A 72,089-nucleotide genomic window follows, 5' to 3' on the forward strand; every position below is an offset into this window, starting at 1 on the left:
ACCATCGTGATGAGGAGCCTGGATATCAACACGATCATCCTCATCAAAGGTTATGACTTTTCCTTCGGAGACACTTGATGTTCGAATGGGTCTTTCTCCACTATCCATTTTGGTTTCCTTTGCATGCCTTTTAGCTGCTGAGAAGGATGTGCCACAAATGTCTGATCCTCCAGAAATAAAGTTTATTACTTGTGCATCTGCTGGAGGGACCGGAGCTTTCTCAGGGATCCTTTCAGGATCCTGAGTCCTTAACTTTTTTCTACCCAACAATTCTTTTAGATGCCCCTTGCTCAACAAGTATCCAATTTCCTTTCTTAGTGCAATGCATTCTTCTGTGAGATGCCCAAAATCTTCATGGTATGCACACCACTTTGATTTATCTTTGGTTGCAGCTGGTTTGTCATTTTTCCTGGGCCATCTAGCTTTGTCACTGTTTTGGTCAAAAATCACACAAGGATAATGCAACCAAACTCCTAGTTACGGGGAATGATGCTTGAAATGAAGAACAATAATAAGGATCACTTCAATGTAAATTGCACAAATGACACAAGGATTTGTACGAGGAAAAAGCCCTTGATCAATGAATGATCTCCGGCATAAAAAACCTCGGGTGATGGAAACTACCGATCACCAAGCTCAAATAAATCAATAAAAGTTTACAACTTCGGATAGTGACGAGCTAAGTACAAGGATCACTATGGTTAATCGTGTAAAAGTGTGAGAATTGTTAAGTGTTTGTTGAGAGCTTTGAGACTGCAATTGCACGAGAGTGTGTGTGTAACCGAAAATGGCTAAGTGTCCGACTTTTGTGCCATGCTCCCACGTTCTCCACAACGTCCATTTCTATTCAAATGTGTGCGAAATACCCGTGGAATATTCCATAGTAACGTTGCCAAGACCAAGTCAAGCTCAATACTCATGCAAAACAATACGAAACACAAACAGCCAATCGTTAGTATGAGGATCCTTAGGGTGATCCATGATCCTGATCCTGAAGCTCTTCTGAGGATCACTATCTGTCACAGAAGTAAGGATCACTTATTAGGATAGCAAATAAGGATCACTAATTGTTAGAAAATCCTCCCCTAACAATTGCCCCCAAAATATAAGGAGTAAAATGTAAAATTAACGAGTTATGTTTTCTTGATCTTATCTGCAACAAACTCAACGGATATATAGCCGTTGATATCGAACTATCCGTTGCATTATGACGTCACAGAAGTGACACCCCTGCAGAATCATCATTATAAATAGGAGATATGGATATGATCATATGCATTTAAATTCCAGAGTTACTCCCTTTATAACTGCATTCCGAAGATAAACAGGTATTCATCTTCTTCCTTTCTTTGCTCTGTTTTCCTCCCCTTTCAATTATTCTACCAAAATGTTGCTCTGAAACTCCCCTTCCAAGGATCACACGAAGAACAGCCCGCTAAAAAGCCAAGGAATCATTGAAGATTCCATAAAAGAACGATCTTGCTTCTCCGATCCACAAATCGATAGGATCCGCTACTGCTTCCCGGCGAACACGGTGTTCAAATCCTTTGATCCCAACGCCCTCAGCGATCACATTTCTGATAACTGGGTTGCATTTCCTGTTACCCCGTTCACCATAGGTTACACATATCCCTTTCCAGCTTTCACCCAATCCTTCTTTTCCCTGACCGGCATATCTTACATCCAAGCCATGCCGATGATCTGGAGGGTCTTATATACCCTTGAAAGGATCATCGAGCAGGAGGGGATAGATTTAGGCATGGCTGAGTTGGGAGAACTGTATGATCTTACCACCTTTGGTTCCCATCGTTATATGTTCAAACGAAAACCTGGGGAGGAGCATCCAATCTTCAAGGCTACCAAAAACGATACCAACTGGAAGCGGCGCTTCTTTTTTGTCAGGAGAGATTCTATCCTCGATGGGAAGGATCTACCCAAGAAGTGGGCTACCCATGGTAGGATGGAGGATCCTGAGAAGGATCACCAGAGAACTTTTCTATAATATGAGGATCACTGATATTGTTTTGTTTTCTTGTTGTGCAGCTATCTCCGTTTCACATCTCAGATTGACTCCTGCTGCTAAAGAGAGACTCTCTGCCTTCAAGAGACTTGACCTTGAAACAAGAACTTTCAAGACTACCACCCAAGATTCTCAGGAAGTATCCTCTGGTTCTGTCACGATGTCAAGTAAGTATCCTTGCTGAATAATTCAAATAAATAATGAAATACAAGTGAAATTAAGATACTTATCTTGTTTTGGTTGTGTAGGTGCTGGAAAATCCACCAAGTCTGCTTCAAAGTTCAGCGTCACCGATCTCACCACCGTTAGATCCTCCAAGAGAAAAGCTCCTACCAGCCCGTCAACTTCGATCCCCAAGGCACCCTCAAAGGAAAGGGAGGCAAGAAGAGAAAGGCCTCCGAAGCTGAGGATCTGCAAGGTCTCCCCTTGATCCGCCAACAATTCCTCGATTACTTCAATGAGGTAAGGATCACCATCCCTATTCCTATATCCTGCTGATATGAGGATCATTTGGTTCTAACCCTATCCTTCGTCCTCTTTGCAGAAATTTGCTGAAATTGAGACCTATGTTGACCATGTTGAGGATCAGGATAGCAAGATTGCTGATCTTCAACAGGTTGCAGTGCTGAAGGACCTCAAGATAGCTGATCTTCAGAAGGATCTCTAGAACGCCAGAAACGAAACGGCCAAGGTGTTGATCAACTTTGACTATGAGAGGCACGAGATCACCGAAGATGCCAAGGTCTCCGCGCGCCAAAGCGATGTACAAGACCAAGCTGCAAATGGCCCTGGAAGCTCAGGATCCTGCTTTTGACAAGAGCACCTGGGATGTGGAGGGCTGGAAGGCAAGGGTGAAGGTGGTGAAGCAAGTGGAGCCGGAGGTGGTGATGCAGCAAAGGTCTAGGCTGCAGGATTGGGCGATGAAGGAAACTTCTAGACATAGCCGGAGCCCAATTTTTTTTGTTTGATGGTGGTTTGTTTTGTTGAACAATTTGATGGTTTGTATTTCGAACAATAGTTTTAGGTTTAAGGATCTAGGATCCTTCAGACAATAGGCAGGATTGCAAATGGTGGAGGGATCCTCTGTTTGGGGGATGAAACCATTGTGATCCTGCCGCCTTTATGTTCCTGCACAACTTCAAACCTATTATCATGGACGCCCTTTACCTACCCCAGCGGACGGGCCACGTATTGCTGGTAGATGCTTGGGGTAGGTAATTTTGACAACCTTTAAGGGTTAGTCTTTTTGTTAATAAATAAAATCCTAATCTTTTGTCGCTTATCTTGTGTTGTTATCCTTTTAGTTCCTTTGATTCTCAATTGTTTTGGTATACACTTATTAAATCAGCAGTTTTAAATAAGTCAGATTGAAAACATTTAGGATATGATCCTTGATCAAATATCCTATAGTTGAAAAATCCCAAAAGGTAGTATACATTTTAAGGATTACAAGATTAGTTGTCAAATTTCAAGGGTTACTCAAAGAAAAAATGAATAGAATTAAAAACAATTAAGGATCATACCTGAGGATCCAAGTTAGGATCCTAACCCTTAGTACTATAATCAGGATAATTACGAGATAAACCTTAGAGATAAATAAGGATCAAGGATCCTTAGTTGTTTAACTTCAAGGACCTGAAATAGAGCACAACTTGGGACTAAGCCAATATAAGATAAGAGTTAGCAACTGGGGACAAGCCCAAGGATAACTAGGGACAAGCCCAAGGATAACTGGGGACAAGCCCAAGGATAACTGGGGACAAGCCCAAGGATCGTATGTAAACTGGAGTATGGCCCTAACTGGCGACTATCCAAACTTAGTGACATGATAATGCCAAAACCTTAGCTAACGTGAAAACGTTAGAAACCTTAGGAACGGATGTATGGTACGTCTACCATTATACGTAGGATCCTGGGTATAGCCAGTACAATGGAATTATCAGCCCCTAAAGCGAGTACTGGTCCCAATGCCTTGAACTATACCAGGATCATCATGCGCTACAGGCGGAACTGGGGTCAAGCCCAAATAACTGGGGTTAAACCCAAGGATCTGGATTGCTTCTGATCAACATTATGCTAAGAATACCTGAACTTTCAAAACTCAGAATCATGTGAGAGATGGATAAAGGACACATGATCCTTATCCTTATATGAGAAAATAAGGAAATGAAATAGTTCAAGATTAGGACATTACCAGAGTAAGGATCATTGATGCTTTAAGGATCCTTCAAGGATACCCCTAATGTAAGGATCATACGTGCCAGGAGGATCCTGCTCACATGAAGTATTTCTTCAAATGGACAGAATTCCAAGCTCTTGGTAACAAATCACCTTCCATGGTCAGCAATCTATATGCCCCCTTTCCTGCTTCAGCTTCAATCAAATAAGGGCCTTCCCATTTTGGTGCCAATTTTCCATCAGCAGGATTGGTGGTATTCTGAAATGCTTTCCTTAATACCATATCACCAATCTGAAATTTCCTGATCCTAACATTTTTGTTGTAAGCACCAGCCATTCTTTGTTGATAACTAGCCATCCTTATCCTAGCCAGATCCCTGATTTCCTCAATAGTATCCAGGTCTTGAGCCAGATTCTCATCATTTTCCTCAGGATCACGGGTACTTGTTCTATCAGTTGGAACTACCATTTCTGTTGGGATCACTGATTCTGCCCCAAATACCAAAGAGAATGGTGTTTGACCAGTAGCATTCTTAGGGGTTGTCCTATCAGCCCAAAGCACATAAGGTAATTCTTCTGCCCATTTCCCTTTCTTGGATCCAAGCTTTTTCTTCAAATTGTTGATGGTGATCTTGTTGGATGATTCTGCTTGACCATTAGCTTGTGGGTGGACTGGTGTTGATGTTATCATCTTAATCCCCCAGCTGTCACAAAAGTTAGTGGTTCTGCCCCCAATAAATTGGGAACCATTATCACATATAATTTCAGAAGGAATACCAAATCTAGTTATAATATTTCTTTTAATGAAGGATATAACTTCCTTTTCTCTGACTTGGGCAAAAGCTTCAGCCTCTATCCACTTGGAGAAGTAATCAGTCATAGCAAGCATGAACACTTTCCCACCAGGTGCCTTAGGGAGCTTACCAACTATATCCATCCCCCATCTCATAAATGGCCAAGAGGAGGATATAGGATGTAGAAATTCAGCCGGCTGATGAAGGATATTGCTGTGTCTCTGACAAGGATCACACTTTTTGGCATAGTCCACATCATCCCTTTTAATAGTTGGCCAGTAGTATCCTGTCCTCAGGATCCTTGAGAACAATGCCCTGCCCCCAGTGTGGTTTCCACAATCTCCTTCATGGAAGTCTTTTAAAACTTCTTGGATTTCAGGATCCTCAATGCATCTTGAATATGGTCCTGCAAGAGATCGCTTATACAACATATTATTTAAGATTGTGAATTGAGATACCTTAATTTTGAAAGCCCTAGGATTTTCTCCCATAGGAATCTCTCCGTGTTGTAAGTATCTCATGATTGGTGAGATCCATGATCCTGATCCTGGATAAGATTGAGCATCCTCACTAGGGATAATTGCAGAATCCTCCCCTATTTCCATGGCCACATGATCCTCGATGGCAGGAGCCAAGATATGGATAATGAGGATACTTATATCCTCCGGGATCTTCAAAGATGATCCTAAATTAGCCAATGCATCAGCTTCTGTATTTTCTTCCCTTGGTACCTGTGTCAAACTAAAGGAAACAAAAGAGAGTGCCAATTCTTTGACTATCTCTAAATATTTGGTTAGCTTTTCACCTATTTCACCTTTAACGGTATAGGATCCATTAAAATGATTTGTAATTAATAATGAATCTACATGTACCTCAAGGTACCTGATCCCCATATGCTTAGCAATTTGTAAACCAGCAATCAAGGCTTCATATTCAGCCTCATTGTTGGTGGTTTGGAACTAACAAGCTATGGAATGGGGTATTATGTCCCCCTGTGGCGATTTTAGTAGTATACCAAGCCCTGTGCCTTTAACGTTTGAGGATCCATCAGTATAGAGTATCCAAGGATCCTTGGTCTCTTCTAGCTGCTGGACTTCTAACTCAGCTTCTTTTTGTAAATCACTACTGAAATCAGCCACAAAGTCGGCTACTGCTTGGGATTTGATGGTTGTCCTGGGCTCATATCTTATATCATAGGCACTAAGCTTCACTGCCCACTTAGCCATCCTTCCTGACATCTCTGGTTTCCTGAGGACATTTGCAAGATATAAGGATAACACATCTCCTTTCTCTGGTTTCATCAAGGCTGGGGCTGTGGATAGGTAATCTTTGAGAGCTCATAAAGCACTCTCATGCTTCTCAGTCCACTCAAATTTCTTGTTCTTCCTTAGGATATCATAGAATTCTTTGCACTTTTCAGAGGATTTGGATATAAATCTGTTCAAAGCTGTTATCCTGCCTGTTAGTCTTTGGACATCCTTAGCATTGGCAGGAGATTTGATATTCACTAAGGCTTTGATTTGTTCCGGGCTAGCTTCAATGCCTCTCTTGGTCACCATGTATCCTAAGAACTTACCTGCTTTAACACCAAAGTGACATTTTGAAGGATTAAGTTTCATGTTATATCTGTCAAGGATATCAAATGCTTCCTCCAAGTCCCTTAGGTGATCCTCAGCTTTTATGGATTTTACCACCATATCGTCTATGTAAACCTCCATTGTTTGTCCAATCTGATCCTTGAACATCATATTCACCAGCCTTTGATATGTGGCACTTGCATTCCTTAATCCAAACGGCATAGCAATATAACAATATATACCGGTTGGAGTCATAAAAGTCGTATCCTCTTGATCAGATGGTTCCATCTGAATTTGTTGAAATCCAGATGAAGCATCCATAAAAGTCAACAGTTCATGACCCGCCGTTGCATCCACCATGGAGTCAATGTGGGGTAATGGGAAAGGATCCTTGGGACATGCCTTATTTAAGTCTGTAAAATCGACACATGCCCTCCACTTTCCATTTTTCTTTTGAACAACAACCACATTGGCCAGCCATCTTGGATACTTGAGCTCTCTAATCATACCTGCTCGGAGCAATTTCTCTACCTCTTCCTGGATAATGGCATTTCTTTCTGGTGCGAACTTCCACCTTTTTTGATGGATCGGTTTGAATGACCTGTCAATGCCAAGTTTATGAGTTATAATATCCTTAGATATACCTGTCATATCCTCATGCTTCCATGCAAAAGTAGTCTTTCTTCTTTTGAGGAAGGATACAAGATCTTCTTTCATTTTGCCAAGGATCCCTGATCCAATATAGATTTTGGATTCAGGATCATCAGGATCCATGAGGATTTCTACCACATCCTGCTCTCTTGCCTCCAAGACATCCCTTGGAGGATACTTTGATTGCTATTGCTCCCTTGATTTCGAGGCTGGTTTCATTGATGAAGTGTAGCAATCCTTAGCCTCCTGCTGATCACTATCAATCTTGACTATTCCCTAAGGACTAGGGAGCTTCACACATTGATGGTAGGTAGATGGGACTGCCTTCATATTGTGTATCCAGGGCCTGCCAAGGATAACATTACAACAAGATAAACAGTCAATAACGCAAAATTTTTGATAATTATGTAATCCTTCAACATAAATTGGGAGTTTAATGTCCCCCAGGGTGTTCTTGGTTTCGCCACTAAATCCCACGAGCACGGAGGATCTTGGTATGATATCTGATTCAGGGATACCCATTTTCTTCAGAACATCTAGCTGGATAATGTTCACCGAGCTTCCTCTGTCAATAAGGATCCTGCGGACAAAATGGTTAGAAATAAAAAGAGTAATAACTAAACCATCGTGATGAGGGTCCTGGATGTCAACACGATCATCCTCATCAAAGGTTATGACTTTTCCTTCAGAGACACTTGATGTTCGAACAGGTCTTTCTCCATTATCCATTTTAGCTTCCTTTGCATGCCTTTTAGCTGCTGAGAAGGATGTACCACAGATGTCTGATCCTCCAGAAATAAAGTTTATCACTTGTGCATCTGCTGGAGGGGCCGGAGCTTTTTCAGGGATCCTTTCAGGATCCTGAGTCCTTGACTTTTTTCTACCCAGCAATTCTTTTAAATGCCCCTTGCTCAATAAGTATCCAATTTCCTTTCTCAATGCAATGCATTCCTCTGTTAAATGCCCAAAATCTTCATGGTATGCACACCACTTTGATTTGTCTTTGGCTACAGCCGGTCTGTCATTTTTTCTAGGTCATCTGGCTTTATCTCCTAGATTCTGCATCGCAAGGATTAGTTCATTGTTATCAACAGAAAAACAATATTCAGAAATTGGAGGATAATCCTCATCATCCTCTTCTTGATCAACTGCATGCACGTTCTGGTTATCAGATCTGTTATAGGATTTGAATTTGTTGTTGTTGAACGAGGATCCTTGCTTCTCTTGTTTTGAGGATCCTGCTAATCTCTCCTGGATCCTTTTGTCATCCTCTAGCCGGATGAACCTGAGTGCCCGGGTTCTTACCTCATCTAGGTTCCTGCACGGTGTCATAACAAGATCATCATAGACAATGAATCCCTAAGCGATCCCATTTTGAAGGCCTCAACAGCCGTGGCTATATCCAAGTTGGGGATGTCTAAGGATTCTTTACTAAACTTGGTAATGTAATCCCTTAATGATTCATTATGACCCTGGGTTACCCTATATAGATCATTAGTTAATCGCTCAAATTTTCTACTACAAGAAAACTGATTATTGAATAAGTTAACTAGATTAGCAAATGAGGTAATAGAGTAAGGGGCAAGACTTAGCAGCCATTTGAGGGCTGATCCAGTAAGAGTGGATCCGAATCCTTTGCACAGGCACGCTTCCTTTAACCTTTCTGGGATTGGATTGATCTCCATCCTCTCCCTGTATTGTGCTATGTGTTCCTCAGGATCCGTCGAACCATCATACAGCTTCATAGTTGGAACATGGAACCTTTTGGGTATCTCAGCATCACAGATTGGTGGTGCAAAACGAGATATCATGTGGCTTCCATCTGCAATCTCCAGGATAGGTTTGACCACTCCTGGACACTTGATATCATATCCTTCAGTTTTTGCAACTCTCTGGCCATAGCATGGTTGATACCTGTATCCTGCATGAATCCATGGTTAGTGGTAAGAGAATTATTAAAAGTGTTACCTCCCATCGGATTCGAATTAGGAACACCGGATGTGAATCCATATTGCTGGGACTCTGGAATGATGGAGGGACCAGTGGAAGCAATGGTCTGCATCGGAATAAAATCTCCTTGATGGACATCTGAACTTCCTGTTTGCAAACTCCTCAAGGATCCTGGCATCTGGAAGGGTCCCTGAAACTGGACGATCCTGGAACGAAGGAGGATCCTTGAACCTGGGATGATCCTGGAACAGATGAGGATCCTTGAACCTAGGATGATCCTGGAACAAAGGAGGATCCTTGAACCTGGGATGATCCTGGAACAAAGGAGGATCCTTGAATCTGCTGCGCTCCTGAGTAGGCTCCTGAATTCATGAAGGATCCCATATGCTGAGGATAGGATCCTGCTGGCTGGAAATATGAACCTAATGCCTGAGTCACCATTGTTGAACCGTAGTGCACTCCTTTTGGTCCACCCACATATTGAACATCTGGAACCATTGATGGCTGAGAAGTAATCACCAGAGTGTCAAAATTCAAAGATCTGGGCACCAGTTGTAACACCTCGAAAATTCACGTCCTATAATGTGTTGACACGTGTCATAAAGTTTGAACGTGTGAAAGGATGTTATAAAAGGACTAAAGATGACAAACATGGAAAGTATGTGATTATACGGGTTCTAAATATCAACAGTGAATAAATATACTTCATAATAAACCTACATGATGTTAATAACGTCAAACGAATAAATCATTGATCATACGAAGCTAAAAGTGAGAGATTACAAACTACAGGGGATAAATGTGTCAACATGTTTAAAGTTATACCTCTGAGTGACCTTTTAACAAACCCGAAGCTTTGTAAAAGTAAATTATGCTCACTAAAATGCACGATTCAAGTTTCGTAAAGTTTCGTTATCGTATGAGTAAGTTATGATCAAATTCGTATGCGAGGGGTTAAAAGCGTCAACTTCGAAAGTTATGACTTTTCGGGCAACAATAAAGTTAACCGAGGTCTTAACAAAGTGGGTATATATCTTGAAGCCCTTATGTGTCAAATTTGAGGGTTCATATTGCAAGAAATAAGTTAGTTGACCTTTCGGAAGGACCAGGAGCCTGACGGGTGGTCCGTTGGACAACGCTTAATCATGTTAAAAGACGAAATAATCCTTCACTTAATCGTGTAATTATCTTGAATTAGATAACTACTGTTGCTTATGTTCAGGTGCGGTTCGGGAGTTAAAAGATGGATTAAATGCAGCTTTGGAGGGTTTAGAGACGAACGGGTCGAGCGTGGAACAAGAGACGAAACAAAAGAAGATATATCAGCCCACCACCGTAAATTACGGTCCTACCGTAATTTATGGTGGACCTGGATTGCATTTGGAGGCCATCGTAAATCAGTAGTGCAGCACCGTAACACTTTATTGACCACCGTAATTTACGGTGGAGCCGTAAATTACGGTGGTGTCTGACGGGAAAAGTGTAACTGCCACATTTAAGTTAGTTTTATGGTGTCTTTTCATCATTCCTCATCATTGGACGTTTGTGAAACACTTTGGGGGCGATTTTGGCTGTCGAGGCTTGGTTCTAAACATTTTCCTAACATTCGGTTTGTGTTTTCGATTTGTATGAACGTTGAATTGCTTGTTATGATGATTCACCAAGCTATGAGTGGCTAGAACTTTCGGTGATCATCTTAGGTGCAGGTTTTCTTTGAACTCTTGTGTGTTTATTTCTGAATTTCTAGAATGATAACTTGTGTTTGCTTGTTTATCATGGTGTATGCATAATTGTTTGTAGCGTGTTAATTGGTATTGCAATTTCTAGTCTTAATCGTACGTTCTTGGTGCCGTTGGCAATCGAGATATCACGGGAAGGGTTAGGGTTGGTTATTGATTAATTGGTCATCGGGAAACAACCTCGCGTTATCTAATCCGAGTACTTTGTTCCCTTTTATCACATCAATTATCTATACACGATTATGTCTATGTAACTCTTTCTAGTTGGAATTACACACAATTGTTTAAAGAAACTGAATCCTAAGATGGTCATTGTTTCCCTAATCTGTTAAACAACCAATTTCAATTTGCTTTTAGTTATTAATTTAGTTTTCCAAAACAACAATCTAAATCACTGAGTTTTAATTTCTGCATTTTAGGTAATTGTAGTTTAATTACAAAGCTATACAATCGACATACTTTCCACATACTCCCTGAGTTCGATACCCTCTTACCACTATCTATAGTTGTTTTTGGATTAAATTTGATTGTGACCGCGACATCACGTCAAATTTTGGCGCCGTTGCCGGGGAGTAGTGCGCAACGTGTGTTAGTTTAATAGTTTTGTTTTGTTATTTTCGGGTTTACGCTGGTTGTGTTTTAGTGTGCAGGTACTTCAAGTGTATGCATACTAGGGGCTCTCACAGGTCATCACCGCTATCGTTTGATCCGAAAATTGAAAGAACGCTAAGACAAAACAGAGTTTTAGTACGAGAAAACAAGATCATTGGTTCACCCACTTCACCCATCACACCGAGAAACATCATGGCTGATTCTCAAATTCCACCTACAACGGGTCAATCATCCTCATCCTTTATACCTACTTCCACCCAACCATCACCAAACACCACATTACCTAATACCACCGCCGAATTCACACCATCCAATGTCACCCAACCAATTACCACTCAAGCTGAACCCGCCATCATCTACAACCCATCTACTACAATCCCACCATTATCCCACTTCTTTCCCCCAACTATGGGTCAATCATCATCCTCTTTCACAATTGCACCAAATTCAACCATTGTGCATACTACTTCATCCTTTAGACCACAACAATCGGGTTTTTAGTATTCGACCATCCCATTTGGGCAAACTTCGGGAATTCAAGGAGATGGTTATGATGAAGGATTTGAAGATTTTGAGGGTTATGAAGAGGATGGGTATTTTTATGGAGGTTATGGTGATCAAGGGGAGTTTGGGTATGTTCAAAGTCAATCCCAAGGGATGGCAAGTGTTGGTGGAATGCCTCAACAACAACTCATACCGCAACACATTCGGCCAAGACCACAAGGGCCACCAATGCAACAACCTATCCCATTGCAACAAGTCTGGCCACAACATGTACAACCACAATTTCAAAGACCACCTCAACGCCCACCAATGCGACAACAACAGTTTCAACAACCAATCGCACCACAAGGGCAAGTACCAAGGCCAAATGGTCCTATTATTCCAAGAGGTAGGTATGGTGTACCAAGGAGACACCTTAGAGAAAATGTGAGGGGCATCGAAGCACACTTTCGGCCGGTAATCACTCAAAACCCTTCACCGGTAGTTATTCCGCATAATGATCAAGGGCGAACATTTGAAGTAAGTACCAACTCTTTGCAAAGTTTACCAAAGTACAAGGGGTTGGCAACGGAGGAGCCTTACTTTCATTTAGAGGCTTATGACTCGATTTGCAACACTCTTGGGAGTCAAGGGTTTTCGGCCGACGATATCAAATTGGTATTATTCCAATTTTCTTTGGAAGATAAGGCGAAGAAATGGTTTTACACGTTACCTTCGGCATCCATATATACATGGGGGGAGATGCAACAAACTTTCTTGGATGAGTTTTACACCGCCCAAAAGACCAACGATGCAGCATCCCCAAACACTCGTTCCACATTTGGCTTGTTATTCGGAATAAATTGAAGACGCAAGATCGGCTATCGGTGTGGGAAGCGGGAAGTGAAACAAATCTTAAACTTATGTGTTGCCCTTTATGTTGCTTTGACAGGGACTCGAGAGATCATCTGTTTTTTGAATGTTCTTTTGCGGCTCAAGTTTGGAATAATGTTAGAACGATGACCAACATGGAGCATGTGAATGGTGAGTGGTCCGATATTATGACTTGGATGGAGCAAAATGTGAGCTTAAAAAAGCCCGACAATGTCATCAGCCGTTTGGTGGTTGCGGCTGCCTCATACTTTGTGTGGCAAGAACGAAACAACAGGCTTTTTAATCGAAGGCAACGTACGGCTTTGGTGGTTGCTCAGGAAATTATCACGACTGTCCGTATGAGAATTTTGAACTTCAAGTTTAAGAGGAGATTCGAAAAAAGAAGCTTGATGGAGAAGTGGAAGATTCCTAGCAGCAATATGGAGATAGAACCGGATTAGTGTTGTAGTCTTTCTTGGTTTTGTTTGTGTTTTTTGGCCGAATTGGTTTCGTTTGTTTGTGGCTTATGTTGCCTAGTTGTGTTGGTTTGGTCGTTTGTATCTAGTTCTGGTATGCCAGGGCTAGAAATAGTGTGGTAAGTTTGCCTCACTCTTGTACTTATTGGTTTTGATTTATAAAATTCACCGGGGTAACCCTTTACCCAAAAAAAAAAAAGACCAACGATGCAAGAAAGGGGTTGAGAAGCTTCCAACAACAACATGGTGAGATGTTTCACGAGGCATTCGAGCGTTTCAATATGATGATTAAAAATTGCCCTCACCATGGAATTGAATTGTGGGAGTTGATGAATGCCTTTCACGAGGGGTTGAGTGCCGAAGATGCACGTGATTTGATGTCTATTACCGGTGGGCCTTTCGAACAAATTATGAGAATGATGATTGGGAGTTCTTGGAAAGCATGGCAACTACATCAAAGAGGAAAGCTCAAGCCTCAAGAAGAGCCCGACCGGCCATTGCCCGACCTCAAGTGCACGCCATAGATGATGGTAATATTCAAACCACTAACCAAATTTATGATGTTTGTGCTTTGTGTAATGAAATAGGTCACGCGGCTGAAAATTGCCAAGGGATGTTGGAAGGGCAATACGAAGAAGTCCATGCGGTTCAAGGTCAAGGTCAAGGAGGAGGTGGTAGGAATTACAATAACATGAACTCTAACACCTACCACCCCGGGTTGAGGAACCACCCGAATTTTCGATATGGGAACCCTTCAAATCAAGCAAACCCGAATTTTCAAGGTAGCCAAGGTAACTTTGGTTCACGCCAATCTTACAATAACCAAGGTGGATACCGAGGCGGAAATAACCAAGGCTATCAAAAACAATATCAAACGTGTCAAGAACAAAGGGGGTCTTCGGGTGGAAACGAGATGATGGAGATGCTAAAGAGTATGCAAATGGAGATGCAAAAACGGAACCAACTTGATGAAGTGCGAATGCAAAAGGATGAGGTTCGTGACAAAAGCATCCAATCACTAACAACCCAAATGGGTCAATTAGCAACCGATGTGGCGGAATTGAAGAAAGGTAAGGGTCAACTTCCAAGCGACACTAAGGTAAACCCTTCACATGGTTCGTCACGAGGTAATGTTAATATTAATCATGTTAGTGTTTTGAGAAGTGGAAAAGAGTTCAAAGCCAATTTGTCACCCGAATTGGTTGAGGGGGTAGTTGAGGATGTCACGGGTAATGAAAGTGATGATGAAGTTTCACCGGTTAAACCAAAAGAAACAATTGTTAAAAAACCGGGTTTGGGTGAAAATGAAAAGAATGAAAAAGTTGAGGGTGAACCGAGTCAAGTCCCGTTTCCATCGGCCTTACTTGACCCGGGAAAGAAAAATTTTATTGTGTCGAGAGGTCCTCAAAAAGAGGAGATGTGGGACATGTTTAAACAAGTGAAAATAAATCTCCCACTTCTCGATCAATAAAACAAGTCCCCGCTTATGCAAAATTCTTAAAAGAATTATGTACACAAAAAAGGCAAAACAAAAAGAAAGTGCCTAAGCGGGTGGATTTAACCGGGCAAGTGAGTGCGGTTTTAAATGGGGAGCTTCCTCCTAAGCTCCAAGATCCGGGCACGCCATTGATTAATATACAAGTTGGAAATTTTCAAATGGCTAAGGCGTTGCTAGATCTTGGAGCCGGAGTTAGCATTTTACCGGGGGGCTTATATGACCAATATGACTTTGGTCCGTTAGCAAGGGTGGAGACAACGGTTGTTTTAGCCGATTTGTCTCATAAGTTACCTCGGGGTATGGTTCAAAATGTAATTGTGAAAATTGATGAGTTTTATTACCCGGTTGACTTTTTAGTCTTGGATTACTCATCGGCGGACCCTAAGCAACAACAAAATATAATTTTGGGTCGGCCGTTTTTAAGCACCGCACATGCTATTATTGATTGTAGATTTGGTACAGTTGATATGGCTTTTGGAAATAGAAAAATGCATTTGAATGTTTTTACTAACAATTCTAATGCTAACGGTGTTGATGAGTGTTTCATGGCAGATATAGTTGATGGATGCAACCCGCATGAGTATGAGGAGGATGGTTTGGATATTTGCCTGTGTGATTTTTCTGAACAGGTACATGCTTATGCACTCCGGGTTGAAGAGGAAAAGCAAGATGCGATTGTGTTGAAAGAAGGTAGACCGCCATGGACTCATCAATTTGAAGGTCTACCGGCGGAGATCGATTCGGGTACGAAACCATCATTGGAGGAACCGCCAAAGTTGGAGCTCAAAGACTTGCCTAGCCACTTGAAGTATGTGTTTTTAGGGGATAATGACACTTTACCGGTCATTATTGCCTCTAATTTGGAGTTGGCACAAGAGCAAGCGTTGATGGAGGTTTTAAAAGAGAACAAGGGAGCTATTGGATGGACGATTGCCGACCTCAAAGGAATTAGTCCATCCATTGTCATGCATAAAATCATTACCACTGAAGATGCAAAGCCGACACGAGAGGCTCAAAGGCGATTGAATCCGAACCTACGGAAGGTAGTTAAAAAAGAGGTAATTAAATGGTTGGATGCGGGAATTATTTATCCGATTTCGGATAGTGCTTGGGTGAGTCCCACCCAAGTTGTGCCTAAGAAGGTCAGCATTCAAGTAGTCAAGGATGAAAGTGGTGAACAAATTGCCACACGACCGGTTACTGGGTGGCGTGTATGTATTGACTACCGAAAATTGAATGCCGCCACTTCTAAGGATCATTTCCCGCTACCATTCATTGATCAAATCATTGAGAAACTATCGGGTCAAAAATACTATTGTTTTTTAGATGGGTATTCGGGTTACAACCAAATCGCCATACACCCGGATGACCAACACAAGACCACCTTCACTTGTCCATATGGCACCTTTGCCTTTAGGCGAATGCCATTTAGCTTGTGCAATGCTCCGGCAACCTTCCAACGATGTATGATGAGTATTTTCTCGGACATGGTTGGAGAGTCACTCGAAGTATTTATGGATGACTTCTCCATTTTTGGCACTAGTTTTGATGCTTGTCTCAATGAATTACAAAAAGTGTTAAAAAGATGTGTTGAGAAAAATTTAGTGCTAAGTTGGGAGAAAAGTCATTTCATGGTGCAAGAGGGCATTGTGTTGGGTCATGTGATTTCTGAAAGGGGGATGGAGGTGGATAAGGAAAAAATACGGGTAATATCATCTTTGCCACCTCCGAAAAATGTTAAGGGGGTAAGGTCATTCTTGGGACACGCGGGTTTTTATAGACGTTTCATTAAGGGTTTTAGTGTTATCACCAAACCCTTATGCAACTTGTTATTAAAAGATGTCCCATTTGATTTTACTAACGAGTGTATGCAAGCTTTCACTGTTTTGAAGGAACACTTGGTCAAAGCTCCTATTTTGCAACCACCGGATTGGTCAAAGCCGTTCGAGATAATGTGTGATGCAAGCGACACCACTATTGGTGCAGTTTTGGGTCAACGGGTTGATAGAAAGCCGGTGGTGATTTACTATGCGAGTAAAACTTTATCCGAAGCGCAACTTAACTACACCACTGATGCGTGGTTGAAAACCGGTGTTCGTTGATGCTTAAGTTGTTGATTTTATTCGACTTTTAATCTTGAATAGCCTACTTTTAATTAGATTTGTGTTTTGCAGGTTTAATGAAGTTTAAGGAGCTTTTCGGGAGCTTTACGGATCACCGGATCGAAAACCGGAGCACCGGGATGCAATACGGATCACACGGGAGCGTTGGAAGCGAAAAACAAAAGATCGCTAACGAGAACCCGTCGCCGACGGCCTGGGCCCCGTCGGCGACGCCCTCCAGATTAGCCCGTCAGCAGCATGTTCGCGTAACCAGTCAATTAGGCCGTCGGCCAAAGAATGTTTTTTGGGGACCCGTCGGCGACGGGGTCAGGCCCGTCGGCGACGGGTAGTGGTTTTTCAAAACGTGAATTTTGAGGATTTGGGGGTCAAGCTCGAATATGATTGGCTCTCTTGCATTGAATACGGGGGTTACACAGGGAATTGAGTTTGAAACATCATCTTGGAGCCTAAACTCACAATCAATCATCTCCAATTCCATCTTTCATCACTACATCCTACCCGAATCAAGAATCATCATCATCAATTCAACACAATCTTGATTCCTAACCCTAGTTCATCTAATCATTCACCATTCCACCATCACCATCCATCACCAACCTTCATCATTCACCAATCATCCAATCAAGCTTCAAGATGACTTCATCCGCATTCCAACCATCCAGTGATCAAGTTGCATCAACCATGAGCGGCTAATCATCTCGGTTTCACCCCGGTGTAGGTAGTTGTTACTTTTAGGGTTTCGAATTGTTCTTGTTTTAACTTAGTGACAATTTGTATTTGGTTTTTGAAACTCTTGATAATAGTGTTACATTTGTTGCGAATTTGTGAATTGTCGAGCGATGTTAAAAGTTATGACTTCACGAAACGGTGATATGTAATTGTGCATTATCATTGTTAGGATTTACTTGTGTTGATTACAAAGTGTCTTTTTGTCCGTTCTTCGGGGCGTTGATAGTTAGTAGCACCTAAGTCACGGTACACTAAATCCGTTAATCAAATGCATTTGAGTTGGAATTAAAACTTGTAGAAATCCTAGGTTAGCAATTACCGAAACCGGGTGTGATTCCATTTTATTATTATTGTTCTAGTATCCAAAATTCTTGCAATCATTAAGTAGTAGTTGTTAATCAAATAATTCAATTTCAGTAATCCAAATTCACATCTTTCTATTAAACAAAAATACAAAAAAATACCTGGCAAGCTTCATAATTGTGACAAGTCTTTATAATTCAGTCAAATCCATACACAAACCACATACTCTTCGTGGAGCGACCCCTTACTACCACTAACACATTGAAAAGGGTAATTTGGGCTTATAAATATTATCTTTGACCGGAGCGCGACACTCCGATCAAATTTTGGCGCCGTTGCCGGGGAGTGCGTGCGCTTTGTGTTTGGATATTGTTTGAATTTTTGTGATTAACTGTTTAATTTGTTTAGCTTTCTTTTTGTACTTGTCTTTTTCCTTGTTACGCGGGGTGTGTTACTTGTGCAGGTTACAGGTAGTGCATGCGTACACGAAATTCCGGGAGGATTTCACCTTTAGTCTACGAACCGGAAATTGAAAGACTTGCAAGAAGGAACCTAGCAAGCCGGTTAGAAGCAACTCTTGCTTCTAATCAAACCAACCAAACACCACCACTCACACCGACCCTTGAAACCGATTCAATGGCAAACCACAACTCCAACCAAGACTTTAATCCTAACCAAAATCTCCATCCAAATCAATTCCAATCCCGAGGAACCTTTTATCCCGCCCAAAACACCCAACCTATACCTCAAGAACAACCGGGTGGTAACACCAACGCAAGACCACCCACTCCACCTTTCCGAAACCAAAACACCAACAATACCCAACGAACACCTCAACAACAACCCCTGCACCGACAAGCTTCGTTACCTATCAACCTTGATGATCGGAATGTCAACTCCGATCATAGAGGTAACAGTGATCGCGGCAATCCCGCGAATGAAGACCCATTTTTCAACATTGACGATTTAAGGAATGCAATCCCCGATGATGAACCGTATAGTGTTCCCGGTTATCAATCGCCGGAACACGTAAGCATTCATACGGAAAATTCGGATGGGGGGTATTAAGATGATCGGGCTAATGATGATGAAGATTGGGGTTACGTGAATAGGGGAAATGTCTACAACGCTAGAAGGTATGACGATGAGGAATTTGGTTATCAAAACGCCAATTATGTTGGGGACGACGAATACGGTTACGGAGGTGGAAGAAACGATGGTTATGGGAACAACCGTCAACCACGAAACAATAACCAACGGAACCGAAATGATGGGTTTTACAACAACAACAACAACAATGCAAACCCTAACCGGATTCCTCGTTTCGTGGGAGGTGGTAACCCAAGGGATAATCGAAGGGGGGATCAAAGAGGTGAAAGAAGGGATAATCGAAGACCGGTCGATCAAGAAGTTAATGGTCCACAACGCCGTCAACAACCTCCACGGGGAGTAAATGACCGTTTCCGCCCGATAGTGACCGAGAATAATTCTCCGATAGTATGCGAAAGGAGGATGTTTGATTGTAAACCGCATTACATCAACATACTTCCTCACTTCAATGGGAGGTCCAATGATGAGCCGTACACACATTTAACGGAGTTCTCTTCCATTTGTGATACTATTGGGGGGCACAATTTCGCACTAGAGGAAGTTAAGCTTCGGTTATTTCAATTTTCGTTGAAAGACAAGGCAAAACAGTGGTTCCTTACACTTCCGGCCAACAGTATTCGAACTTGGGAACAAATGCAACAAGCATTTTTGGACGAATACTATTCTATGGCAAAGACCGACGATGCTAGGGATGAAATTCAGTCATTTCGTCAACTTTCGAGTGAGCCGTTACATGAAGCATTTACCCGATTCAAAGAGCTAATGAGGAGATGCCCACATCACCAAATAGAAAAATGGGAGTTGGTGAAATGCTTTGTACGGGGTTTGGATGATGCAACTTGGAATCGGCTTGAGACAACAAGTAACGGTACACTCCTGAGCAATCATGAGGATGATGATTGGGAATTTTTGGAAAGGATGAGCAAACGATCCAAGGAAAAAGAATCGGCCGATAGAGCGAAAAGACATCCAGTTTCCCGGTCACTTCCTGATCTCGATTCCAAAGACCAGATTTCCACTTTAGAACGGGAAATGGCCCAACTGAAAAAGAAGAAAGAGGTAAATGCGGTTCAGTTTGCGGTTTGTGAAGAATGTGGAGATATTGGACATGCGACCGAGCAATGTTCAATGGGGTCGAGTGGTTACACCGAAGAAGTCAATCAAGTGTATGGAGATAGAAAGCAGTATGACATGAACTCCAACACTTACCATCCGGGTTTGAGAAATCACCCCAACTTTCGGTATGGCAACGCTTCAAATCAAATGAACCCGAATTTCCAATCGGGTAATCAAGGAGGAAGTGGGTCATCATACCAAAACCGTCAAGGTGGTAACCAAGGAGGTTACCAACGAAATTACAACCAAGGGTACCAAGGTGGGTACCAAAAGAATTACAATAATCAAGGCGGTAATGGAAGTGGGTCAAACAACCAAACCGGTAATGATGACTTGAGTGCCAAGATGGATGCTTTGCTATACATGCAAAAGGAGACTCACAGTGATGTTAAAGAGATAAAGAAGGCAAACGAGATTCGAGACAAAGCACACGAGGCATTGGCGAAACAAGTGGGTCAACTAGCGGAAGAAGTGGCCCAAATAAAGGGAGGCATGGGGAAGCTTCCAAGTGACACCACCATGAACCCTAAGCATCAAGGGTCGAGCTCAAGGAACACACGTGAGGTACCAATTAATAAAATTACTTTACGTAGTGGTCGTGTTGTTGATAGTGGTGTCGAAACACCACCACCCCAATTTGTTGAAGGGGTGGTGGAAGATGCGAGTGAAGATGAGCGTGAGGATGGTCAAACGGGTCAAAATAAAAATGACTTGAAAAAGAAAAACAACCCACCCGTTGGGACCATCCCCGTCCCCAAGGCTAAGGAAAAGGGTGTGGAGGCTAATACCGCCCCTTATCCCGAAGCATTGAAGGGACCCACGAAAAAAGTTGTAAACAAAAGAGGTCCACAACAAGAAGAGTTGTTGGAAATTTTTAAACAAGTCAAAATCAATTTACCTCTTTTGGATGCAATTAAACAAGTACCGTCGTATGCTAAGTACTTGAAAGATTTGTGTACCCAAAAACGCACTCATAAATTTCCAAAGAAATTAGATTTAACCGAAAATGTGAGTTCGATTCTCTCGGGTGCACTTCCACCTAAGCTCCAAGATCCGGGTGCGCCTATCATTTCAATTCAAGTAGGCGATTTTAAAATCAACCGGGCACTTCTCGATCTTGGTGCTAGCGTAAGCATTCTACCGGGTAGCTTGTATGACCAATATGAATTTGGTCCACTTCAATCGTCGAACACCACCGTGGTGTTAGCCGATTTGACACCCAAGTTACCCCGTGGAGTTGTTTCGGATGTGATAGTGAAAATCAAGGATTTTTATTATCCGGTGGACTTTCTAGTACTTGATTATGTGGCCAAGGACCCAACCAAACAACCTACGGTGATTTTGGGTCGACCGTTCTTAGCAACTGCAAATGCTCAAATCGACTGCAGAACAGGAACGGTTGACATGACATTTGGAAACCGAAGGTTGAGGTTGCATGTTTTTTCCGGACTTATGAGCCCTCCAGTTGATGATGAATGCTATATGGCAGACATTGTTGACACGTGTATACCTCTTTGCGACACAGTCGTTTATGGGGAAAACACAATGGAGGATTGTTATATGTTTGACAGGTCACAGGTGGAGGTGGAACAAAGCATGGACGAGGAAGTGAGGAGTTTGGAGGTGCTTGCGGTTAGAGAAGGAAAACCGACATGGACGCACCAAGTTGAAAGCTTACCGGAGAGCATTGATACTAAATTGAAGCCGTCTTTAGTGGAGCCTCCGGAAGTGGAGTTGAAAGCATTGCCAAAGCATCTCAAGTATGCTTATGTTGGAGAAGGCAATACTCTCCCGGTTATCATTGCATCGAATTTAACCGGGGAGCAAGAGAAAAAGTTGATGGAAGTGTTGGTCACCAATCGGGCGGCGATTGGATGGACCATTGCGGATTTGAATGGTATTAGTCCCTTGGTGGTGATGCACAAAATCATCACGGAAGAGAATGTGACTCCCGTTCGAGATGCACAAAGGCGGTTAAATCCAAACATGCGGGAGGTCGTGAAGAAAGAGGTGTTGAAGTGGCTTGATGCGGGTATCATTTACCCGATCTCGGATAGCCAATGGGTGAGCCCAACACAGACGGTTCCCAAGAAAGCCGGTATACAAGTCGTAAAAAATGACGCAGGTGAAGAGGTAGCTACCCGGCCGGTAACCGGGTGGCGAATTTGTATTGATTATAGGAAGTTGAATACCGCAACTTCCAAAGATCATTTTCCTTTACCTTTCATTGATCAAATAGTTGAGAAATTATCGGGGCAAAAATTTTATTGCTTCCTAGATGGTTATTCCGGTTATAACCAAATTGCCATCCATCCGGAAGATCAATCAAAGACTACATTTACATGTCCTTACGGTACTTTCGCATTTAGGCGGATGCCGTTTGGATTATGTAATGCTCCCGCCACCTTCCAAAGGTGCATGATGAGTATCTTCTCCGATATGGTGGGAAAGTCTTTGGAAATCTTCATGGATGATTTCTCAATTTTTGGATCATCTTTTGAGACTTGTTTGGACCAACTAGATAAAGTATTAAAAAGATGTGTTGAAACTAGTTTGGTCCTAAGTTGGGAAAAGAGCCATTTTATGGTTCAAGAGGGAATTGTGTTGGGGCACGTGGTGTCAAGTCGTGGGATAGAGGTTGATCGTGCTAAAGTACAAGTCATATCTACTTTACCATATCCTACGACTGTTAAAGGTGTTAGGTCATTTTTAGGTCATGCGGGGTTTTATCGGTGATTTATTAAGGGTTTTAGTGATATAACGAAGCCTTTATGTAATTTGTGGTTAAAAGACCAACCGTTTGATTTCAATGAAAATTGCCAAAATAATTTTAACAATTTAAAAGAGAAGTTAGTGGAGGCCCCAATCTTGCAATCGCCAAATTGGTCTTTACCTTTTGAGATTATGTGCGATGCAAGTGATTATGCGGTGGGGGCCGTGTTGGGACAACGGGTTGACAAGAAACCCGTTGCCATATACTACGCAAGTAAGACTCTTTCGGATGCACAATTGAACTACACAACTACCGAAAAAGAGCTACTTGCGGTGGTATATGCATTGGATAAATTTCGGTCTTATATATGGGGTAGTAAAGTGATTATTTACTCGGATCACACTGCAGTTAGGTACCTCATGGAGAAGAAAGATGCGAAGCCGAGGTTAATCCGATGGGTGTTGTTGCTCGAAGAATTTGATTTGGAGATACGGGACAAGAAAGGCATTGAGAATGTGGTAGCGGACCACTTGTCCCGGTTGATGCTGGAAGATGATCCGAAAGCCTTAGAGATTAATGAGTCTTTCCCAGATGAGCATATAATGAAATTAGATAAATTGCCATGGTATGCTAACATTGTCAATTATCTTGTTACAGGTGACATGCCGTCACATTGGGATAGACGGAAAAGGCAACCCTTCATGTCCCAAATCAAATACTATTGGTTGGAAGAACCGCATTTGTGGAAGGAGTGTGCGGATCAAGTTATAAGGAGATGCATTGATGACGAAGAGATTCCGAGCGTGCTGCAACATCTACACTCGTTTGCATGTGGTGGTCACTTTAGTGGTCACAAAACGGGTCACAAAGTGTTGAATAGTGGCCTTTATTGGCCTACTATTTTCAAAGATGCAAACGAGTTTGCCAAAAATTGCATAGAGTGTCAAAAATTAGGGGGTATTTCAAAAAGGGATGAAATGCCCATGCAACCAATCCTTGTAGTCGATGTTTTCGATGTATGGGGTATTGATTTCATGGGCCCATTCCCCAATTCCTATGGCAATTTGTACATCTTGGTGGTCGTTGACTATGTGTCAAAATGGGTCGAAGCAATAGCCACCAAGACAAACGACCACTCCGTAGTATGCAACTTTGTCCAAACCAATATTTTCTCAAGGTTTGGGATTCCTCGTGTCATCATAAGTGATGGAGGATCTCATTTTAAAAATTTTCGGTTTGGCAAAATCTTAAAACGGTTTGGTGTTGACCATAGGATTGCTACCCCCTATCACCCGCAAACAAACGGGCAAGTTGAGGTGTCAAATAGGCAAATCAAACAGATTTTGCAAAAGACCGTGCGGGCGGACCGTAAGGATTGGTCAATTAAATTGAACGATGCTTTATGGGCCTACCGAACGGCACATAAGACACCCATAGGCACTACACCTTACCGGTTGGTCTACGGTAAAAACTGTCATTTACCGGTTGAACTTGTGCACAAATCATTATGGGCTATTAAAGAGGTTAATGTGCAATATGATGATGCAGGTAAGGAACGGAAGCTCAAGTTGTATGAATTGGAGGAGCTAAGGGAGATGGCATATGAATATGCATCTCAATACAAGGACGGAATGAAGAGAGCGCATGATGCCAAGTAGTTGATGCACGGAATGTCTGTTGACTGCGTCTACAAAAAGTCTGAAGTCAATATTGGTCAATAGGGGGTCAAAGTGTAAATATTAGGTTAGACAAGGTTAGGATCGCTTATATGGTAGTGTATTGTCTTGGACCGCTTTTATGTCATCACCCTGGATCGCTTTTAGGACAAGTGATCTGGATCGCTCATTTGGCCTGTCTTATGAGCGACCCAAGATTAGTATATATAGGGTGGAGCGGTTCATAAGTGGTAACAGTGTATGTGTGTGCTACGGTGCTGAAACTCTGCCAAAATTTCATCAGAAAGCAATAGAAAGATAAGGAATTGAAAGGATAAGCTGTTGTAACTTCATATATGTTGATTCGCCTTCATACATGAAGATGAACTACTTCGACTGACTTTTAGGGTCATAGAACGGTCCAACAAGTGGTATCAGAGCTCAGGACGAGGAGTTCATACTACGACAGCATAGATCTGCAGAAATCTCTCTTTTCTACTCACTTTCTCTCATACTTTTTCAGTTTCTAGTGGTTCCAACGGTCAAAATTGTCTGAAATTCGAGTATAACGTGTAAAACTCACTATTAACAAACCCTAGAAAGAATCAGGTGAAAATACGGACAAAAAATGGTAAAAACTGGTTAAAAATAGTCGATCGCTTTTTCGGACATTAGGATCGCTTTTTTGGACAATCGGTTTGGATCGCTCGAAATTCAGCCTTAGGATCGCTCGAAATAACAGTTTGGATCGCTTTTTCGGACAATTTTACCATTAGGATCGCTCGAACGGACGTATCTTGGACCGCTCGAACGATCACATTCTGGTCCGCTCGAACGAACATACTCGGATCGCTTATTCAAACAAATTGTAGTTCGCTCGAACTTACACTTTGTGGTCCGCTCGAAAGGACAGTGTTGTCTGGACCGCGTATTCGGACATTTATTGATCCGCTTTTCTGTCAAGCTGTACAAACAGGATCGCTTTTGTGGTTCTGTTATTTTTTAAATCAAAGCTTTTCTAAGTGTTGTCTGATTTTGCAGGTACGTTCACGATGGATGATATGTTCTTGAATCCATTTAGTGATATGTACGCATTCATGGGAAGTTCAGGAAACAACGATTCGACATCGAACAATACGAACGAGAATCAACCTAAAGAGAAAAAGAAAGAAGCTTGGGAGTCCGAAAGTGCATTTGGAACGTTTAACAAACCTCCTAAGCTGATGGCTATAGAAGATTACAGCAGGTGGGCAACAAAGTTTGAAGATTGGTTGATGGCATTCGCCTTTCCAAGCTGGAAAAGTATGAAAACTGGATATGCTAATGGAAAGAAGAATGGCGAAGCATTGAGATCAGCTGAAGAAATTGAAGGTTTTGTTGCCGAGCAAAAGTGTGTGGCATTATTGTTTCAATCGGTGCGGGAAGATATCATTTCGTTGATAGACTACTCCAATGCTAAAGACTTATGGGAAAAACTCAAGAAAAAGTGTATAGGGAGTAATGAGATTATAAAAAAATAAGACGAAATTGCTTAAAAAAGAGTTTGACATGTTTAGTTGTCTTAAGAATGAATCGGTGTGCAAAATGATTGAACGGTTCGGTCATCTAAAGCTGGAGCTTGCACGACATGACATCACTTATCCAAATGAAGAACTTGTTGACAAGTTATTTGATTCATTACCTGATGATATGGATTGGAGGTATTATGCGTTGATGTTAAAGAACACTATTGCTCCAGCAAATCTGACTCCAGATGTGGTGATTGAAAGACTTGAGAGTCATGAGCTAGAGTTGAAAAAGGCGTATAAAGTCAATCACTCATCCTATCAGCAGAATCTGGATCTGTATTATCCAAAAAGCTTGATCCCGAAAGCTACCTCTCCGAAAACTGCATTTTCTGCTGAGAATGTTTCTTCAGCAAACAAAGAAAGTCAAAGCAGTTCAAGCAGCGGAAGCCACAGTGGTTATCACAGTGGATCTACGTCTTCTGCAAATCATTCTGATGCGAAGTTTTCTTGTAACATCGCGATAGATCTAAAGAACGCACAGAATTTTGATGAAGAGTCGGCCAAGCAACAAATGGTTTTTCTGGCATCTGTGCTAGAGTCCTATGAAGGTTTGGTGGCTGGAAAGATCGGGAATACAAATCTGACAAAAGAAGACTATGATCAGATAGACCCCGAGGAAATGGAGCTTATTGACATTCGTTGGGCAATGGCAAGTGCTGTTCGATGTGCTCAACGTTTCATGGAAATTACTGGGAGAAAAACGATTGGTGGTCCGTCCACAAAGTTGGGGTTCGACAAATCAAAGGTGACATGCTTCAAGTGTAAGCAGAAGGGTCACTTCAAACGGGAATGTAGAAATGCGTATGCTGATGAGTCAGAGAATCCATTTCGAGACGACTACTACAAAAAGGCAATCTACCATCAGAATAAATCTGAGCCACCTAGATTGAAGCAGTCTGATGATAACAGAGATAAATCAAGGGCTTTGGCAGTGATATATGATGACGAGGGGTATGATTGGAGTAAAGAAGTGTTACCGGAAGAAGATGCGGTTGGTTACGCATTCATGGCAAATGATGATGAACCAATTCCATGGAAAGAAGATAGAACAGAAGAGCAAAAATATTGTTATCGAAAGATGATTGCTGAAAACAGAATTTTGAGGATCTCTCGTGTTTATCTGGAAGCAAGACGAGCAAATAGATGGGATCCAGATAGGGAATGTTATCTTGATTGTTATGGAAACATTGCGATTGATGACAGCACACTTGATATGGAAGCTATAATCAAGGAGATTAAAGAAGATGATGAGTATTGGCAGCACAAGTGGTGGGGAACACCAACGTCAAAGATGATTGAAGAAGAAAAAGAGAAAGAGAGAAAGGAGAAAGAAGAGAAAGAGAGGAAAGAAAAAGAAGAGATTGAGAAAGTAAAGAAGGTTGATACTGGTTTGATCGATACTACACAGGAATTGACAGCTGAGAACCTGGGAAATATGGCTGACAAGGTGCTAGCTGCAAAAGCACTTGAGGTAGATCCTGTTTCTGTTACTGAGTCAAAGGATCAGGTCAGTCAAAATGTGTCAATGAATGTGTCAGGTAACAAAATAGATGGAAATGTTGATTGCAAAAATTGCACTAAACAATGAAATTTTTGTAGCACTGTCACGTATCTGAACAGTGAGAAAATTAAGAATCTGACAACGAAGGTTAGAAATGTTGAGGATCAGATTCTCGGTCGTGACAGAACAGTAAAAGCTTCAACTGAACGAATCAAAGAATTAACAACTCAAATTGAAAATGATAAAACTGAACGAGAGAAAATTAAATGTGAAAATGAAAAGTTAATTCTTGAGAATCGACAAATTTCTGAAAAGTTTGAAAAATTAAAAAGCATTGTCAAAGATAGTGATGATCGAAATGGTAAAACGTATAAAGAAAATGAACATCTGAGAGCTGTTTTGAGATTAAAAGAAGAATCAATTAACAAACAACTGGATGAAATTGCTAAACTAAAACTTAAAGTCCAAGAAATTGAAATTGAAAATGAAAGAATTCAGTTAAAATTAAACAGCTATAGCTCAGCTAGCTTTGTTTTGCAGCATATCGTTCCCAAACCTATAGGGAAAAACAAAGCTGGTGAGGATGTGTTTTCTGATGGAACGGGTGTAGGGTTTCACAAAGTTGCACCGCCAATTTTAGACAACTACACGAAAAAGCAGTCTAGTTTGGTGGAAATTGAGGAAGAAAGTGATGTTACACTTCCTGAGAACATTGATGTCACGTTCACGTCTTCCAATGAAGAGGGTGTCCAAAATGATGTGGTGAAAAGTGTGATAGACAAAGTGCTTAAGCCGGATTGTGACACTTCTGAGGAGGATGGGTGTTTTCTAGATAAATACATTCCGAAGCAAAAGTCCAAAAACAACTTACATGATGAATCTGATCTTGTCATGTACAAGATGTCGGGATCGGATAAGTTGTTTTCGGATTCTGAGTTTCCATTAGAGAATGTTAATTTGAACAAATTGACAAATGTTTTCAAACTGGTCGAAGTCGAGTTGTCAGCAGTGAACGATCTGAGTCGAAAGAAAGAGAGGGTTTACAACAAGAAAACTGTTTATCCACCACGTTTTTACAATAACAACAGAAACAAATGGTCGGATGGTTATCAGGGGGGTAAACCATATCAGAAAAGAAATGTTTCAAACAAGAGGTTTGTAGAAAAGAAAGAGTTTGTGAACAGTTCAAGTTCACTTGCTGAAGAAGAAAAGGAAATTTTTACAAAATCAAACAAAGAATTTTTTGAGAAGAGAGCTTCACAGGCTCAGTCTGAAGGCACGAGTAGGGTAGCTGATACTCGTACTTGTTTTAGATGTGAACAGGTTGGTCATATTGCACGAAAGTGTACATATGTGAAGCCTTAGACTGAAGCTGTGAAGGTTCAACAAAAGAAAGTTGATGTGAAGGGTAAAACACCGATGTATGTTGAGAAGAAAGTTGTTGGGAAGAAAAATGTTCAAATTGACAACTTGACAGTAAAAACTGAACCCGTAAAGAAGTTGGTAAATCAAAATGATAAATTTTATAAGAGGGTTGCAGTAGCTCAACAGGTGCGGAAACCTAAAATTGAACCTAAAGTTGAGAAGAAAGTTTCAACTTCTGAGGTGAAAAATGCTGAAGAATCAATTACGGTTGATTATGATGCACAATTTCCACCTCTTAAGTCTAAGAATTTCAAAATTCAAATTGCCAAAGTCATGGTTACACCTAAGGCTGATGAGGCCTGGGTGGACACCATGTTTGACTAAACAGTTTGAATTGCCGGAGCTTCCTGGATCGCGAAGCATGAATCGGCATCTTTCTTGAAGTTGTTTAAATGATGATTTGTTATGTGCAGGATCTTCCAAAACTTGTATCCAGGTGGATAATGGATAGTGGAGCGTCAAGGCATATGACAGGGAAGACCGCATTGCTGTATGATGTGAATAACATTAATGGTGGTTATGTGGGTTTTGCGGGTAATCAAGGAGGAAGGATCATAGGTGAAGGAACGCTGTCAAATGGCGTTATAACGTTTGAGAGAGTTAACTACATCGCTGAGCTGGAGAACAACCTGCTGAGTATCTCCCAGATCTGTGACAGGATGTATACTACTCATTTCACCGACAATGAATGTTTGATCTTGAAAACGGGATTTGTGATACCTGAAGAGTGGATCATCATGAGGGCACCAAGAGTCAACGATCTGTACGTGTTGGACATGAGCGTTGCTACTACAACCACGGGTCAGGCTCATTGTTTTGTGTCCAGAGCAACGGAGAAAGGGTCAAGGTTATGGCACCGAAAGATGGGGCATATTCACCTAATGAAAATGAATCACTTAGTGCATAATGACTTGGTCACTGGAGTGAATATTAAAGGTTTTCATCTGGAAGGGGAGTGCATAAGCTGTGTCAAAGGCAAACAGAAGAAAAAGTCACACCCTACAAAACAAGTCAATTCAGTTTCAAGACCTTTGGAAAGACTTCATATGGATTTATTTGGTCCAGTGAACGTCAAAAGTATAACAGGAGATTCCTATTGTCTGGTCGTGACTGATGACTACTCCAGATTTTCGTGGGTCATGTTTTTGAAAACAAAAGACGAAACCTTTGATAGTTTGATGGTATTGTTTAAGAAAATTGAGAATCTGTACCAGAGACCGATTTGTAGAATTCGAAGTGACAATGGTACAGAGTTCAAAAACAGTAAGATGGAGGAATACTGTGATGAAAGAGGTATACTGCATGAGTTTAGTGCTCCGTACACTCCTCAGCAAAATGGAGTTGCAGAACACAAGAACCGGATGCTAATCGAGACAGCCAGAACGATGCTTGCAGATTCCAAGTTACCAATTAATTTCTGGGCTGAAGTTGTTTCTGCTGCATGCTATACTCTCAATAGAGTTCTTACTGTGAAGAAGTTCAACAAGACGTGTTTTGAGCTAATCAATAAACGCAAGCCGAATTTGAAGTATCTAGAACCATTTGGGTCACCCTGTACGGTAATAGAGCCGAATTGCAAGTTTGGTTCAAAGAACTTTGAAGGAATATTTGTTGGATATTCAGGTCCTACACGGCGTGTCTTTGTTCCAAGTGAAAAGCGTATTATTGAAGCAGCGAATGTTGAATGTCAGGGTTATACTCTGCCGCCTCAGAATCCTGGTGATTCATGGCGTTATCATTATGACAAACTTTGGGAATCGTTTGACATGAGAGAAGAATCAGAGGAAGAGGAAGATTTCTTTGATGAGCTGGATATTTTACGAGAGTATGAATCGTCGCTCAGGTTTCCAGCAGAGTATTCTAGAAGACCTCGGGAGACTTCAAATGATGATGAAGCAGGTCCTAGTAATGCTGGTGAACATGATGATGAAGTTGCTCATGGTAATCAGTCGGAGGTGAATGATGATCAAGAAGCTGAAAATAGGCCAGTTTTTGACCATGGTGATTCAGATCTTGAGGGGGAGCAGATCCAGTTGTCAAGTCAAACAAACCAAGTTGGTGAACAAGATGCAGAGCAGAATGTTACTAATCTGGAGGGAAATGTAGAAGTTCCAAGCGAAGTGATGCCGCGAACTCTTTCTTATCATCCAGAGGAGTTGATAATAGGAGAATTGCAATCGGGCGTTCGCACGAGACGTCAAATTGACCAGGGCTTAACATGTTTTTATTCTACAGTAGCACCTTTACAAACTGAATTTTCATTAAGTTGTTTTATCTCGCAGGTCGAACCGAGAACTTACAAAGAGGCGCTTACTGAAGACTCTTGGGTCATAGCGATGCAAGAAGAATTAAGTCAGTTTGAGAAGTTAGGTGTGTGGAAGTTGGTTGATTTACCGGATGGTCAAAGAAAAATCAATACAAAATGGGTTTTCAAATGTAAGAGGGACGATAGAGGAGTGGTTGTAAGAAACAAAGCTCGACTCGTTGTTCAGGGCTTTAGTCAACAGGAGGGGATTGATTTTACCGAAGTCTATGCTCCTGTCGCACGACTAGAGGCTATCAGAATTTTCCTAGCATTTGCGTCTTGGAAGAATTTCAAAGTATTTCAGTTAGATGTTAAATCAGCGTTTCTTTATGGGAAGGTCAAAGAGGAGGTTTATGTTGGTCAGCCGCCGGGCTTTACTGACCCAATCCACAAAAACAAAGTTTATCTGCTGGACAAAGCATTGTATGGTCTACATCAGGCGCCGAGAGCCTGGTACGAGACTTTGTCTCAACACCTACTCGCTAACCAGTTCATACGTGGAAAAGTGGATGCCACTCTCTTCACTAAAGTCGTTGATGGTCATCTTCTGATAGTACAAATTTATGTAGACGATATAATTTTTGGGTCAACAAATGAGAAATTATGCAAAGATTTCGAACAGGTGATGAAGCAGAAATTTGAAATGTCTTCAATGGGGGAGATGAAATTCTTTCTGGGATTACAAGTTGAACAACTTCCTGGGGGAATTTTCATTCATCAAACGAAGTACGTGCATGATATTCTGGAGAAATTTGGAATGTCAAGTTCTACTCCAGCTGCTACCCCACTTGCGACTAATCATGGGATTCACCCAGATCTCACCGGAGACAGGGTTGATGAGACACTTTATCGATCCATGATAGGTTCTTTGATGTACCTAACTGCTTCACGTCCTGACATCATGTACCCAACGTGCCTCGCAGCAAGATTTCAGTCTAACCCGAGAGAATCGCACATGATTATTGTGAAGAGGATATTACGTTACTTGAAAGGCACACCCACATTGGGGTTGTGGTATCCTCGTAAAGGCGATTTTACACTCGAAGGGTTTTCCGATTCGGATTTCGGATGCTGCAAAATCAACGCAAAATCAACAACTGCAGGATGCCAGTTCTTTGGTCCGAGATTGGTTACTTGGCAGTGTAAGAAACAAACATCTGTGGCGCTATCTACATGTGAAGCGGAGTATGTTTCTGCTAGCAGTTGCTGCTCTCAGATCCTGTGGATACAGCAACAGATGCGCGACTACGGTTTGCAGTTTCTTAACACACCTCTGTTTGTTGATAATGAGGCCGCAATTAATATTACTAAAAATCCAGTACATCACGCTAAAACTAAACATATTGAGATTCGTCATCACTTTATTCGCGATTGCTTCGAGAAAAAGTTGATACGAATTGAGAAAATCCACACTGACGAACAAAAAGCTGATTTGCATACCAAAGCTTTTGATAAAAATCGGTTTCACTATTTGTTAAAACTTAATGGTATGAAATTGCTTTCGGTGTCGGATGGGGTTGTGAGCGTTGATGAGAGTACTGTTGCGGATGAAGATGAGAAACAATCTGCGATGGTTTGTCGATTTTTTACGTGTTTTGGTATTTAGGGGGAGATAGATAGTTGTACATAGTTTATTTTGAGAAAAATACAAAAACAGTAAAAAATGCAAAAATCCAAAAACATGATAAAATTGAAAAAGAGCTTGTGTATATAGGGAAAATGATAGTACATCAGCTAGACAATTACAGTATGCTAAAGATTTGGAAAGACAAAATGAGTTAAACAGTCTCACTAACGATGTGTTGATAGGTTTTCGTACATTTAGTAGATTTATTCGGGATATAAACCTAAAATTTCAAACTGGTGAAATTCGTGGGGAACACCACTTGGATATATAGGTAACCCCTGAAATCTCGTTTGAAAGGTCTCGTATTCTGATATACTAGGTGGTTATACTCTATGATGTATGGGGTATTATTCCGGGACTTCTGCTGAACGGTGGTTCTGACCTAGTCCTTGGCTAATACTTTATCCAAGATGCTTGAAATATAGCATGAAGCCCTCAGCTGGTTAGACAATAAAATTGATAATCAGTTGTTGTAGCTGAAAAGATCCTCTAAAGGGGACACACTGCAAAGTCGAAACTGATATCTCTCTGCTGAACGGAAGTTCTGACCTGAGATCACTCAGTTCTCGCATTTAACCTCTAATTTATGTACAGACATCATTGTAGTATTCTTGCCTGTAAGACTGAATATTGAGATTCTGGATACGGGAGTATATTCAAGAGGTGGGACACATGAATTGATCTATGTTATTAAAACACTTAAACAATATCCTGAATAAATTGAAGTTTGTATGAGAATTTAAGATGGATCAGTATATCGACAATCGAGGTGAATTGTTTAAGTCTGAATATGTAATGTAGCTTAACGGTACTTGTAATCTGTCTGAAAAGCTGATATGATTCCCTGACACGCTCACCAAAAATAATTTTTGTAAATAGTTTATTTTCCGCAATTTAAGTTTTCTGTTATTTCATTTTTTAGTTTAGATCATCTTAAAATCCAAAAAGATTTTATTTCTGCTTTATTTTAGACAAACCAGAGTAGAAAGTTGATTGTCGGATTCTAGCAAGATGAAGCAGATGCAGGAGATTCTGAGCTGAAGAATGAGGAGAGCTTACATTGATGGAAGTTTGTTTGTTTTCAAAGTCACAAACAAGTTCATTAAGTTGATACTTGTTATTTTCAGAAAGAAAATTGGAAAATTGTTTTACTAAATCAGTTTGTTTCGTCAAAAGATCAACCAGGGTCATTAAATTGAACTTGGTAGATTAATCAAGTATTCAGGGTCATTAAATTGAACTTGAAAACTTGAGTGGAGTTCTAAAAGCTGATTGAATTAGTGTTCATTGTTTGAAAAGATAGATTGTAATGTTATTGGTTTGAGTAACAGGTTTGGACGATATTTCCCAACGGAGGCAAACTGCAAAAGCTTGAACCAGATATCTCAAGATTCCAGCAAACTGAGAGGGGGAGTCTGTGAAAGGGGGAGTCTGGATCAACTGCTATTGGGAAGCTGAAGTTAGAGCAAGGTGTTAATGCTGAAACCTGTAAAGAATGCGTGTGAAGATAGACAGAGTTGGTGAAAAGACAAAGACTAAAGACTACGGATCTGAAGATGCTAAAAGACTACGTCAACATCCAAGGGGGAGTCTGTTGATGCACGGAATGTCTGTTGACTGCGTCTACAAAAAGTCTGAAGTCAATATTGGTCAATAGGGGGTCAAAGTGTAAATATTAGGTTAGACAAGGTTAGGATCGCTTATATGGTAGTGTATTGTCTTGGACCGCTTTTATGTCATCACCCTGGATCGCTTTTAGGACAAGTGATCTGGATCGCTCATTTGGCCTGTCTTATGAGCGACCCAAGATTAGTATATATAGGGTGGAGCGGTTCATAAGTGGTAACAGTGTATGTGTGTGCTACGGTGCTGAAACTCTGCCAAAATTTCATCAGAAAGCAATAGAAAGATAAGGAATTGAAAGGATAAGCTGTTGTAACTTCATATATGTTGATTCCGCCTTCATACATGAAGATGAACTACTTCGACTGACTTTTAGGGTCATAGAACGGTCCAACACAAGTTGAGGAAGAAAGAATTTGAAGTGGGTCAAAAGGTGTGGCTCTACAATTCAAAGCTCAAATTCTTTCCCGGAAAGCTCCGAAGCAAATGGATGGGACCCTATATTGTCACCCGGGTCGGACAACTGGGTGATGTTACTATCGAGGACCCGAAGGACGGGGTACGGCAAACGGTAAATGGTCATCGGCTAAAACCGTTTCTCGAGGGTAACGAGAAAGTGGATGCAAACAAGGAATCGGTAAGCTTCGTGGTAAGTTTCCCGATTTACGAGGTCGAATGAAAAGGACCGGTAACACTTTGTGTAAAGTTATGTATATTTGTTTAATTGCTTGGGTGTTTCGAGGATTATCGTTTTCAATTCCTACTAATCCTTCTTGATTGTATGAAGTCCAGACATTACGAACGGGTCATGAAGATACAAGGTATGTTTTTAGACTTGTTTATGTGTATTGAGGACAATACACGATTTTTTTGGGGGGTGGTAGGGCTGTTAACGACGTCCATGCCATGTTTAAGTTTTGTTTGCAACTTATAAAAAATCACCAAAAGATTTTTAATAATTTTTAGGATTTTTTAGTGTATATACTCCCTTTAGAAAAAGTGCACAAATTCCCTCATTCAAAAAAAAAAATTAATTAAAGTTACAGCCTACCCGTCGGCGACGGGGTGATGACCGTCGGCGACGGGCTCTCTAAAGCCCCGTCGAGTAAAAAACCCCGTAACCAGACGCTTAGGGCGTCGGCCACAGGACAGATTTTCACTACCCGTCGGCGACGGGGTAGTGGCCGTCGGCGACGGGTCCTTGTTCAGCGAGGCAGGACTGTTTTTTTTATTGCGTGAAAACCGAATCAAAGCCCCCTTTACCGACCCGAACTTCACCCGAACTCAAAATTTGGCCACATACCTGAGCCATACTCATCTTAATATTCCTAACCCTCTGAATTCCTTACAACCACACGTTCCTTTTCCTCTCACCCACTTCATCTTCTTCATCTTTTCTCCAAGAACCCTAAAAACCTTCAAGACTCCATAACTCTCTCAATACTTCACCAAATCGACTAATTTTTGAGTCCATCTTGAGTAATTTTTCAAGAGGAACAGAACTCCCAACACGGTTTTCATCAATTCTTGCTATTGTGCGAGATTTCTGGGCGTGCTACTTAGGGTTTTTGAAAGGGTGTTCATCAAGTTGCTTATTTGCCATCTTTTCTTAGTTCTTCTTGTTTAACAACTACAAAGGTATGGATTCTTATTAAATTTATGCTTGATTATCATATGTTAGTGTTTTTCTTCCGAAATGTTAAACTTTTTGGTTTAAGAGTAGGTTGTTTAGACAATGTATGTTGTGCTAGCATGATTTTGAGTAAGATTAGTTGTTTTGAATGGAATTTGAGTATGTCGTAACCATAGTGAAGTGACTACACTGTTATGAACATGATTGAACATGAAGGTGATGTTGACTTTTGTTGAAATTATAAGAGATTGTAAGATTAACAAGAAAATTAATAAGTTTATGATAAAGTGAGCGACTTTGGAAGTTTAAAGAAGCGATTTTACATTCACTTGTTAATTTAAATGTCAACATCATACCTCATGTTCAAAGTTTGGGAGTTAATGAAGGTTGAATTTATATTGATGTTTGCTTGTTTGTGATTGTAGTTATGGCGGGAAGCAAGAGACAAAAGACTACAGGCCAAGCTTCATCATCCGGGGTTGGTTCTTCTTCCGGTTTAATACCGAAGAAATGGGAGCAACTAAGCTCCGTAGAGGAGAATGATGCAAGATTATTTAGACAAGATTGGGAATGGGCGAAGTTCAGGGATAGCCAAAGTGCTAAAATTTGGGATGACGAGAAGAACAAACCGTTGTCCCATTATCAAGACAGGAAGTTAGAGGCTAAGTTGTGGAAGTGGAAGATGGTGAACGGTGTGAATACCTCAGTGCCAACAAGGGTAATATGTGAAAGGGTGGTGAACGTGGAAGAATTTTGTAACATCGGGATTGTGCAAATGTTTGAGCGTTTAGGATGGGAAAGCGTTCTTGATTGGTGCGAAGATAATACTTCCAGGATTTACTTGTCGGAAGTATGTGAATGGTTGTCTACCTTGAAGTTGGTGAACAAGAATGAATCTCCTTCACAGTGGAAGTTGGTGGGGAAGACTACTCGAGGGAGCATGACAATGTCTTTCGAGACCATGAATCGTATTGCTCGTTTCGACTCTTTGGGAGTACAAGCGTATGATTATCCTTCCATCGAGCAGTTTTTGGATAATCATTTGAACAACAACAATTTCGAGCAATTGTTAGATATTATCTTACCATTTCACAAAGGGGGAGAGATGAAAAAAAAGCAAATGTCGCTTGAGGGAAAGATTCTTCAAGGGATTTCGGTGGAGAACATCTTGGCGAGGTTTGGTGATCGTGGAGGTATTAGAGTGAGCGATTGTAGGGTGGTGCACGCCTTGCTTTATGGAACCCCAACGTTGTCATGGCGCCATATAGTGATGATGAACACATGGGCCACCAGGGAGTCGTCCCAGAGGCGTTTTATTCCGTATGCACGCCTCATTAGCGCCATGATTGTGCAACAAAATTGTTTACCCCTGGAATCACTATGGGTGTCTAAGCCGGTGGAGGAGTTTAATTTGGGGTACATGCGGAAGAATTGGAAGATCGAAGTCAAGTTCTCGGGAAACAAGTACGTTGTGACCGATGATTTGGGGAACAAGTATGAGATCCGTACTGCTGGAGCACCACCCGTAGCGGAAGAAGATGAGGAAATGGGGGAAGAAGAAGAGGAAGTTGAACCCTCCGGTACACAAAGACCGAGGCAACGATACATGCGGCCACATAGGGAAATTAACGCAGACGTGGCGGGTTTTGTGACTATGAGACGGGTGCCTTCCTACAAGAATTTTGATCGGGGGCAGCAGGAGATATATGACAATGTCTTCGCTTGTATAGGTGAAGGAAGGGAGTACAGTCGAAGAAGGGAAACTTGGGAGGGGTCGCATGGATCCGCAATGCAAGAATATTGGGCAGCTCAAGAAGCCCAGAGAGAAAGAATGAACAAGTTTATGGAAGAACAAGAACTGTTCCAAGCAATGCAAAGATCACACATGGAACAGTTGGCAAAGATGCAGGAGGATGAGGCAGCCCGAAGACGGGCATGGGAAGAAGCAGAAGCAGCACGTCAACAAGAAGAAACAGAATTGAACCGACGCCGTTGGAGTGCTTTGTACGTCTCTCAACAAATGGCGATTAATAACACCAAAGTGCTGCATGATTAGGAGCGGCACCAAAGAGATTACCAAGCCGGCCTCCCATACGCCGAGCACTCGGGGTGGACAAATTACCCCGATCTTCCCTACCCGCAAGGCCCATCCGACCCGACTCCACATTGGCCCGAAGCGGTAGGGTCTAGCTTCATTCCGATCCCGTACCAACCGCCACCTCAAGGGGAGCAAAGTCCCCTAGATAACTATAGGGAGATGTTCGAGGCCCTCACTGGTTATCCATACCAACCCAACCCGCCAATGGATCCAAACGAGCGATATCAGCGGTAGAGGTATGGTATGTTTTATGTTGTTGTTGTTGTATATTTTGTTTCATTATTTCTTTTTGTTTTTTTTTTTTATTTAATTTATGTCTAGTTAAATGAACTTTGTGGGTGTGTTCCCTATATAACCCTCACGAGACCTCTCGTCCTCCCAAGCTATTGGGGGGTTTAAAAGGGCTTGTTGCATGAGCTAAATGCAACCGTGATTCCTACGAAAGTGAGTTAGGTTTGTTGTTGTTGTAAAATTTTTTCCACAAAAATCAAAGTAAAATAATGCATGACTTGGTAATATGTTCATAAAAAGGGTAGAACTATGTACTAACAAATTTTGATGGTTGTGAGAAGCATGCTTCTACACAAGGATTAGAATTTGTAGGTACAACATGTTTGCGGGACAACCATTTTTATGAAGAGATGAAGGATATGAGCATCAAGCGATAAAAATCAGGTGCATGTGTTTCTTTTTACTTTGATTGATAGTTTAGAATAAGTGGATTGTAAGGTGTATTTTAATTTCCGGGGTGAAAAGTTGGGAAGGTTAGTCGTGTCACATCCCTTGTGCATTGCTAAAACTCTAGTTCTTACACATTGAGGACAATATGTACTTCAAGTGTGGGGATGCTGGAGTAGTAGAAATTTTTCGATTTTGACCCGTTCATTTAAACACTACACAATGAGGACAATGTTTACCTCAAGTGTGGGGATGGGGGAAAATTTCAAAAAAAAATTTCAAAAATGTCTTGTTTTCAAAGCGATCTTAAAAGCACAAGTGACCAAGTCAACGAGGGATGTCACAACCCATTTGGTCTTTTGTCATGGTCAAGTTCAAATTATTAAGCATAGCGGGTATTTATTGGGTGGTTATTTGGGAATAATTCGCCTAAGGAACTAGCAATTTATGCATATCACATATCATACCCTTATACGTGAGGTTTGAGCCACTTATATATCATAGATTTACATTTACATGTTTCTTTGTTTGAGTGGACCATTAGTCGCGTATTGTAGAACTTGCAACTTTTGATACGTTTGAGACTATAGACCAAATACAAGCACGAGAATGATTAAGGCATTAGGTAAACTTTTTTTCTCTTAAAACCATTTTTCTATCCTTACCCGAACAAATTCCTTAGTCGCCCATTTTTGAGCCTAAACCTTTCGTTTGACCACCCTATAGCCCATAAACCTTAAACCTTTTCTTTTTAAACCCGTGTGATGAAAATTCGATTATAGGAATCGCATTTGTATAGTTATTCTTGATTGTTTGCATTGTTAAAAAAAAAAAGAGAAAAACAAAAAAATGTGTGAAAAAGAATTGAAAATTGTTGAAGAAAAACACAAAAAGAAGCGTTAGTAGTTGTCGAATAAAAGAGTGAAAGATTATTGCCCATAGTTGATGTTTATAGTTTACTTTTGTTTAGGATAGTCTTTTGTAATAAAAAGTCGAATTTTCATCACTTTAGCCACTTTAAAAACATCCTATTTCCTACCCTTCGCCTAGCCCCATTACAACCCTTCAAAGACCTTTTGACTTGTGCTTAGTATTTGTGTTCGATAGTGGAGAATGATTGAGTTGCAAGCCTATGCGGGTACGTGTTCTAATTGGTTTTGAGCGATTAATTGTTGAAGTGCTAATACATTATACACGTTAGCCAGTTTTAAGCCGAGTGGAGAGCACATTGTGAGGGATATGCATGAGTTATTAGTTTTACGGGCGAGTTAATCTTGGATAACCATTAGTATATGTGATTATTCACTTAACCGGTAAATATGTGAAATTTGTAAAGAGTTTGAACTTTTGTATGACAATAGACCTTAACCTCTGTCTCGGGAATGGGATGTGTATTCGTTGTTCGACCCACGCGAAAGTGAAAAACAGATTTGCTTGAGGGCAAGCAAAAGACAAGTGTGGGGATGTGATGCGTGGTTGAAAACCGGTGTTCGTTGATGCTTAAGTTGTTGATTTTATTCGACTTTTAATCTCGAATAGCCTACTTTTAATTAGATTTGTGTTTTGCAGGTTTAATGAAGTTTAAGGAGCTTTTCGGGAGCTTTACGGATCACCGGATCGAAAACCGGAGCACCGGGATGCAATACGGATCACACGGGAGCGTTGGAAGCGAAAAACAAAAGATCGCTAACGAGAACCCGTCGCCGACGGCCTGGGCCCCGTCGGCGACGCCCTCCAGATTAGCCCGTCAGTAGCATGTTCGCGTAACCAGTCAATTAGGCCGTCGGCCAAAGAATGTTTTTTGGGGACCCGTCGGCGACGGGGTCAGGCCCGTCGGCGACGGGTAGTGGTTTTTCAAAACGTGAATTTTGAGGATTTGGGGGTCAAGCTCGAAAATGATTGGCTCTCTTGCATTGAATACGGGGGTTACACAGGGAATTGAGTTTGAAACATCATCTTGGAGCCTAAACTCACAATCAATCATCTCCAATTCCATCTTTCATCACTACATCCTACCCGAATCAAGAATCATCATCATCAATTCAACACATTCTTGATTCCTAACCCTAGTTTATCTAATCATTCACCATTCCACCATCACCATCCATCACCAACCTTCATCATTCACCAATCATCCAATCAAGTTTCAAGATGACTTCATCCGCATTCCAACCATCCAGTGATCAAGTTGCATCAACCATGAGCGGCTAATCATCTCGGTTTCACCCCGGTGTAGGTAGTTGTTACTTTTAGGGTTTCGAATTGTTCTTGTTTTAACTTAGTGACAATTTGTATTTGGTTTTTGAAACTCTTGATAATAGTGTTACATTTGTTGCGAATTCGTGAATTGTCGAGCGATGTTAAAAGTTATGACTTCACGAAACGGTGATATGTAATTGTGCATTATCATTGTTAGGATTTACTTGTGTTGATTACAAAGTGTCTTTTTGTCCGTTCTTCGGGGCGTTGATAGTTAGTAGCACCTAAGTCACGGTACACTAAATCCGTTAATCAAATGCATTTGAGTTGGAATTAAAACTTGTAGAAATCCTAGGTTAGCAATTACCGAAACCGGGTGTGATTCCTTTTTATTATTATTGTTCTAGTATCCAAAATTCTTGCAATCATTAAGTAGTAGTTGTTAATCAAATAATTCAATTTTAGTAATCCAAATTCACATCTTTCTATTAAACAAAAATACAAAAAAATACCTGGCAAGCTTCATAATTGTGACAAGTCTTTATAATTCAGTCAAATCCATACACAAACCACATACTCTTCGTGGATCGACCCCTTACTACCACTAACACATTGTTAAGGGTAATTTGGGCTTATAGATATTATCTTTGACCGGAGCGCGACACTCCGATCAACCACAACCGAGAAGGAATTACTAGCGGTGGTGTATGCTTTGGATAAGTTTCGCTCGTATATTTGGGGGAGCAAAGTGGTGGTTTATTCGGATCATAGCGCGGTCCGGTACTTGATGGAGAAAAAGGACGCGAAGCCTCGTTTGATTCGGTGGGTATTATTGTTACAAGAATTCGATCTAGAAATCCGAGACAAAAAGGGAAGTGAGAATGTAGTAGCGGATCACTTGTCTCGGATTCCGGTGGAAGGGACCGATGATGTGAGTGAAATTAATGAAAGTTTTCCCGATGAGCAACTTTTAGCCGTTTCCACTTTCGTTGCACCGTGGTATGCTCATTATGTCAATTATTTAGCCACGGGTGCCATCCCAAGTCATTGGACCAAAAAGCGTCGACAACAGTTCATGGTCCAAGTAAGCAATACATTTGGGATGAACCGGATCTCTTCAAGATTGGACCGGATCAAGTTATACGAAGGTGCGTGCCCAAAACAGAAGTGTTGGAAATTTTGACCCATGCCCATTCGTCCGCATGTGGGGGTCATTTTAGTGGGCATAAAACAGGCTATCGGGTTCTTTCCTGTGGGTTTTATTGGCCCACCATTTTCAAGGATGCAATTAAATTCGCCAGAAATTGTATAAATTGCCAAAAAAATGGGTAGTATATCGAAGAGGGATGAGATGCCGTTACAACCGATCTTGGTTGTTGAGATATTTGATGTATGGGGTATAGATTTTATGGGTCCCTTCCCGAATTCGAATGGCTTCTTATACATTTTGGTAGCGGTGGATTATGTCTCGAAGTAGATTGAGGCTATTGCAACACGAACGAACGACCATTCGGTTGTTTGTAAATTTGTTCAATCCAACATCTTTTCTCGCTTTGGAATCCCGCGGGTTATTATAAGTGATGGTGGTTCGCATTTCAAGAACTTCAATTTCGGGAAATTATTGAAAAGGTATAGCGTGAACCACCGAGTTGCCACACCTTACCATCCGCAAACAAGTGGACAAGTCGAAGTGTCCAACCGTCAAATCAAAGAGATTCTCATGAAGACGGTAAGAACGGATAGAAAGGATTGGTTGAGCAAGTTAGACGATGCATTGTGGGCATACCGAACGGCCTACAAAACTCCTATTGGCACAACACCTTACCGGATGGTGTATGGTAAGGGTTGTCACTTGCCAATGGAGTTGGCGCATCGGGCACATTGGGCGATCAAGACGGTCAACGCGGATTATGATGAGGCGGGTAAGTTGAGAAAGTTGCAATTGAGCGAGATAGAAGAGATTCGAGATGAGGCGTACGAATGTGCATCGGCCTATAAAGATAAACTCAAGAAAGTGCATGATGCGAAATTGAGAAAGAAAACATTCGAAGTGGGGCAAAAAGTTTGGTTGTACAACTCAAGATTGAAGATGTTCGCGGGCAAGCTTAAAAGCAAATGGATGGGTCCGTATGTCATTCGGAGAGTTGGGAGATTTGGTGATGTAGACATCCAAGACGAGCAAACATTGAAACAACAAACGGTGAACGGTCACCGCTTGAAGCCATACTTGGAGGGGAATGACATCAACAACTTAGAGCTTGACAAAGCGGGCTACATCTTGCGCCTGGTCGATGAGGAACAACCATGAGAGGCCCAGGTTTGGTAGTGTACATAGTAGTATTTTATTTTGTTTGTTTTGTATAATTTGCACAATTGTCGTATTTCTTCGAAATCCGTGTTTGAAACAAGTGTGGGGACGTTCGGGTCACGAATTACTCTAACATTGTGTTGAGGACAACACGGGATTTTTGAGGGGGTAGGGTAATTTTTACAAGTTTTTGAAAAAATTAAAAAAAAAACATAAAAAAATCGAAAAAATTAAAAAATATAAAAATTTTCACTTAGAAACACAATTTTTGGAAAAAGGAGACATGCCCAGGTTGTACCGTAAATTACGGTATTACCGTAATTTACGGTGGATGTTGAAAGTTTTGGGGTTTTACGGTATTTCACTACTGATTTACGGCGGAGAAATGAAGTTCAGGTCTCACCGTAAATTACGGTGAGACCGTAATTTACGGTACGGTAAAAATTTACATCGGTCGTTTGGGTTCCGCAGTTACATAAAAATATATATATATATATATATATATATATATATATATATATATATATATATATATATATATATATATATATATATATATATATATATATATATATATATATAGATATATAATAAAACCCTACAACATCTGGTCACGTGACATTATCCACATCCACACAACTTTTCTCTATCACCATTCAACTATCACTATCATCTCTCTCAAGACCCACAAGAACTTCTTCTTCCCCAACCTTCAATCCTCCATAACTCCTTCAAATCTTGTCCAAACCAAGTGAAATCGGAGTCTATCTTGGCTAGTTTTTCACCTAGTTTCTGATTTTGACAAGAGATTTACAAGAAAACGTTGTTTTTGGGTCCGAATCCTAAACCCTAGTTCGAAATTTTTTGGGGGTTTTTGGAGTGTTTCTTTCACAAGCACTTGTGCATCTTCAAAACAAGGTATGGAAGTTTAATTTGTGTATTTTGATGGTGCATTGTGAAGATTGAGGTTATTGTGATGTTTGTTCATACCCACTTGCTTGTTCATAGTGTTACTTCCTAATTCTTCTTGAACATGAGTATGGTTGTAGATGTAGGATGTTTAGTAAAGTAGTGAACTTTTGGGGATTTCTACATTGTAGAGACACCATGCCCAAATTTTTGAAAAACTCATACATTGTAGTTCACTAGCATCTACAACCATAGTAACAAGCAAGTGTGGGGATGTTTAGGAGGAGGGAGCCTAATTGTTTGTTTGCTTTTGTTGATTGTCTAATGTGTGTAGGAAATGGCTAAGACGAAAGAACAAGCGGGATCGAGTTCATCATCATCAAAAGGGAAAGGCAAACAAAAGGAACAACAACCGCGAAAAAGGCAATATATGGGTCGTATAAGTGAAAGCGAGAGTGGGAGTGAAGAAGAAATGAAGTTGGATCCAAGTGAAAAGCCGGTGTGGAATTCGGGTCCATTAGATGATCAAGCAGAGGAGTGGCAACCGACACTCTACCATGACTGCATGAATAAGTTGAAGAACAAGGCAGCGGCCTTCATTTGTGAACGAGAGGTTCGGGAAGTGGAGTTCCAACAGTTTGGGGTGTTTGATAAGTTTCGGGCGCTAGGATGGGAATCAGCGCTCAAATGTTTCGATAAAGACAAAAGCAACTTGTTTATGACCGAGATACAAGAATGGATGGCGACCTTGAAATGTCACAATTTTAACAAGCCATCACATATGAAGTTGATTGGTGAGGTGCACGGGGTACCGGTGGAGATGTCATTTGACACTTTGAAGAAGCTCGGGAAGTATGACAGTCTCCCGGCTCGTGATTACATGGTTCCCACTCTCGATGACCTCTTGCTTAAACCGGAGAAACATGTTCGATGGAATGATATGTTGGCAGCAATATTTTTACCCGGTAAATACAGTGGTATTCTATACCGGAAGAATTTGAAGATAGAAGCTAAATTGTTGCATACAATCTGTCTTCTCAATGTCATTCCAAGAAGGGGAGACAAAGAGCAGGTGAGGTTTCCGGAGGTACCCGTTCTTTATTCGTTAATGCATGGGGCTCCACGTTTCCCGATACGTTATCTTATCATGAACCACTTATGGATCTGCCGGAATAAGTATGGAAGAGACATTGTCCCTTATTGTCGAATAATTACGGGGTTGATGAAACAACAGAAGGCGATAACATCTGAAGATCGGGGAGTAACAAAAAGGCACCAGCCTTTTACGTTGGATAAGTTGGGGAGTGTTTGGACGTATACTCAGACGGAGCGTTATCACAAGTTAAAGTCGGAAGGCCAAAGGTGGAGAGCTCTTAAGGCGAATGCAAGAGATTTGTTACCGGGTGAAGAGGATGAACCCGAGAGTGAAGCAGATATCCCAAGCGGGGATGAAGATTATGAGGAGCAACCGCAAGGTGGGGTGAACTTGAATGTGGGTCAAGGGGGTCATGGTGGAGGTTACGGTGGTATGTTTTACGATTATGCGCAACAGTCTTATGAGCCGGGTTGGGCTTATAACGGTACAATGCAAGAAGTGATTGAAAGTCAACGTCCTCCGACATCTATTTTTGATACATGGTCGGGGTCGGAGAGGACGTTGTATGATCAAAACACGAGGAATAGTGCAAGTATAGAGCGGTCGTTAAAACATAGCTTTGATCGCCAAGAGTCATGGAACCGTACATTGGTGTATTCCCGAGAGGTGGAAACGAATAATAGGTACTTCGACGATCAAGCGAGGAGGATGCATGCAGATTGGCATGCCGGAAGGCCGGTTGTTGAGGATCCACAACATGTGGATTATGCCTCGTTACCGCCTTATGACGGTAGTGTCTCATATCCGACTCCACCACTTCACCATTCTCAATGGCTTGACCCGAGGCAGCAAGAGGGAGCCCAACAACAAGGAGGGAGTAGCAGCGGCGCGTTTGGATTTGGAGAATGGAATGACATGATGTCATCCATTTTTGGACCTCCAGGACAGCGCTACTATTAGTCAGGTGGTATTCTCTCTTTTGTATAATTTGTGCATAGTTGTAGTTTTATTTTGTTTATGGTTGGGTGGTTGGGTGGTGTATGATTGTGTTGTTTTGTTGGGTTGGTGCTTGTTGGTGGTGTCATGTGTAAAAAAAATATATAAAAAAATACAAAATGAAAAAATACAAAAAGAAATTTGTGGTTTGAGTGAAGAAGCTTTTGTTGATGTGGAATGAATTTAGTGATCAAAGCCTCCTAAAGCCATACATTGGGGTCAATGTATCCCAAGTGTGGGGATGGGAGGAATTTTTGAAAATTTTGAGCCAAGCGAAGCGATGTGAAAATTTGAACACCCTAGATTAACCCCAAGTTGGTGCACCGGCAACCCTTGATACCTTTTTCATTCTTGGTGAGAATTGTAGCCACACTTGTATATAAATAATGCTTATCTTTGATGAGAGTGGCTACGGGTGGGGGTGCATTAGAACTTGTGCTTGAATGCGATTTGAGTCCTTAGTTAGACATGAATGCAAAAAGGATAAGGGCATTTAGGTAGCCTCGTCGTGGTGTGAGTGAGTGTGGGATTTGGGGGGTTGGACCTCATAAGTATATATATGAGCATGGTAGTGAGAGGGGCGAGGGTTTGGACATTTAGTTGCCCATTTTGTGCCTTAAAAGCTTATCATTTGTTACCCTTAGCTACTTACTTAAAAACTTACCCAAATTTGACCCGGTCTTATAGTGTTAGTGATAGTATTAGTAGTTTTACTACTTTGAAGTAGATATGGTTAATGCGTTATTGTATTGTGGTTTGCAAAAAAAAAAAAAGCAATGAAAAAAAAAAGTGATGTTAGTTATCTTGTGTATAGTAGTTAAGTTTGGTAGTTAGTTGTTTGTTTATTTTTTTTGTAATAAAAGACCGGGTCAAGTTTTCGCTACTTCATATATATTCTATTTCCTACCCATACACCCAGCCGTGTTACAACCTTGAAAGTCCCTTTGATTTGCATTTATGTTTGACACATTTTAGGAGAATGATCGATTTAGGTACAAGCCTATGATTGTGCAACCACCCGTTTGCCTAGTGTGTGTGTCTAGCTTATCTTTGCTAGTTTTCACTTGTAGCCGAGAGGAGAGATTTAGAGAGGGGTGCATTGGTTGGGTGTTAAAAAGGGGTTAGTAAAAAGATTGCATGTTTTGCTTGGGTTAATTTGATCACTTGTTTTGAAATTGATTTGATGAGTTGCTTGGGACAAGCAACGGTTAAGTGTGGGGATGTGACGGGTGGTCCGTTGGACAACCCTTAATCATGTTAAAAGACGAAATAATCCTTCACTTAATCGTGTAATTATCTTGAATTAGATAACTACTGTTGCTTATGTTCAGGTGCGGTTCGGGAGTTAAAAGATGGATTAAATGCAGCTTTGGAGGGTTTAGAGACAAACGGGTCGAGCGTGGAACAAGAGACGAAACAAAAGAAGATATATCAGCCCACCACCGTAAATTACGGTCCTACCGTAATTTACGGTGGACCTGGATTGCATTTGGAGGCCACCGTAAATCAGTAGTGCAGCACCGTAACACTTTATTGACCACCGTAATTTACGGTGGAGCCGTAAATTACGGTGGTGTCTGACGGGAAAAGTGTAACTGCCACATTTAAGTTAGTTTTATGGTGTCTTTTCATCATTCCTCATCATTGGACGTTTGTGAAACACTTTGGGGGCGATTTTGGCTGTCGAGGCTTGGTTCTAAACATTTTCCTAACATTCGGTTTGTGTTTTCGATTTGTATGAACGTTGAATTGCTTGTTATGATGATTCACCAAGCTATGAGTGGCTAGAACTTTCGGTGATCATCTTAGGTGCAGGTTTTCTTTGAACTCTTGTGTGTTTATTTCTGAATTTCTAGAATGATAACTTGTGTTTGCTTGTTTATCATGGTGTATGCATAATTGTTTATAGCGTGTTAATTGGTATGGCAATTTCTAGTCTTAATCGTACGTTCTTGGTGCCGTTGGCAATCGAGATATCACGGGAAGGGTTAGGGTTGGTTATTGATTAATTGGTCATCGGGAAACAACCTCGTGTTATCTAATCCGAGTACTTTGTTCCCTTTTATCACAGCAATTATCTATACACGAGTTATGTCTATGTAACTCTTTCTAGTTGGAATTACACACAATTGTTTAAAGAAACTGAATCCTTAGATGGTCATTGTTTCCCTAATCTGTTAAACAACCAATTTCAATTTGCTTTTAGTTATTAATTTAGTTTTCGAAAACAACAATCTAAATCACTGAGTTTTAATTTCTGCATTTTAGGTAATTGTAGTTTAATTACAAAGCTATACAATCGACATACTTTCCACATACTCCCTGAGTTCGATACCCTCTTACCACTATCTATAGTTGTTTTTGGATTAAATTTGATTGTGACCGCGACATCACGTCAGAGCCAAGCATGCAATTAACGAAAATTTGGAAACAGATCAGAAGAACCCATGCGGCCCGCTTTAGGCCTTACGCGGGCCGCCTGGCCCGCCCAGATGCAGAAAAATGTGAAAGCCGCCTTTTCGGCCTTCTAAACGTCAAGTAATGCCTTTAAACCCTTCCAAGAGACCCCTAAGTGCCTCCTAAACATCTAGGGACACTTGTTGATGAATTGTGGGCACTTGTAGACTTGTGTGTCAAGTTCTTATGGTGATTAAAATCACTATATAAGGACCAATGTTGCAACCAAGTTTCCTCACACTTCATTCTTGCAATCTGATCACTTCTGGAGCTCAAGCTTCCTCCCAAGAGATCCCTGGTCGTTCATAGGACCCTTGTAAGTTTGCCTAACCCTTCCTAATTGAGCTTTAGCTTAGTTTTAGCTTAAAAGTCAAACCGTCGTAATTAACGGTCCACTTTACGATTAATCACAAATGGTCCAGTGATTAGTCGAATCGAAAGTAGTTATAAGTTGGTATTCATGTGGGTAATAAACCCTTAAGAGGGTTCCCCCTGATCACCACTCTAACTAGGTCGAATGTCGGGTCAAAGTTGTTTGTAAAAAGTCAACAGAAGCTAGATTTTCGATTTAACGCATAAGTAACAATGTAGAAGGCGTATAACCTATTTTGCCACTCATATAGCTTGGTAATAAGTTAAAGAACTGATCTAAGCTTGTTGGTCCGACAATTTATCGTTTAGACCCGGTTCGGAACCAAAAGTCGCAAAGCCTTGACTTTTGCTTTGACTTCAGTTCTGACCCGTTTCGGTATGATTTAGAAATACCTTAGAGCTTCATTTGGACCAGGTAACATGCTAGTATAACCCCCTGTGATTATACACCATGGTTCTTTGGTTAACCTATTTATAAGCGTGATTCCGTTAATTGCTCATATATTGACCATTATGCCCTTTTCACCTTAAAACGTGATTTTTGAAAATATAAAAGAGTAGAAACCTTAGTCACTTATATATAAACTTGTACGCAAAGTTTGACATCAGTTTGAGGTGTGGTTTAAGAGTTATGCTCGTTAGCGTAAATTGAAAGCTTTATGTTAATTAAACGACATAATTAGCGTATGGCCTATCTAAGCCTACTTTTGATGTCAAATCTTTTTACCCACTGATGTGATATATTATTTTGGGATTTCTAAAGATTTTTAATTAATTTTAGGCTCAGCATAACTTATAGTAGTAGGCTTAATCCGGTAATTGTCGGTTTTGCCCTTACAGGCCATAAAATGAGTTTTACATATCTAAATGACTCCAAATCTTTTGCTACTGATCACATATGATAAATAAATTATATTAAGCCTTCTAGAATAATAAAAAATATCAGATTTATGTATCGAACCCGGAACTGGCTTTTAATCGCCTTATTAAGCGTTTTTAACGCATAGTATGTACAAAAACTATTTTTAATATACAAGGGTTGATACCTACTGATATGTGAGGCAAATCATAATATTTTAACAGTAAGCAAAGGTTGATGAACTCAGACTTCAGTTTTGAGCTTTTCGACTTATGTGAAATTACCAAAATGCCCCTACGGTGCATAGTTTGGTTATATTTGATAAATTTCACATATATACTTTGCCCTACTGTTATAACTTAGTAAACTAAGTATTTTTACTGATTATATCAGACCTGTAACTCAGTTAAATACTTAAACTCTTTTATAACCTTTTAAATGACCAAACTACCCCTACGGGGCATAGTTTGTGTTTAAATTCATCTCGGGCATAATGAAAGACATCTCGCTGATGTCACGACATATTTGAGGCATAATTAACTTAAGAAACCTGTTTATGGCTCTCACGAATACCCGTCACGTTTATTACGCGTACAGTTCGGTTTGTGTAACAAGTTTACATACATTAGCCGATACGGGACAAACCTTAATGGTTTTGTCTCAAAATCCAGAATGTGTATGGAATACCCATAGTAAACAAGTCTCTGAACTTGTCAAGTTTAAATCACATTCTATCCGGCCTTCGCCAAATCGTGCGTCTGAACCGTATATTTCTTTAAGACTAACCGGTCTAAGCTTAGGCTTAATTAAAGACCCGTTAGCATTCTAATTGGTTATTTATACCATCATTCCAGACTAGAGCCTTCCGGTAAATTGTACCTACGCTTACTTAAGTGAATACGGCTGAGTTATTATTCTTGCTATTTAAGACAGGAGCTAGCTCAGGTAAATACTCTTAACTTATTTTCCCTATTCGGGCTTGGGATACGGTATAATGATACCGCTTGGTCGGGTATTGAATATTTAATCGGATTGTGATTAAATTATTGAGGTAACCCGGTTTGATCTGTATTGTTTGAAATAAAAGCCTTTAGGGGTTAATGACCATGTCCCGGATATCCTTGACATCATTGTATTATAAAATGGCCACGTCTTAAGCACGGGGTGTAGGCATACACCTGACAGTTGTTTAAGTAATAACGGTATCTCACACTCTTGTGGGCCTATACTTGTGGCGTGTCTGTTAATCTTGACTCGGTTTCTACATCGGGCCCTGAACGTACAACGAACATGTAAATCTGTATACAAGATTATAAATATGATTGTCTCAAGATTAATTTTTGCCTCTGTGCATTTTAATCAAAGTGTCGAAAATAATTTGTGCCTGGTGCATCTAAATCAATTTTTCCTAAACTCTTTTCAAATGAGTCAGTTGAGTGTATTTACCAGTGAAAACTGACGTTTCAAAAGTCTAAGTGACAGGTACAAGTACGTAATAGGCTGGAGCTGCTCAGGACGTTAATAGGGAATCTTGCAAGTTCTAGGCGTCTAAAGTCTGTAGAACAATGTTTATAGATCCGTCTGTGGATCCCCTACTTTCCGTTGTAATACTCGGATATTACTTTTATTCGGATTGTAATATATATATATATATCTTTTGCTTCCGCTGTGCATTTAAATATTGTGTGGTTTGACTATACTGTTGCCAACTACGTCATGGTAATCCCCCACCGGGCCCACCGGTGATACACGTGGAAATTCGGGGTGTTACAGGTTGGTATCAGAGCCAACACTGAGTGAATTAAACACTAGCCTTTGTGTTTAATCTCAGTTACGCAATTGCACATTCTTGAGTCTAGACAAGAACATAGGACGAATTCCAATTAGTTTCATTACTTCCTTGTTATTTTTTTTCTAATTTGCCCTTGTACAGGCAAGTCATGTTCTTAAGAAGTCCCGTTTAGGGCAACCATATACTTGTTTGGAGATTCTTAAAGGAAAGATTATGTTTAAAACATCATTCCTACATTATATAAGATCTACCATTATAATAAGATGGCAAAATCTAAAAAGGACAAGACCTAGCTCATGTGTCTTTGTAAGGCAGGGCCAAGATGGTAGTTCCATAATTAGATTCAGATCCTCGTTAACATTCCAATTAAGGATTGTTCTACGTTAATTATTAAAAAAAAGAATCTAAAGAGTAAAACCTAGCCTAAATGTCATTATAGACATGGCCAAGATGGTAGAACCTATCTAAGAGATTCAAAATTTTGTTAAATATCTGAAAGCATATTAACATGCTCGACAAAGTGTGATACGATAAAAATCGCATAAGTCATTTTTTAAAGGGTTGTTCTAAATCCCCCCTTATCTATGTAATCATCCCTTATAGATGAAGTGCCCACGGGCTATGACTAACGTCCTCTAAGACTAAAGACAGTGGTAGCTTATGACTCCCTGTCAAGAAAAGGTATTGAACTTTGATTCGAGCCTTAATGCCTCGATTCTCCGAAATCATGGCTTGTAAATTAATCTTGTCTACGTGACTAAGCCTTTTGTGCTATTATTAACTTATAATTTAGGATTATGATAAAGATCCTGAACAATTTTTATCTTTAACAAATTAACTAAAATATGTATTAAAAGCATGGTTAATAAACCGTTTAAGAACGATAGTACTGAAGGGGCTTCTAAAATAAACTTTGCCCCTATCCCCTTTTTGTAGCAGCGAAGACTACATGGCTGACTCTAACGAGATAAACAGTTATCCTTTGGAAAACCGCGATGATAATGATAGGGTTATTATAACCAAAGGAGAGCTTCGTTCACTGATTAACACAGCTGTATCTAAAGCTGTAGAGGAACGATTTAGGGAGTATAGTGAGACACATAGTCGAGCCTCATCTGTACCCCACTCTAAATCAGTCCCTAAAACTTATTTAGAGCCTCATAACAAGCCGCCCTCTAAAAATGAAGGACCAAAGGAGGATGATGATCGTCATTCATCAAATGGACACAGTGTTCCATCCAAAAAGCCAGTGTTCGATAATGAACCACATACCAAGTCTTGTACCTATAAGTACTTTGTTTCCTGTAAACCTCGAGATTTCACTGGGGAAAAGGGAGCAGTAGATTGTATGACCTGGTTGGATGAGATGGACACGGTGGTGGACATCAGCGGTTACGCTGAAAGGGAAGTAGTAAAGTATGTATCCCAATCGTTCAAAGGAGAGGCACTGGCATGGTGGAAAGCTCTCATTCAAGCCGCTGGGAAGATCCCACTTTACAGCATGTCATGGGAACAGTTTGTTGCTCTCATTATGGAGAACTACTGCCCGCAACACGAGGTGGAGAGGATCGAGTCAGATTTCTTATCATTGGTTATGACAAACTTAGATTGTCAAGCTTACCTCACCAATTTCAATACCCTGTCCAGACTGGTCCCTTACCTAGTAACACCAGAACCTAAGAGGATTGCTCGCTTCATTGGGGGTTTAGCCCCAGAAATCAAGGCCAGTGTTAAGGCCTCAAGGCCTGCTACGTTCAGGTCAGCGGCAGACCTGTCGCTATCTCTTACACTTGATATAGTCAGAAACATGGCTGCCAAGGCCTCTGAAGATGGAAAGAGAAAAAGGGAGGATGAGAATTCTCATCGCTCCGATAGGAAGAGTTCCGGGTTTAAAAGGGACAGCCAGCAGTCGGTTGAGAAGACCAAGTGCGAAACCTGTAGGAAATACCACCTCGGGAAATGTAGATTTGAATCTCAGCCTCTACCGTGTGGAATTTGCAAGTCTCAGGAACATAAAACCCTGGATTGCAAGAAGCTAAAAGATGCAACCTGTTATGGTTGTAACGAGAAGGGGCATATCAAGACCAACTGCCCTAGGAATCAGAAGAAGCCCGAAGAAGCCAAGAGAACAAACGCATGAGTCTTCAGGATGAACGCCCAGGAGATGGTGCAGTATGATAAATATATAGCAGGTACCTTCCTTATCAAACAGTTATGCAGAAATTAGTTACTACTGGCACATATAATTCTATAATGAATCATAATTGTTGAGAACTGTTGTCTCCGCCTGTTTAGGACTCCGATCATTTGATACGAGATGGAAATTTGTCGTTGATACTTAAGAAAACGCTCCAACAAATCCTAGATTGATGTTTGTATTTATTAGGAATCACTCTTTTCTGATATCCTTATGGCAAGCTTTCAAGCTATCCAAAATTCATCAATATTATAAAGACAGATGTGACGTTTTGATCCCCTGTCAAAAAGATGATGAATTAGGCCCAAACCTTAAATGCCATTGATGGTCTTTCGTGACCTAGGCTAAACATAATGAATATATATTAAATAACATTCATTGAGAATGTTAGTACTATATTAGCCTATATGGTCTATAAATACCATGGTTAGTATATGATAAGGCCATCAGGATAAAGAATAGCAGTTGTTGGATTGCAGCTAAGAAATTACTTTATTGGTGTTAGGGACAAATATCGAAAATGGCAAACTCAGAGGAGACAGCCGTCCATCGTGTTATGAATGATGTGACACATGCCGATGATGCTACGATTGTGAGCCTTAGAATTTCCGAAGGTGTTCTTCAAACTATGATAGACGCAGCCGTTGGAAAGGCTGTGAAGAAAGCTATGAAAAAGCTCAAGGAGCCCCAGGCTACTCGCTCCCAATTTTATCTAGGACCACATTTCCTTATTCATAAGGAGGATCTTGTTCATACCTCAATTGCAAAAGATGAACTAAAAAGGAAAAGGGAGGAAAATAACTCCCAGAACTCTATGAAGAAGAACAAACAGAAGTCCAACCAGAAACCTGTATGCAAGACCTGCAAGAAGTGCCATTATGGGAAGTGCAGGTTCGAACCAAAATCCCGATCACAACCAAGGGTATGTGGGATCTGCAAATCGGGGGAACATACAACGTTGGACTGCGAGGACATGGAGAATGCAGTCTGCTTCGGCTGTAATAAGAAGGGCCACATCAAGACCATGTGCCCTAAATATGTCAAAGGAAATGCAGCTAAAGAAGAAAAGCCTAAGAATGAAAGCGCCTAAATACCTGAGCTAGTTCATAAATAATGGCCTCAGGTACTTTCCCAAACTTTTTATCAGAAATTTAGATGCTAACAGTTTTTATTTTGGTTCAGATACCAATAAATCCTTCATAAACGATAGGTATATCAAAAAAAAAAAAAAAAAAAAACGTTTCATAAAAACCCTATATATTAAGCGTAAGGTAAAACCTACGGGTAGAAAATTCACAGGAACTAATTCTTCTATTCCTGTCGGAAATCTTCAATCATAATGTCCTAATGTACCCTCTCTCCAGATAAGGTACAACTTCCTATAAAATTCACATCCCTTTTGTCTCCATTGATTTCGAATACCAAATGGTATGACGAAAGCGCCATATGAGGATTTGTGTATCTTAATATGTTCCATAGATTGCTTCCATGCCTGATCAGTATGGGGGTTTAATGTATGGGACCACAAGGATATTCAGATAAGCACATGGTACCAAAGTCAACCGGTAGTATTCAAAGAGGATATCTAGAAAGTGGAAAATTTTCTTTTCAAGTAAGTGTCTTAGATTAAATTTGTGGACTCGTACATGAGTCACTCATTTGACACAAGAAAGGATGGATGAACTGGAGCCTGGGATTCGGAAAAATCTCTGTAACCTGCTTGTATCTTGATTATCTTCTCCTAAAGACTACCCTGTTCACCTCCCGAGAGGCAAGTAGAGTTAAGATTAACATCCCGCCTAGGATTAGAGTATGGTAAGGACTCCACGCTAATTATGGAATAACCAAAGACCTGATTGAGTAAAATTTTAAGATAAGGGATTCATATAGCCTAACTCAATATTCGGTGAATTCGATACAGTTAATTATGAAAGACGGTTCATTTTGCTTATGCATTATTACCGCAACCCTAATTAGGCAATGATTTAAAATTCCCATCAGCTACTCAGGTTCGTCGAGTTATCCAACTAGCTATAAGGATTAGCTATCCCTTAAGAATAGTTCTAAGAAATGGTTGGAATAACCCTCTCACCTTAAGATAAACTTTCTGTAATAGTTGATATATAAGCATCAAGGCTGCTCCTTTGAAGACCTTGTATAGATGGAATATTAAACGTCCATTGATAGGATAATAGATTGGTAAGTCCGATCATCAGGATCTGAAAGTTGTATTAGAAACGACCAATAAGATCACGCAAATTCATAATCATCTGTAAGATGCCAGTGTTCGGCAGAAAATTTAGAATTAATTCCTGTTAAGGAATAAGGTTCGACAAGAGATATCACCCAGGTAGGGTGTGCCAAATTGTTAAGTCATCGGGCTAATTAAGCTCCGAGTATATGGAATCATTCGAAGGAAATCGAATGTATCAAGATCAAATAGCTTACGAGCTGAGACCTAATTGAGGGCTTGGTGGAACGCACGCTGTGATCTCCACTAATGATTTAGCGACGTGTCACCAGTAAATCGAAAAGCGCTATCACATTATGATATGCAGGACTATGATAGTATGAGCAACCTGTTTTGATTAAGGATCGACAGGATTAGAAGCTCCAAAAAGATGCATGTGCCTATTATTAAGGTCAATTGTAGTTCCTTAGAGGCTCAAAGGTACTGGGGAAGATTAAGCCCAATATAAGGTAGAAGATACTTCCCTTACCTTAACAAATCTCGAGGTCGAGATTTCTTTTAAGGGGGTGAGGATGTAACACCTCGAAATTCACGTCCTATAATGTGTTGACACGTGTCATAAAGTTTGAACGTGTGAAAGGATGTTATAAAAGGACTAAAGATGACAAACATGGAAAGTATGTGATTATACGGGTTCTAAATATCAACAGTGAATAAATATACTTCATAATAAATCTACATGATGTTAATAACGTCAAACGAATATTGATCATACGAAGCTAAAAGTGAGAGATTACAAACTACAGGGGTTAAATGTGTCAACATGTTTAAAGTTATACCTCTGAGTGACCTTTTAACAAACCCGAAGCTTTGTAAAAGTAAATTATGCTCACTACAATGCACGATTCAAGTTTCGTAAAGTTTCGTTATCGTATGAGTAAGTTGTGATCAAATTCGTATGCGAGGGGTTAAAAGCGTCAACTTCGAAAGTTATTACTTTTCAGGCAACAATAAAGTTAACCGAGGTCTTAACAAAGTGGGTATATATCTTGAAGCCCTTATGTGTCAAATTTGAGGGTTCATATTGCAAGAAATAAGTTAGTTGACCTTTCGGAAGGACCAGGAGCCAAGCATGCAATTAATGAAATTTGGAAACAGATCAGAAGAACCCATGCGGCCCGCTTTAGGCCTTACGTGGGCCGCCTGGCCCGCCCAGATGCAGAAAAATGTGAAAGCCGCCTTTTCAGCCTTCTAAACGTCAAGTAATGCCTTTAAACCCTTCCAAGAGACCCCTAAGTGCCTCCTAAACATCTAGGGACACTTGTTGATGAATTGTGGGCACTTGTAGACTTGTGTGTCAAGTTCTTATGGTGATTAAAATCACTATATAAGGACCAATGTTGCAACCAAGTTTCCTCACACTTCATTCTTGCAATCTGATCACTTCTGGAGCTCAAGCTTCCTCCCAAGAGATCCCTGGTCGTTCATAGGACCCTTGTAAGTTTGCCTAACCCTTCCTAATTGAGCTTTAGCTTAGTTTTAGCTTAAAAGTCAAACCGTCGTAATTAACGGTCCACTTTACGATTAATCACAAATGGTCCAGTGATTAGTCGAATCGAAAGTAGTTATAAGTTGGTATTCATGTGGGTAATAAACCTTTAAGAGGGTTCCCCCTGATCACCACTCTAACTAGGTCGAATGTCGGGTCAAAGTTGTTTGTAAAAAGTCAACAGAAGCTAGATTTTCGATTTAACGCATAAGTAACAATGTAGAAGGCGTATAACCTATTTTGCCACTCATATAGCTTGGTAATAAGTTAAAGAACTGATCTAAGCTTGTTGGTCCGACAATTTATCGTTTAGACCCGGTTCGGAACCAAAAGTCGCAAAGCCTTGACTTTTGCTTTGACTTCAGTTCTGACCCGTTTCGGTATGATTTAGAAATACCTTAGAGCTTCGTTTGGACCAGGTAACATGCTAGTATAACCCCCTGTGATTATACACCATGGTTCTTTGGTTAACATATTTATAAGCGTGATTCCGTTAATTGCTCATATATTGACCATTATGCCCTTTTCACCTTAAAATGTGATTTTTGAAAATATAAAAGAGTAGAAACCTTAGTCACTGATATATAAACTTGTACGCAAAGTTTGACATCAGTTTGAGGTGTGGTTTAAGAGTTATGCTCGTTAGCGTAAATTGAAAGCTTTATGTTAATTAAACGACATAATTAGCGTATGGCCTATCTAAGCCTACTTTTGATGTCAAATCTTTTTACCCACTGATGTGATATATTATTTTGGGATTTCTAAAGATTTTTAATTAATTTTAGACTGAGCATAACTTATAGTAGTAGGCTTAATCCGGTAATTGTCGGTTTTGCCCTTACGGGCCATAAAATGAGTTTTACATATCTAAATGACTCCAAACCTTTTGCTACTGATCACATATGATAAATAAATTATTTTAAGCCTTCTAGAATAATAAAAAATATCAGATTTATGTATCGAACCCGGAACTGGCTTTTAATCGCCTTATTAAGCGTTTTTAACGCATAGTATGTACAAAAACTATTTTTAATATACAAGGGTTGATACCTACTGATATGTGAGGCAAATCATAATATTTTAACAGTAAGCAAAGGTTGATGAACTCAGACTTCAGTTTTGAGCTTTTCGACTTATGTGAAATTACCAAAATGCCCCTACGGTGCATAGTTTGGTTATATTTGATAAATTTCACATATATACTTTGCCCTACTGTTATAACTTAGTAAACTAAGTATTTTTACTGATTATATCAGACCTGTAACTCAGTTAAATACTTAAACTCTTTTATAACCTTTTAAATGACCAAACCACCCCTACGGGGCATAGTTTGTGTTTAAATTCATCTCGGGCATAATGAAAGACATCTCGCTGATGTCACGACATATTTGAGGCATAATTAACTTAGGAAACCTGTTTATGGCTCTCACGAATACCCGTCACGTTTATTACGCGTACGGTTCGGTTTGTGTAACAAGTTTACATACATTAGCCGATACGGGACAAACCTTAATGGTTTTGTCTCAAAATCCAGAATGTGTATGGAATACACATAGTAAACAAGTCTCTGAACTTGTCAAGTTTAAATCACATTCTATTCGGCCTTCGCCTAATCGTGCGTCTGAACCGTATATTTCTTTAAGACTAACCGGTCTAAGCTTAGGCTTAATTAAAGACCCGTTAGCATTCTAATTGGTTATTTATACCATCATTCCAGACTAGAGCCTTCCGGTAAATTGTACCTACGCTTACTTAAGTGAATACGGCTGAGTTATTATTCTTGCTATTTAAGACAGGAGCTAGCTCAGGTAAATACTCTTAACTTATTTTCCCTATACGGGCTTGGGATACGGTATAATGATACCGCTTGGTCGGGTATTGAATATTTAATCGGATTGTGATTAAATTATTGAGGTAACCCGGTTTGATCTGTATTGTTTGAAATAAAAGCCTTTAGGGGTTAATGACCATGTCCCGGATATCCTTGACATCATTGTATTATAAAATGGCCACGTCTTAAGCACGGGGTGTAGGCATACACCTGACAGTTGTTTAAGTAATAACGGTATCTCACACTCTTGTGGGCCTATACTTGTGGCGTGTCTGTTAATCTTGACTCGGTTTCTACATCGGGCCCTGAACGTACAACGAACATGTAAATCTGTATACAAGATTATAAATATGATTGTCTCAAGTTATAAAAGATTAATTTTTGCCTCTGTGCATTTTAATCAAAGTGTCGAAAATAATTTGTGCCTGGTGCATCTAAATCAATTTTTCCTAAACTCTTTTCAAATGAGTCAGTTGAGTGTATTTACCAGTGAAAACTGACGTATTTTCAAAAGTCTAAGTGACAGGTACAAGTACGTAATAGGCTGGAGCTGCTCAGGATGTTAATAGGGAATCTTGCAAGTTCTAGGCGTCTAAAGTCTGTAGAACAATGTTTATAGATCCGTCTGTGGATCCCCTACTTTCCGTTGTAATACTTGGATATTACTTTTATTCGGATTGTAATATATATATATATATATCTTTTGCTTCCGCTGTGCATTTAAATATTGTGTGGTTTGACTATACTGTTGCCAACTACGTCATGGTAATCCCCCACCGGGCCCACCGGTGATACACGTGGAAATTCGGGGTGTGACACCAGTGGGGAATGATCCTCTGCCGCTTTCTTTTGTTTCTTGAGATCTTCGATTTCTTTTAGGATCCTATCATTGGTCTTATCATGTTGCTGTATATGTTCCTTCATCTGCAAAATCAAAGTAAACATGTCACTAGTAGTGGGAGTGTAAGGAGCAGAAGAAGTTAGAAGTTTAGAGAAAATGGGAGTTGGTTTCTTCTCAGCATTTTTCTGAGATCCAGCACGAGGTGGAGGCAAATGTGGAATGCCCTGAGACGAATTGACTGCAGACATTGCAGTAGAGGTATTCTTCAATGATGAAGCCATATATTCGTATGCGATGAACCGGAATGATCACCAACAGAAAACTTTCTTAGAAATGAAGCACCAATTGCCCCACGGTGGGCGCCAAACTGTTTTGGTCAAAAATCACACAAGGATAATGCAACCAAACTCCTAGTTACGGGGAATGATGCTTGAAATGAAGAACAATAATAAGGATCACTTCAATGTAAATTGCACAAATGACACAAGGATTTGTACGAGGAAAAAGCCCTTGATCAATGAATGATCTCCGGCATAAAAAACCTCGGGTGATGGAAACTACCGATCACCAAGCTCAAATAAATCAATAAAAGTTTACAACTTCGGATAGTGACGAGCTAAGTACAAGGATCACTATGGTTAATCCTGTAAAAGTGTGAGAATTGTTAAGTGTTTGTTGAGAGCTTTGAGACTGCAATTGCACGAGAGTGTGTGTGTAACCGAAAATGGCTAAGTGTTCTAAATTTAGCTCGTCACCCCTTTAAAAATGAAAGCTAACTAAGCTAACTAGCTGTCCGACTTTTGTGCCATGCTCCCACGTTCTCCACAACGTCCATTTCTATTCAAATGTGTGTGAAATACCCGTGGAATATTCCATAGTAACGTTGCCAAGACCAAGTCAAGCTCAATACTCCTGCAAAACAATACGAAACACAAACAGCCAATCGTTAGTATGAGGATCCTTAGGGTGATCCATGATCCTGATCCTGAAGCTCTTCTGAGGATCACTATCTGTCACAGAAGTAAGGATCACTTATTAGGATAGCAAATAAGGATCACTAATTGTTAGAAAATCCTCCCCTAACAGTCACCTAGATTCTGCATCGCAAGGATTAGTTCATTGTTATCAACAGAAAAACAATATTCAAAATTGGAGGATAATCCTCATCATCCTCTTCCTGATCAACAGCATGCACGTTCTGGTTATCAGATTTGTTATAGGATCTGAACTTGTTGTTCTTGAACGAGGATCCTTGCTTCTCTTGTTTTGAGGATCCTACTAATCTCTCCTGGATCCTCTTATCATCCTCTAGCCGGATGAACCTGAGTGCCCGGGTTCTTACCTCATCTAGGTTTCTGCATGGTGTCATAACAAGATCATCATAGAACACTGAATCCCTAAGCAATCCCATTTTGAAGGCCTCAACAGCCGTGGCTATATCCAGGTTGGGAATGTCTAAGGATTCTTTACTAAATTTGGTAATGTAATCCCTTAATGATTCATTATGACCCTGGGTTATCCTATATAGATCACTAGTTAATCGTTCAAATTTTCTACTACAAGAAAACTGATTATTAAATAGGTTAACTAGATTAGCAAATGAGGTAATAGAGTGGGGGGAGACTTAGCAGCCATTTGAGAGCTGATCCAGTAAGAGTGGATCCGAATCCCTTGCACAGGCATGCTTCCTTTAACCTTTCTGGGATTGGATTGATCTCCATCCTTTCCCTGTATTGTGCTATGTGCTCTTCAGGATCCGTCGAACCATCATACAGCTTCATGGTTGGCACATGGAACCTTTTGGGTATCTCAGCATCACAAATTGGTGGTGCAAAACGAGATATCTTATGGCTTCCATCTGCAATCTCTGGGATAGGTTTGACCACTCCTGGAACACTTGATATCATATCCTTCAACTTTTGCAACTCTCTGGCCATGGCATGGTTGATACCTGTATCCTGCATGAATCCATGGTTAGTGGTAAGAGAATTATTAAGAGTGTTACCTCCCACTGGGTTCAAATTAGGAACACCGGTTGTGAACCCATATTGTTGAGACTCTGGAATGACCGAAGGACCAGTAGAAGCAATGGTCTGCATCGGAATAAAATCTCCCTGATGGACATCTGAACTTCCTGTTTGCAAACTCCTTAAGGATCCTGGCATCTGGAAGGATCCTTGAAACTGGGATGATCCTGGAACAAAGGAGGATCCTTGAACCTGGGATGATCCTGGAACAAAGGAGGATCCTTGAACCTGGGATGATCCTGGAACAAAGGAGGATCCTTGAACCTGGGATGATCCTGGAACAAAGGAGGATCCTTGAACCTGGAATGATCCTGGAACAAAGGAAGATCCTTGAACCTGGGATGATCCTGGAACAAAGGAGGATCCTTGAACCTGGGATGATCCTGGAACAAAGGAGGATCCTTGAACCTGGGATGATCCTGGAACAAAGGAGGATCCTTGAACCTGCTGCGCTCCTGAGTATCCTCATGAACTCATGAGGGATCCCATATGCTGAGGATAGGATCCTGTTGGCTGGAAATATGAACCTGATGCCTGAGTAACTGTTGTTGATCCGTAGTGCACTCCCTTTGGTCCACCCACATATTGAACATCTGGAACCACTGATGGCTGAGAAGTAATCACCGGAGTATCAAAATTCAAGGATCTGGGCACTAGTGGGGAATGATCCTCTGCCGTTTTCATTTGTTTCTTGAGATCTTCGATTTCTTTGAGAATCCTTTCATTGGTCTTATCCTGTTGCTGTATATGATCCTTTATCTGCAAAATCAAAGTAAACATGTCACTAGTAGTAGGAGTGTAAGAAGCAGAAGAAGTTGGAGGTTTGGAGAAAATGGGAGTTGGTTTCTTCTCAGCATTTTTCTGAGATCCAGCAGGTGGTGGAGGCAAAGGTGGAATGCCCTGAGATGAATTGACCGCAGACATTGCAGTAGAGGTATTCTTCAATGATGAAGCCATGTACTTGTATGCAATGAACCGGAATGATCACCAACAGAAAAACTTCTTAGGAATGAAGCACCAATTGCCCCACGGTGGGCGCCAAACTGTTTTGGTCAAAAATCTGATGAGGATAATGCAACCAAACTCTTAGTTATGGGGGATGATGCTTGAAATGAGGAACAATGATAAGGATCACTTCAATGTAAATTGCACAAACGACACAAGGATTTATACGAGGAAAAAGCCCCTGATCAATGAATGATCTCCGGCATAAAAAACCTCGGGTGATGGAAACTACCGATCACCAAGCTCAAATTAATCAATAAATGTTTACAACTTCGGATAGTAACGAGCTAGGTACAAGGATCACTATGGTGAAATGTGTAAAAGTGTGTGAAAACTGTTAAGTGTTTGCCGAATGCTTCAAGAGTGCAGTTGTACGAGAGTGTGTATAGCTGAAAATGGCTAAGTGTTCTAATTACTAGCTCGTCACCCCTTTTAAAATAGAAGTTAACTATGCTAACAAACTATCCGACTTTTGTGCCATGCTCCCACGTTCTCCACAACGTCCATTTCTAGTCAAACGTGTGCGAAATACCCGTGGAATATTCCATAGCAACGTTGCCAAGACCAGGTCAAGCTTGTTACTCCTGCAAAACAATATGAAATTCAAACAAACAATCGTTAGTATGAGGATCCTTAAGGTGATCCATGATCCTGATCCTGAAGCTCTTCTGAGGATCACTATCTGTCACAGAAGTAAGGATCATTGTTAGGATAACAAGTAAGGATCACGGGTTATCAGAAAATCCTCCCCTAACATGTATATTGGTTATTTCCCTTTGTATTCTCATATTTATGTATAATACTTGTATATGAATATTTTACCAAGTGTTGGTGGTGTATGTTAGTACGTATTTGTACGTATAGGAATACGTATTTCCTTGTATTTATTAAGTATTTCATACTTAATATATTTAATTTTTCCGGAATATTGTTTTTACACAACCAAAAATCAAAATTCTTATATTCTTAAAATATATATATTTTAAGATATGTTCATAGAAAAATATTTATGTTTTGACTTGGTAAAATATAAATATTCGCATATATCTTAATAATAATTTATTTTTAAGATCAAAGCTAGAAAAAAAATATATTTTTAGTTTCCACGAAAATAATATATTTTTAAGTTGTTTATGAAAATAAATATTTTCATACACTCAAAATAATATATTTTCAAGTTTGACAAAATATAGTATATTGTTTGTAAAAATATATTTTGTCACTTATTCGGTTTTCAGAAAATATATTTTCCACCAAGCCTTAATATATATTTTTAATTCGGAATATATATATATATATATATATATATATATATATATATATATATATAGTGTTCATTATGTCCGATAAGTCCGTTTGTCCAAAATTCATTATTTGTGTCCAAGATATATATATATATATGGGAGAGTTTAAATGAGAACGCTAAATATTTGTGAGAACCGTGAGAACAAATGAAAAAACCATGAGAACTTGGTAAAAAACAATTCAAATTCAAAATTTTTTTCTACACTTATCATTATTATTCGAATACAATGTTAGAAATTCAATTTACACGTTTAAATTTACGTGAATTCATAAATAAAGAAAATTTACACATGTGTAAGTTTGCCATTTACACATGTGTAAATCTGCTATATTTACACATGTGTAAAAAATCTAAAAAGAACGATTTTGAAATGAGAAATGAATTATGTGATGTTATAAATTCTTGTTTTGATGTTGTTTCTTAATTACAATGAGGTTTGTATAAAAAAAATTGGTTTTGATTGGTTTTTTCATCCGTTCTCACGGTTCTCGCAATATTTAGCGTTCTCAAGATAACCCTCCCCTATATATATATTTGTATTCTTGTAATTCTTGTAATTTTTAAATTACAATTTTGGGTGTATGAGTGGTATATTATTTCAAGTTCCTAATTTTAGTATAACTAATACAAATAATATACACATAGCACATAATTTGTGTGATCTCTAAATATATATTTTCCTAAATATATACTTAGTCATTTTTATTTTTGAAAATCAACCTCCATTACTTGAAATTTTTATACCAAGAATTATGAAAAATTTTGTATGTAAAACCATTACCCAAGATTATTTGTAAACACTTGTTAAAACATATTTTTCTAAGTGTTTAAATTTTACAAAAATTTTGCCCTAGTTTCCTTTGAAAAATGGAGGTTTCCACACTTTTAAGCATATCTTTTTCTTTTCAATAATCATCAACAATCATCCACAACAATATTACATCCTAACATATGCATAAAATGCATTTCTTCATGAAGTTATGAACTTGAAATTTCATAAAAACTTGTAGTCTTTTAACATGGTGATTAACAAGTTTCATAAGCTTCAAAAACATGATTTTTATTCCATAAGAACCATTCTTGTAAAAAAATTAATCTTTACAACTTATGAATCGTTTTTGTAGAAATTCATTTTCTACAACTTTCTATGTTTTAAACACTTCAAGTATTCCATTTTCACACATGTAATAGATTTACTTACTTTCAAAAACCAAAACCATGCTTAATCATGAAGTAAACTTTGTTTCTTGGAAACTTTAATATTTGAAACCTTTCATTTTCATGTTCTACACTTTGTAAGAACCATATTTTACACAAAATCATGCTTGTTCTTCAAGTTCATCCTTCACATAATGTATGTTCAACATGGATCTTTCAAGATCCATCAAGATACTTGCTAGATCATGTGTTTAATCATCATCTAGCAAGCACTTATGTGGTGTTCAACACCATACACACAAGAAATCATCAAACAACTTCATCACATAACATAAACAACTTATATTCTTATGATTTTTAGTTTTGTTCATATGTTCATCTTCTTGGTTTTGTAAGAACTTGAGATTTTTAGTTACACATAAACTTTAACTAATAAATCAAGATGTAAAAATGTGTTCAAGAGACACTTACTACTAGCACAAGGCTAGGGTAGAACAAGATGATGAAAATGAAGAAAAGATGGTGGATAAAAGCTCCAAAGTGTGGTCCTTCAACTTCCAAGCCTTGACACCTTGTTGATTCACCTTAAGACACCTTGTGAGAGCCTTGGAATTACTAGGAATTGAATGAAAGAAAGGAGATGGTGGGTGTGTGGTTTCGGCCGAAGACAAGAAGGAGAAGGGAGGTGTGTGTTTGATTTTTGTGATGTTAAAAATGATGAGATTATGGGGATCTTAAGGTGAAGATAAGGTAATTTAAACAAAGGTCATTAACTTCCCTCCATTCTATTAACTCATGGATATCAATGTGGCATCTTTGACTAAACAATGGATTAGTCAACTTGTTTTGGCGGGTGGGCCCCATAGGGGACGGTCACATAGGGGGGGGAGTAGTTAAAATTGTTAAGTGTTGTAACAATGGTGATTCATATGTTTAGTTAGGATGTTTAAGTGTGTTATGGATTTGTATGTATTACAAAGTGTTTAAGACCATAAACTAGCTTGATGATGTCGAAATATTGTTAACTAGTTCACAGGATGCTTCTAGTTGTGTTCGGGTGTTCGTTTGATTATCGGATCGCTTAAAAAGGTTAACATTAGTGTCTTGTATGGTGTAGTATGTAGTTGTATCATGATAATGCTTTCAACGCTTTTTAAGTTATTCTGAGCATTCTGGCGTTATTTCATATCACTACATAAGTTACAAGATGCTGAATTTTGCTGAATTATATTGTTTTAGCTAGTTTCGGCCACCTTCTAGTGTTCACTTGTCACTCAGATAGCAGTATCATAAACCCTTACTTTCTCACATAAGGTTCTAGTATAATTTTGGTTCTAGGACTCACTCTGTGTCCTAAACATGATGTCTGTCTAAGTACTGAACTCCTGTCAGTACTACTAGTTTATCTGATAAGTGTGCTAGTTTCGTTTCGTGCACTGTTTAAATTGTTTCGAGTCGTAATCAATAATAATAATCATCATGCATCATGAAATGTTTTGTGAGTTCTTTAAACATATTCCATGAACTCATACACATCATAAGTTCAACATGCACAACCATCAAATATAAAATAATGTTCACATTGTACGGAAATTACACGAAAACTGCCAATTGTCACAATTGACGCGACCCTAAACATAAATAATCTAAGTCAAGTTGATCGACATTCAAACATCAAAAGTTAATGACCATAGTTAAAACAAATTCTTGAGTCCAACATTAAAATTCTTTCACTAATATCCAATCAATAAAGATTTAAAAATCCCAACACATGTCCTAAAAAAACAAATTTATCGCCAGACATGAAACCAAAGAAACTGTAATATAATAAAACTCAAGAAATGAAATTAGTGCATAAGCTAATAAAACCATACCAAAGAAATCTAGCAGAAACCAAATATTAGACTTTGTACGAATTCCATCTGGCTCCAACTTTTGCCTCAGTATATATGGAAAAAGGACAATAATCAAACTTTAATAGCATCTGAACTTTAACTCCCATTCACACATCTAGAGATCATTTTTGTCGGTCAAAAGAAGTAATTACATAACCAAAATTTGAGGATTGTTGGTCGGTCTAGCAGTGACCCGAGGCCTGGACTGTGAGTAACAACTACAGTCTACAAAAACTTTTAGATCAGTTATAAAATAACAAATGGGTCATTTGACGTTAGGCTTTATTTCTGACTCAACAAAGCCCATCTTGACCCATTCTAAAAATGTACACAGGTTGATTTAGTTTCAGTTTTATTCCCGACCTGGCCACACCCATTTCGACCGGATAAAAACTGAAGTTGTCGGCCCACACCGAATTCAAAACCATTTTCACCCATTAAAAAAACGCAAAGGGTCGATTTAATCATCTTCTACTTCTGACCCAACCAAAAAAGGGTTTTGCACAAAGACTTTCACAATATAGAGGGCTCAAGCAACAATTACAGCGTCTGAAAATGACTCGGAGTCATAAACATATAATTTTGCAAAGGATATATACCAAAGCTTCATGCACAGAGAGTTCTATGAGGCTTAGGATTAAAAAAATCAACAAATTCACCTGTTTCCATGGAAAACTCACATGACCATCACGGGTGATGATGTCGGTTCCACCACTTAAGCATCGCCAGGGGCGGACCTGTAGTTGTGTCGGGCGTAGCCAGGGCTACGGCTCAAGTTTTTACCAGTAGTGTAAAATTTTGTTTTTTTTTCGATTTTTATACATAGGACACCCCTGAACAAGTACGAGTACACCCCTCAAAATTTTTTTTACAAAATAATCACTAGTACAAGACCATTTTTTGGTGGTGTCAAATTCAATTTTTGGTGGTGTTTTAGAATACAAAGCATCAAATAACAAGATTACACCATTAAATTGATTTTTTTGAGGGTGAAGTTGTTAATAGCACCATTAAATTGATTTTTTGAGAGTGAAGTTGTTAATAGCACCATTAAATTGATTTTTTGAGGATGAAGTTAATAGCACCAACAAAGTGAACCAATTAAAACATTTTGTTACGAATCACATGGATCATAATCCTACGGTTTTCAATTGCTCTCATCCTATTCAATCAATGGATCAAATTAAGCCTCCAAAAACACAACCTTTATACCCACATATATATAGACACGATGTTAAAATCAAAATCTTTTTTAGAGAGAGAAAAATGTTAAGGAGGAGCAAAGCATCACAGGAAAGTTTTCCGGAACGGCTTTCACAGTATCAAGAAAACGGCGAATTGGCGATGTGGCGTAAAGCGTATAAATGGCCTTATCTACGAAGAGACACGAGATTTTTGAAGATCTTTCTTGATGATTTTCTGCGTGATGCCATCAAATACACCGAAGATACTCGCAGGAAACCTATTACGGCGACGAACGTCATTTATGCTTTGAACTGCCATGTATGTACAATTATACACTATGTTGATTTGGTTTGATTGTATGTGTTTAAATTGTTATTTTAGGAAACAAGTTTATAGAAATCATGTTTGTATCTCATTCTTTGTAGCTTCCCATGAACATGTAATTTTATTTCATTATGCTTGTAGATTTTATACATTTTTTGTTTGTATAGTTTTTTGTTTTATTTGTCTTTGTATTAGATCTTGGATGTTTTATAAATAAAATAAAACTAAAAAGCATGTGTTCAAATAATGTATATTATTGATTTTTCGGTAGTGTGTTTAGAGATTTAATGTTGCTTTTATTGAGCATGCACCAACAAATCCCATTATTTGGTGGTATATTTGTTGGTGCTCTCTCAAAAAGCTCACAAAGAAGCATAAATCCTAGCACCAAAAAACTGCGTTTGTACTAGTGAATAAGCCTAGTTGGTAAGCCCAAATAAGTAAATAATAGCACATTAGGTAAGCCCAAATAAGTAAATAATAGCCCAAGATTGAATGATTATTGATTTGGGCGGCATGTTTAATCCGTAAGGGATATCAAACGTCTCCAATAGTCAGACGTCGAACACAAAAAAGAGCCAAAAACGAACAGTGAAATCGAAATCGAACGAACAGTGAAATCGAAATTGAACGAACAGCGAAGAACGAACCCTGTTATGTTTGATTTCGAAGATTTTTTAATTATTTTGATCGGTAGCAGATTAGCAGAACATTGAACGAACATAACAGAATAGAACTAGTAGTGTATTTCGATTTCGAACAGAAAATACAGGTTTGTTTGATTGTTATTGACTTATTCAGTGTTTGATTGATAATTGTTATTCACTTATTCAGTGTTTGATTGTTATTCACTTATTCAGGTTTGTTCGATTTCGAACAGAAAATACAGGTTTGTTTCAATTTCGAACAGATTGTTTGATTACTTGTTAGTTTAATGATTGATAATTGTTCGATAATTGGCACTTTGGCAGCAGCACATTGAACAGAACTATAGAAGATCATCTTCGAACGCATATTTCTTGTCCTTTAGTTTATCGGGTAGTTAAGTTAGCTTTGCTTGTACCGGTTGCAACCGCAACTGTTGAAAGATGTTTTTCGAAATTGAAGCTTGTCAAGACGGATTTACGCAATCGGATGGGCCAAGAATTTTTGAACAATGCTATGGTTTGTGCGGTCGAAAAGGGTTTTTTACGTGAAGTAAAAGACGACGATGTGATGGAACGATTTCAAGCTATGAAAAAAAGAAGAGGACAAATCTATTAGGTAATTGTTTTACTTTATTTATTTATTGTCGTTTTTTTTAATATTGTATGATTATACGGTAAAAAAAAATTTGGGATACCCCTGAGTTAATGTTCTAGTTCCGCCACTGAGCATCACAGTCTTCATGCACATATGATTTGTCCGAAGCGCAGATCTGACAAAAGAAACTTCAGATCTGAAACTCCTTTAGATCATCGTTTCCATCTTTATTTACTTCTTCTAGCTAGAACCGCCGTCAGCATGATTCCGGCAACGGAAATGACTTTTCGGTGACCGTTTAGGCTTACGGCGAGTTGGTTAGGCGGCAGCGATGAGTTTGCATGCAACGAAGGAGGTGATTTAGTACATAACCGCCCGCTGTCGGAGCCGTTTGGCACTTAAACCACCGCTAAACCAATAGTGAATGTGATTTTGCTTGCTTGTGTTTTGTATTGTGCGAAACCCTAGCCGACGACATTCCGTCATCGACGTTCTTTCTCCGTCTTCGAGCTCTCCTCTCTCAACAGTACCTGATTGCAAAGATGTCGGTGGACTGAGAAGAAACTGAAGCTAGAGAAACTATGTAAAGCTTACCTCATAAGCCACATGGAAAGACAAAGCAAAGTACAACAAATAATACACATTATACAACTTTGATATGCATAGATATGCAACAATGCAAAAGGTACAACATGTTATTGCATAACTATATCGTAAATTATTAGATTAGACTATATATAAATGTGATCTATTTCTGAATCCTATATTCCTTTAAAGTCCATAAATGCAAAAATAACTTGATAAAAAACAAAAAAACCAAATTTGACATATATGTAAGGGTGGAGGGTATAGTCAATCACCCTAGGGTGTTTGAGTGAAATCCTACCCAATAATATTATGTCATGTCAACTCCTCATTCTACTCCCCATTTTACACTCAATCACTAGGTATAGTCAAACACCCCTCAATTAAAATAAAAAAAAAAAAACTTGATTGGTTGAGAGACCCTCTCTCCTCTTCTATCAATCACTCTCACCCATTTTCGGTAAACACTCACCGAATTCCTCACCCTCTCTCCAACTTAAACACCCAACTCAATCAAGGGGGGTGGTCACCGATCGGTGACTCCCACTCAAACACCCCACTCTCCGCTACTATACCCTCCACCCTAACAGTTGAGGGATCACTTATGTAACTCACTATTTTACAAGGGTAAAATGATTTAATAGACAAAAACGTTATCCAATACTATTATAGTCACTCTTTGTCCCTCCCTAAAACCCTGTTGCAGG

At 39.8% G+C, this 72,089-nt stretch overlaps 1 protein-coding gene, 1 non-coding gene and 1 pseudogene across 2 annotated transcripts in view; 2 read left to right on the plus strand and 1 right to left on the minus strand.

Annotated features, from left to right (window-relative positions):
- The first annotated feature begins 9,812 nt into the window (after positions 1–9,812).
- LOC118482614 lies at positions 9,813–24,603 on the plus strand (annotated as a pseudogene).
- On the minus strand, positions 13,561–13,666 carry LOC118483475. Its single transcript, XR_004870764.1, has one exon. It is a non-coding gene; the product is annotated as a small nucleolar RNA R71 (small nucleolar RNA).
- Positions 24,604–72,009: 47,406 nt separating the features above from the next.
- LOC110885597 (protein PLASTID TRANSCRIPTIONALLY ACTIVE 12, chloroplastic) overlaps positions 72,010–72,089 on the plus strand; it is a 6,754-nt gene continuing 6,674 nt past the window's right edge. Inside the window, exon 1 of the mRNA XM_022133298.2 lies at positions 72,010–72,089. This exon is cut by the window's right edge and continues 74 nt beyond it. The gene's annotated coding sequence lies outside the window, so the exon portion shown is untranslated.

Source organism: Helianthus annuus, chromosome 10, assembly GCF_002127325.2.
Source record: "Helianthus annuus cultivar XRQ/B chromosome 10, HanXRQr2.0-SUNRISE, whole genome shotgun sequence".
Classification (NCBI taxonomy): domain Eukaryota; kingdom Viridiplantae; phylum Streptophyta; class Magnoliopsida; order Asterales; family Asteraceae; genus Helianthus; species Helianthus annuus.